This window comes from Vigna angularis, chromosome 2 (genome assembly GCF_016808095.1).
Source record: "Vigna angularis cultivar LongXiaoDou No.4 chromosome 2, ASM1680809v1, whole genome shotgun sequence".
Taxonomy (NCBI): Eukaryota; Viridiplantae; Streptophyta; class Magnoliopsida; order Fabales; family Fabaceae; genus Vigna; species Vigna angularis.
The window spans coordinates 46,332,239-46,403,795 of record NC_068971.1 but is presented as its reverse complement, the minus strand read 5'-3'; the positions used below and the strand labels follow the sequence as shown (position 1 = coordinate 46,403,795).

General features: G+C 32.8%; 7 protein-coding genes across 12 annotated transcripts in view; 2 read left to right on the top strand and 5 right to left on the bottom strand.

Moving 5' to 3' along the window:
- Positions 1-621, bottom strand: part of LOC108327588 (uncharacterized) — a 1,179-nt gene extending 558 nt beyond the window's left edge. Inside the window, exon 1 of the mRNA XM_017561278.2 lies at positions 1-621. This exon is cut by the window's left edge and continues 558 nt beyond it. Within this exon, the coding sequence (XP_017416767.2) occupies positions 1-621 (621 nt within the window).
- A 10,699-nt stretch (positions 622-11,320) lies between these two features.
- LOC108326833 (nuclear transcription factor Y subunit A-10) lies at positions 11,321-16,049 on the top strand. Of its 4 annotated transcripts, none has more exons than XM_017560411.2 (7): positions 11,321-11,545; positions 11,987-12,032; positions 12,221-12,507; positions 13,963-14,072; positions 14,171-14,239; positions 14,373-14,513; positions 15,161-16,049. In XM_017560411.2, the coding sequence occupies exons 3-7, from the start codon at positions 12,243-12,245 to the stop codon at positions 15,566-15,568; spliced, it is 993 nt and encodes a 330-aa protein (XP_017415900.1). In that variant the 5' UTR covers positions 11,321-11,545; positions 11,987-12,032; positions 12,221-12,242; the 3' UTR covers positions 15,569-16,049. The 4 variants fall into 4 exon arrangements, with proteins under 4 accessions (XP_017415900.1, XP_052729799.1, XP_017415901.1 ...); XM_052873839.1 differs by having other exon boundaries at positions 11,982-12,032; XM_017560412.2 differs by having other exon boundaries at positions 11,321-11,549.
- Positions 16,050-19,379: 3,330 nt separating this feature from the next.
- LOC108329459 (33 kDa ribonucleoprotein, chloroplastic) lies at positions 19,380-23,404 on the top strand. Its single transcript, XM_017563667.2, has 4 exons — positions 19,380-19,911; positions 20,052-20,153; positions 22,615-22,923; positions 23,027-23,404. Exons 1-4 carry the CDS (start codon positions 19,498-19,500, stop codon positions 23,153-23,155), a joined length of 954 nt encoding a protein of 317 aa, XP_017419156.1. The 5' UTR covers positions 19,380-19,497; the 3' UTR covers positions 23,156-23,404.
- An 821-nt stretch (positions 23,405-24,225) lies between these two features.
- LOC108326818 (uncharacterized) lies at positions 24,226-31,348 on the bottom strand. Of its 3 annotated transcripts, none has more exons than XM_017560391.2 (12): positions 31,250-31,348; positions 31,142-31,162; positions 30,972-31,072; positions 30,619-30,676; positions 30,485-30,528; positions 30,336-30,416; positions 30,034-30,104; positions 29,803-29,913; positions 29,294-29,376; positions 28,683-28,899; positions 28,316-28,399; positions 24,226-24,824 (listed from the first exon to the last, which is right to left on the bottom strand). In XM_017560391.2, the coding sequence occupies exons 1-12, from the start codon at positions 31,269-31,271 to the stop codon at positions 24,758-24,760; spliced, it is 960 nt and encodes a 319-aa protein (XP_017415880.1). In that variant the 5' UTR covers positions 31,272-31,348; the 3' UTR covers positions 24,226-24,757. The 3 variants fall into 3 exon arrangements, with proteins under 3 accessions (XP_017415880.1, XP_017415883.1, XP_017415881.1); XM_017560392.2 differs by lacking the exon at positions 24,226-24,824 and adding an exon at positions 24,831-28,232 and having other exon boundaries at positions 31,250-31,336; XM_017560394.2 differs by lacking the exons at positions 31,142-31,162; positions 31,250-31,348 and having other exon boundaries at positions 30,317-30,416; positions 30,972-31,052.
- Positions 31,349-34,796: 3,448 nt separating this feature from the next.
- Positions 34,797-37,156, bottom strand: LOC108327587 (syntaxin-121). The gene is made up of 2 exons (XM_017561276.2): positions 36,236-37,156; positions 34,797-35,481 (listed from the first exon to the last, which is right to left on the bottom strand). The coding sequence occupies exons 1-2, from the start codon at positions 36,774-36,776 to the stop codon at positions 35,129-35,131; spliced, it is 894 nt and encodes a 297-aa protein (XP_017416765.1). The 5' UTR covers positions 36,777-37,156; the 3' UTR covers positions 34,797-35,128.
- A 5,203-nt stretch (positions 37,157-42,359) lies between these two features.
- LOC108328813 (syntaxin-121) lies at positions 42,360-43,385 on the bottom strand. Its single transcript, XM_017562701.2, has one exon. It carries the CDS (start codon positions 43,324-43,326, stop codon positions 42,487-42,489), a length of 840 nt encoding a protein of 279 aa, XP_017418190.2. The 5' UTR covers positions 43,327-43,385; the 3' UTR covers positions 42,360-42,486.
- A 2,492-nt stretch (positions 43,386-45,877) lies between these two features.
- LOC108328937 (uncharacterized) lies at positions 45,878-68,482 on the bottom strand. The gene is made up of 27 exons (XM_017562847.2): positions 68,045-68,482; positions 67,862-67,956; positions 67,597-67,699; positions 67,157-67,261; positions 66,826-66,988; positions 62,814-62,934; positions 62,551-62,619; positions 62,364-62,444; positions 62,141-62,235; positions 61,886-62,036; positions 61,264-61,350; positions 61,040-61,159; positions 60,827-60,955; positions 60,627-60,724; positions 60,399-60,522; positions 60,137-60,244; positions 59,203-59,341; positions 56,325-56,435; positions 56,106-56,230; positions 54,802-54,984; positions 54,586-54,696; positions 50,647-50,811; positions 50,416-50,574; positions 49,972-50,205; positions 48,097-48,264; positions 47,137-47,249; positions 45,878-47,015 (listed from the first exon to the last, which is right to left on the bottom strand). The coding sequence occupies exons 1-27, from the start codon at positions 68,211-68,213 to the stop codon at positions 46,469-46,471; spliced, it is 3,873 nt and encodes a 1,290-aa protein (XP_017418336.1). The 5' UTR covers positions 68,214-68,482; the 3' UTR covers positions 45,878-46,468.
- Between the last annotated feature and the right edge of the window lie 3,075 nt (positions 68,483-71,557).

Below are 71,557 nucleotides of genomic sequence, written 5' to 3'. Positions count from 1 at the left end.
TTCCGCAAAATATCCTGGTCTCATACACGAAGGCAGATTATTGATAATAAAAGATTGATCTACCTCTCTAACTCGTCGTGCGGTTTCAGTATATCTCTTCATAAAAGCCTTCAAAGTTTCTCCTTTCTCCTGCTTAGTGTTTATTAAATCCACCGGTGTTACCTCCTGTTTCCGATTGGATGCGTATTGTCTCCTAAAGAGGTTTTCCACAGTAGCGAAGCAATCCACTGTGTTGGAAGGAAGAGTGTTATACCATTCCAATGCCTCTTCCTTAAGTGACAACAAGAAGGCTCTGCACATGATAGGGTCGATGTCCGTATAGAATGCCATTGCATTACCGAACGTCCTTAAGTGATTATCCGGATCAGCCGAACCATCATACTTATCCAATACGGGGGGAGTCTTTTCTGGCATTGGCGTTTGCATGATGGTTGCCGTGAAGGGCAATAAACTGGTTGGTCGAGCGGTCTGCAGGGGCGTTGGTTCCCTTCTAGCCCGACCATTCGGGTTTGCGTGATTATGGCTCGCCTCATTGGCGTTTTCTCGATTCGAGGCGGACCGCTCGGGAGGTTCCCGTTCGGCCCTTAGCGCCCTCATCTCCTCCTCATGCCTCCGCTGCATCTCTTGCTGAGCGTGCGCCTGCGCTTGTATAGTCTATGCCTGTGCCTCAATCTGGGCCTGCAACTCTCTTATTAAATCTCTGGTGCTCTGCTCCTCCATATTTCTTGTGGTTACCATTGGGTGTCTTCAGCTTGCTCTCGGCCCCACGGTGGGCGCCAAAATGTTTCGGTAAGGATTTGTGAGACCGAGACACTAACCTTCGACTGGTGCGCTTCGCTTGTCTGCTTCTCGTTCGTACCGATCGGTCACCTTCAATATTGGCCGCTCGGTCACCCTCTTTGTAAAAGAGGAGAGGTACCTGCAAAAGGCACTCCGACGCTCAAGTTAGGAGCGGTTTTATGAACTGTTCGTGACAGTTAAATATTGAAATAAATAGAGCGTATTGTAGTCTAAGTTCCAATCAATCTTTACCTCCCACCTAAACCCTTATTTATAGAGTTTAAAGGAATCTGCCACATTAATTTACCTCTTAATGGTCATCAATGCAAACCTTAATTACTTAACGACAGCCGTTACAACATTCATTGTGCGTTACAGCCGTTACAACATTCATTGTGCGTTACACCTGCTTAATTGTTGTCGAGACCGAACGGTTGAGAAACTGGTCGAGACCAAACGAAAAGCTTTGTCGAGACCGAACAGTAGAGACCGAACAGCTAAGAAAGCTAGTCGAGACCGAACGGTAGAGACCGAACGACTGAGAAAGCTAGTCGAGACCGAACGTAGCCTGCGAGCCCGTAGTAACAGTATAAATAGGTGAACATGTAAGATGAAAATGTTAATTATTCGGATATAAAATTAACCATTTGATTATTGTGTTTCACTTATTGAACATTTACTTAGATGTCAGAATATCTTTATATATACACTGAGATAAAAATTAAGAATCTATAAAAACATCCTATATATGATCTCAGATAAGTGGTTTTATTGGATGTAAAAAAAAATTATAATTATTAATTAGTATCCCTCAAAGTTTAATATACTTCTCATTATATATATATAAATTTAATAATCGTATTCCCACGATACATTATTGCAATTAAACATTTTTTTTGTTATAATGTCAGTTTTCTCACACACGTATTGAGTTGAAGATAGTTAAAGAATAATTTCACTTGGGGGGCTTGTGATTATCCTTATTGTTTTTGTATATATATATTTTGAGAATTGAATATGAATTTTGTACTGTATGGAACCAGTAGACATTTCACTCACATATAATAGTAAAATTAATTAGAGTTATATTATTTGTATAATATTTATATGACAAACTTTGTTCATCACATCATCAATCTTATCATGCATTTTGCTTTTCTCTTCTTTTCCATGAAACGTTATAGTACAGCCAACATTCAATGTTGCGCAATATAAGATAACATATGTAAAGCAAAAAAACTGTAATACATACAACGTATGATTCTAGGTATAGAATCAAAAGAAACAAACTAAAAATAAAATATCTCACGCATAAGTAGTATATGTAAATAGTTTTATACAAGCAACATTATCCATTTTTGCTTAAACAACAGGAGAGATGAATGGTGTAGCCCAACTGTTTTCATCTTCGTATATTAAAATTATAGATGGTTGTATGAATAAATAAGTATGAATGGTGAAAATAATATCATTACTTTTTCATATAAAAGGTGAAATAAAAGTGAGATGTACGGGTAGGGACAAATTAAAGGTAGAAACAAAAATGTGATGAGAATATTATATATATATATATATATATATATATATATATATATATATATATATATATATATATATATATATATATATATATATATATATATATATATATATGTCCACTTGAAGCCAAAACTTTTAGGAATGGAAGTCTCTTTCTTTCTCCACAGCACAATCTGTTCTGGATTTTATTTGAAGAGAAAAAAGAAAGTAATAAGAAAAGGTGTGTTGGGTTATGATAGTGGAAGAGTGTGGTGAATGGTAATCTTTTTAGGAAATGCAATAGCTTGGATCCACATCCTATGTGGAATGCAAATGTAATACTCAAAATACAAACACTCATCTTTTTTCTACGTGCCATCACGTTAGATTTCCACTTGGAACTTCGTTCTGCTTTTCTCTCACCACGCCTTCTTCGTAACACTTCATTTTAATTACGCTTTTCTTCTTCCGTTAAGTCTGAATAATACATTTTTTGCAAGAGTTTGAATTTTCATTAAAAAAAAGACATACTTTATAAATGAAAAGGTTAAGGTTAAGGAGGATTTGGATTCCTCTAATTACTGGATTGATGAATATTCGTTTTTTTGTCGTGGGGCACTTGGGATAGCGTGATTGGTGTTGTATTCTATAATTGACTTTTCATCATAAGTAAAAGATCTACTAGATCTTCCTAAATAATCAAAATATAGTAAAATATTACATGCAAAATGCATAGAAGGGATGAATGAAACAGCAATCACTACCAACAACGATGTTCTTGGTTTGGTTCAATATTGGATTTATTGGATCTAACAACGCAATCACTTCTTTCTGTAAAGTTATTAATTGCATACACATCTCTACTTCATCAACTCTTCTTCTCCTATCCACGCCCATATCTTTCTTAATATAATTTTCTCACTTATATATATATATATATATATATATATATATATATATATATATATATATATATATATATATATATATTTAAAATTTTAACAATATAATAGCACCATCCTTTTAATGCTTTGGAATTAAAGGATAAAAGATTTATTTGTTTTGGACAAATTGAACCTTGAGTGTGATGATATTATTATAACCCATAGACACCAGCGTTTTGTCTTGTTTGTTAAAACACTATTTAAACGTTCCAAAAGACAATTACACTAATATGAAAAAGGGGAACAGCATTTTGATCAATTCCACGAGTGTTGTATTTTAATTATGTGCATAACACCCACAAATCCTATCCAAAAGCTATCCAACTCCAGTGATAATCATAAGAACCCAACAAAGGAAATCACAAAAGCATCTTAATTTTCTTAAGTTTATTCCCACTATTAAATCGCGTATTGTAAGAAAATAAGTTTTCATGGAATCGAGGCTTGCAGAAAATCATTAGCAAGAACGTGGGTCTAACCATGCCAGCCCACTCTATTTTTCATCCATTTTATTGATTGGACTAGTTTTTTTCGTAAAGCGCATCTTATTTACTGATTGAAAGAGGAGCGTTGTGCATGCTTGTTTCTGTCCCAGCTTTTGTTTCATTAGATCTTCTTACATTTTCATGATTCTAATACGTGTTGTGTTCTGATGTGATTTGTTCTTTTTATACTATTATTATTGGACATCAAGTTCCCGACTTTTCATCATTGGCCGGTATGATCTTATCTTCAACTATGTACCGTGAATGGATTAGTTTAAGCTTTTCTCTTATATATATATATATATATATATATATATATATATATATATATATATATGTTTGCTATTATGCGTAAGTTCTTTTGTCAGTTGAGAGTAGTTTCTATCGAGTTTTAGTAGATAAAAATATATTTATATATTATAGTGTTTAAGTTTTAAGATTAAGGATATTTGAATAATTTTCATTTTCAAAACTGAAAATAAAAAATAAAAAATAAAAAACTCCCAAACTTTTACTACATTTCTCTCATTCCCTATTCCTCTTAATCCTTTTTCTTTCATCTCTCTCACTCCAACATTCTCTCTGTCATTCCTATAGTACTCTCAAGTAAAAAAAATAAAATAAGAAACATTCACCTAACCTTAATCCATCTTCCTCACTTCCTTACTTATCCAATTTGTTTCTCTCTCATCTCCATCCTCTCTCACACCCACACACAGCAACTCGCGACATCGAAATTTGTTACTCTTGGTATGTTTGTTTATTTTTTTTCCACTTTAATAACAAAATAATTGATGATGTTGATCTTTGATTGGAGAGCTGTGTTATATCTTTTCCCTTTTGATTGTTATTAAATTTGTAAAAAACTAAAGTCTGCAATAATTTTAATAATTTCAAAACTAAAAAAAAAAACTCTCACAAAAAGACGTTAGCATCAACCCATAATAGTTGCAAAGCATTTAGTTTCTTAATACCAATTTTGATAAAATCATAGAAATGAAAGAGTAGAAGTTAAACTATGAGCGTGATGGTAACAAATTTGTTAAATTTAAATTCCAATTTGAAATTCAGTGCTTTTTGTTTTTCTTAATTTCACTTTTGCGACAAATGATAAATCAGAATGACATTATGTTTATAATTTTGATAAAATCATAGAAATGAAAGGAGTAAAAGTTAAACTATGAGCGTGATGGTAACAAAATTATTAAGTTTAAATTCCAATTTGAAATTCAGTGCGTTTATTTTTTCTTAATTTCACTTATGCAGTAAATGATAAATTAGAACTTATGCAGTAAATGATAAATTAGAATCACAACATTATGTTTATATTGACAAAACAAGTTGGAGATGTGAATGGTTTAAAATAAACTTACATGATGTGATTTATTTTGGAAAGTAATTTTCTAATCCAACTGAGAGCTAATCAATACGAAACATTCGAAAGAGAACGAGTAGTGATCTATTTTCTAGATAAGGGGATAAAGTCAACAACAACAATTTTCTCTGTTCATAACTCTCTTCAATAATTTGTTCATGTTAAATCATTTAGTGTGCAAGATCTTCATTTTTTTTTTTGTGTTTTGACGTTGGTAATATGCAGGAAGGTGAAAAGTATATTTCGAAATATTATTTTCAACGAAAGATATGGTTTTAGAATTATTTTTAAGAGCTGACTTCAGAAATCCATTTTCTGGACAATGACTTACCCCTTCCAGAATCCCCTTTCCACATAACTATTTTTCTCTTCTAGACAATATTTTTAGACAACTTAATAGTCAAAATATCAAATCTCCCTGGAGATAAACTACTAATTCTAAAATTTAAAAACGAAATTTAATAACAATTATAAGGGAAAAAATATAACACAATCCTCCAATCAAAAATCAACATCAGCATCGTCTATTATTTTGTTATTAAGGTGGAAAACAAATGAACGAACAACATCCACAACACGTCACCACTGCAATGCCCTCGTCACGCTATCCACGAAGCACGACCCCTGCTACCACAACCACAATCCAATATAGAATGACTTGCAAGAAATTGGAAGCACGAAAAGAAATAGCAATCAATTAAGGAGCAAGCCCCAAACCTAAAATTCACATGAACAGAACACTAACCTTACTGCAATCCTAGCGGCAACACCCTCCCTACTCCACGGCAGCCGCAATAAATGCCCCAATCATCGTCCACCAACACCCTTCCCGGAGAATCCCTCAACAACAGCTCCAACCCTATACCGAATGAAGGATGACGCCTCAGTCACCAATCCTCCCTACTCCACGGCAGTCGCCTAAGTCACCAACCGTCCTCACACCGTCAACGACAACCACTATCCCGCCTCACTAACACGACCGAATGAAGGATGACGCAGTTACGCCCTCAGAACAACCGTGACGACAGAGACAATGCGCCTGAGATGATTCGCAGGGAGAGGGAAATAGGGTTTCAATCACAAACGAGCTCCAAATGGGAGAGAGAAATCAGAAGTTTTGGTTTAATTCACCATCAAACATACCGACGGCCTAGGACCCTCGGTTTTTAAAATCACCACTTCATTACCGAGGGCCTAAGGACCTTCGGTAAAAGGCCGCCGGTATTTTGCGCTATTTTTGTATTCAATACCGAGGGCTCAAAGACCTTCGGTAATAGTCTAACTGACCGTCGGTAAATCATTTTTACCGAAGGCCTTAAGGCCGTCTGTAAATACCCTTGGTAATCTGCCAATTTCTTGTAGTGATTGTCATATGAGTCAGATGTGATTAGTATCGTTAACCAGTGTTTTGATTTTAATTTAATTTTAATATGTGATTTTTTAATTTAATTTAGTTTTATTATTTAAAAAAAATAGAATAATATTGTCCCATCTAAATTTATTATTTATATTAATATTTTATTAAAAATTAATTTTTGATATATTATCTCCCATGTTTTATTAATCACGATTTTTACCACTAAATATAAATATTATTATAACATTTATATAAATATTAAATATGGTCTCAATTTTATAAAAAATTAAATATTTTATTTGTTTAAATGATATTAATTAATTTATTCTCATAAAAAAAATATAGATAAATAATATATTAATTTTAAATAGTTAGGTTTTGTTAATGTCATGTGTTATATTAGAGATCTAATACGTGATAGTAAACCGTTTAAAGAAAATAAAAATTAAAAGAATCACATATTAACGCGTGACATATCAGTAACCCTATTAATATTTTTTTAAAGACTTAATTAAATTAATTTTCCAAAAGTTATGACATAATAATTTTTTTAAATAAGAACCAACTTGAAACTTATAAAAATAAAAATCAAGTGAATAATTAAGTTTTTTTCTTTTATTTCTCATATGATAGACAAGTTATTTCTCAAAGGATCAATACAAAACCAAATTAATAATAAAAGCAAAATAATAATTGACTAGATAATATTTTATACTGATTGTTATTTGATAGGTTTAATAGAATATAAAATTTGCATCTATATAAATTACTAACGGAAAAACAATATCCTTTTGTATATTTTTTTTATCATACATTTATAAGTAAGAGGTTGCTAAACTAAGTGAAATTTTGGATATAATTTATCTAATATTAGGAATTTAAACGTGAGTTTAAGTTTGAAATAGAGTATAAATGAAAAAGTTAAATATTATATAGAAACAAAATTCAAATTTATTTTTTTAAATTTTCTTGTTGAAGGTGAAATCAATATATATGTTAATGTCTCATTATATTATGTCTTCAAATGATTATTTTTTCTTAAAATTCATCAACGGGAAAGTATTTAAAAGAAGATACACATACTCTAATTGATATATATATCAAATTTTTTTCTGAATGATTCTTTAATGTACTTTAATATTTTAATATTTTAATATTTTAATATATGAATGACTTTATTCCAATGATATGCACATGGGAAATTGAGAAATGAACTACAAAGAAAATGTTAGGACAAATAAAAGTAAGGTAGTTCAAATTTTCAACTAATATTGTATACTTCTTATGATTTAATAAAGGTTCTCCTTACTAGGTAGGAGCTTGGTATTAGAATCATGAGTTAATTCAATTTCCTCTAAAATATCTAATACATACTTTTCTTGAGACATAATAATACCATTATTGGATTATGCTACCTCAATCCCCAAAAAGTATCTAAGTTTGTCAAGATCTTTGGTTTGAAAGTGGTGACAAATGTGTTGTTTCATCTGGGAGATGCCATAGTGATCACCGCCTTTAAGAACAATATTATCAACATATATTATTAAATAGATACACCCAACACTTGAGTGACACTGAAAGACTAAATGATCTATCTCATTACGAGTCATACCAATCTGTTGCACAACATTGCTAAATTTTCCAAAACAAGTCCTCGATGACTATTTGAGGCCACATAAATATTTGTGAATATACCAATCTTTTGAGCAACAAAACTTGGAGGTTGCTCCATATAAATTTTGTTCAGCAAATCTTCATTAAGAAAATCATTTTTGATATCCACTTGATAAAGAGGTCATTGTTGAAGAACATCCATGACTATAAATAAGTGAACAAAAGTCATCTTTTATCATTGGAGAAAAAGTTTCACTATAGCCTCAACAAAAAAATTGTGCATAAGCTTTGGGTAAGTATAATATATATAAAGGAACTTATACCACATTGTAATATAAGAAAAGGTTAATTATAAAGGAACTTATTTAGACCAATAATACTACAATAAACTCACTTGTTTTTGAAACATCATATAAAACATATTTTTTAATGTAGACTCATACGTCAAGTCAAATTTTTAAAAATGACTTACGACAATTCAAACTTTCTTAGTTTAACAAAAAAACACGCTTAAACATATCAAAATCATTCATTTTCACCGCTAATTTAGATACATTAATGGGTTATATTTTGTATTTTTAGGACTCCTTCAGCAATTTCATTCTAAAATTTATCTCAAGCAGGAAACAAAAACAAATCAGAAACGATCGATGTAGTAATTTATTGACTAAAAGGAGGAAAGAATAATAATAATAATTAGTATTATGATATCCATTGATCCCATCTTAAACAAAACCAATAAAGAAATAAAAGTAACAACTGAATATTCTCGTAGGGTGGGGAGCTGAGGCAACCGGAACAAAAAGGATATTAATTTGTGGTCCTTTCCTATGTACTTGTTTTCTGTATGGTTTTTCCCTCCTTTCCGCTTCTCTTCACATGTGTCTTCTTCGTGAGTGGTGCACTTAAATAGTGTGCAATTATTTGTTGACAAGGCTTTTATCATAAAAGAAGGGAAAAAAGTAAGAAAAGGAGATGAAAAAGAAGGTCTTGCTAAGTAACAGTTATCTTAGAGAGCTACCTTAAATAGAAAACATGTTTTCTTGAAACATGTTAAAAACAAACAATATAGCCGGCTAATGAAAATGAAGTTCAATAAGGTGCAGGGAACAGAATCTTCTATGTGGCTAAGATTCAAATGGCTTCTTCAGACAACTCTTAACTATTTATAAACCCTTTATTTTCCCTTTACCATATTTTAATACTATAAAACTTAAGGAGATTACTTACGAATTGAGTGTTTTAAGAACTGATAGTGGCAATAGTCAAATATTCATCATCACCACTTAATCATGAAATCCTGATAAGAACACCAAGAAAATCAAATACGAACATTTGGTGGTTTTTCACCGGTGCCAGCTAAGCAAATTACAATAGTTTCTATCTAAAAATCTATTGAAAATGTAACAATGCTGGTACGAAGTTGTTTTGGTGAAAGAATCCAAAGAGATGAGAAAAGTGGAAGAATATTCAGTATAAATAGTATTATGCCTTGTTCATGTTGTAGGTGGATTTCTAGATGTGTAAATGTTTTTTTTTTTTAATGTAACACTCTTTGTACCATGCTATTTCTGAACCATCTGGTTTCATCGCTGAAATCGAAGTTTATCCACTGATCTCTATGTTATTTCTAAACACAGATCACGATTTTGTCAAATCAGTAAAAGAAAAGCTTAGTTTCGACCGATATTTAAAACTCAATTCAAACTTTTCTAAGATAAAAACTATATATTTGCAAATATAACATGCTACACTATCAACATTACCGTGTCAATAACCTTAATTCAAAAGTAATATGAATAAATTTACATATTTATTAAATATTTGGTATAAAATCTCTGATTGTTTTTAAGTACAAATTAATATTGGCAAGTTTAAGAGATTTTAGAAACTTATTTTACCTGTTCTTTCATATGGACTTGTTATTATTAATGAATATTATTTAATAACGATAAACAAAACTTAAATAGAAGTAATACACTAAAAAAAGTCAAATTACATTGATATAATTTCCATAAAATATTATATTATTAATAATGTTATATAAAATGTAAATTTTGTTAACCTAACTATTTAATTATAATTTTATATTATCATGATTATTCATGCTAAATTATAAAATTAATGACAAAAGAATCAAATTATCAATGTTTTAGTATATTTTGAAAAGTATATATTATGTTGATTTTAATACACAAAAGAGAAATATAAAAGAATATTGTATTAACATGATTTATTGTAAATATGATTTATGTGGAAGGAATCTATAATCTAAAAGCGAGTTATGAAAAAAAAAATCTAATTAAAAATTTAAACAATGTAAGATTTAATAAAAGTTATATAGATTCGAATATTTTATTTAACTTTTAATGTTACGAAATGACGAAAATATATTTATATATTATTATTTAAGTTGCTTGACTACCAGCATTAACTTTTGAATTAGATTCTTAATATTTTTGAAGTGATTTGATTCTAGAAAGAAGAGCAACTAATTATGTTTGTTTCATTAAGAAAACAGGAGACAGTGCATGTATAGTAAAATAATGGTTATGTTATGAGGAAGCGTGTTAAGAGCAGAAAAGGGTGATATATATGGTCTGGTGTCCCACAGATATGAATGAAAGTAGTGGAAGAAACGAAAGTGATAGATAACTTTAAGGTAGTTAAGTCAATTTGATTTTCAAAGGGCGTGAACGGTTAAACTTTTTGAGTGTTGGAAACAACAATTCTGTTCACGTATCGCAGAGCACTTAACACTAAAGAAAAATGGGAGATCTAGACAATTTTCTTGAGCAACCAAATTTTCTGAATACGAAAATGGGGCAATCAAAGGGTATGTATGTGTGTGTAACTAAAATAGTATAATGCTACCGACCCCTCTCATCATCTAATGGACCAAACCAGAGCCTAATAGGCATGCAGAATTAGAACTCAAGACACTCAAGAAACAGGACCACATTTTCTAATATCTATAAACTTAGCATAAGGTGCCTCCTCAACTTGCATTAGTGAGAATATAATATTAGAAAAAAATTGAGACATTGCCACAAATGAAGAGGGTGGTGCTTAAAATATTGCCACCATCCTATTTTGGGTTTTGGAAACTGAGAGATGAAGAGGAGAGTGAGGTAGAAAAGCAAGTATAATCAATGTTAGATACTACAAAAGATTAGTGGCAGTTAGTGTTATAATTCATTGAAAAATATAATAATAATAATAATAGTATTAAAGAAGGGTCATATAGTACTAAAAGAGATGGTGGAGGGACCTTGGTGTGCATGAAAACCAAAGCTCATTGGCGTGTTATTTTCCATTACACTCCCTTCTTTCCCTTCACTTCCACTTTCTCTCTCTCCTTTCTGTGCTTTTGCTTCATCCGACATCACTCCAACCTAATGGGGTTGCCTCTATTTCTGCGTAGGATTCGATGCTGCTACTCCTTCTGCACTCTCTATAACCACTGACTTTCGTATGTTAGTCTCTCCCTTTTGTTTCTTCTCCTTCTTGGAGTTAACGGTTATTGTCAACTTCACTTTTCTGTTTCTTGGTGTCTCTGTCTTTTCTTTTTGCTGCTTCTTGTATCTGTAGCTTGCTTTCTGGGTCTCTCGGTTTATGTATCTCGGTTTTGTACTTCGTATGTATGCTCATATCTGGTTTATTGTTTGTACTTTTCAGTTGGGATAGTTGTTGGGATGTGCTTTTCTTGATTGTAATTCCCATCTTACTTTTGTCTTCTTCTAATTATCTTCGCTTTTGTGTCCCCTTTCAAGCTCTAAAGTCTTCTGTTATTATTGCTATGGCTTTATAGAATACTCTGATTAACTCTTTTTTTTTGTGTTATTAGTGTTATACTTGATTATTGATCAGACATGGAAATTGAAATTGTCTTTTGATGTATATTTCAATTCAGCTTCTCTCTGTTGATGTTTACGCTGAAGACTGAATAAAAATCTGAGGTACATGCTATTTATGTACTGATTCTCCCTACTTTTCTATTTCTTTCTTGGAAAATTTGAGATTTTTGGAAACTGTATATTTGTATCTTCCCCTTGGTCCTATTAGTTGTCTTGCTATGATAGTTGTTATTCCATCCTTGCTTACAGCATTTTTTTTTTCTTTCTGCACACCAATACGATTAACTTAGAAATCATCTTCTGGGGGCGCATATGGCGATGCAAACTGTTTATCTTAAAGAACATGAAGGAAATGCACCCAATTCTGTGGGGGCCTTGTCATCTGCAGCTTCAGCACCCTGGTGGAGTGCTTTTGGATCTCAACCTGTTCATGGGGTGGAGTCTTGTGGCCAAATGAAACCCTTTTCATTGGAGCTTCCTAACTGCATAAACCATCATGCTGCCAATAAGCCATCGGCAAGAGGAGCTGAACAAGTGTTGGGCAAAGGACACACAACTCAGTTTACCATCTTTCCAGGTATTTAATTGTGGATGTGTCTCTCTGGTTGAGTTGTGCAATTTAGTTACATGGGTTTTCACCAAATTAGTGATTGAAATTATTAACTGTTGGAGTTGTGAGTGATACACACAGATATCACTACCACTAGTTCCTGTGCATCCTTTTGGCATAACATTTTGGGAGATGATTATCATGTGAGGTGACTTTATGATAAAGGAAAAGTTAATGATGTCATAACTCTGCTGGGAAAATCTAAAGGGAGAGAAGCTGCAGATATCAGTTTAGGGGAGTGTTTATGAAAAATGTTGAAAATCCATTCAACGTGTGAATCTACCAAATATTTTTAGTAAGGTTTGGTTCCTCAAAATGTCTTTCTTCGGTCGGAAATGCCTGTACAAACACATGCTTTATTGCACATAGTTTGAGAAATCAAAGAAAAAGCAAAGAGTTTTTCTTTTCTTCTTAAACATGTGCACAGTCAAGTAGTGTTATTTTTTGCCATGAACGCAGAACATGGTAAAAGAACTTCAATATGTCGGTTTGCCCCTTTGTTTTGGGACTTATTTTTAGTTGGGAGAAGAATGATATGCAAACAAAGGAAGCTTGATGTTCAGAATGGTGGGTCAGGATCACCAAAAGGAAATAAATTATACATATGAAAGATCTAAGGACTTCAACTTAATTTTTCTTCTTGATTTACTAACGTTGGAATGTGATGAATTTTGCTTATTGATTTGAACTGGTGAAAGTAAAATAAAAAATGGCTTCACTGAAAACATTGCAGACGAGACTTTAGAGTTTACCCTTATTCTCAATGAAATAAAAAGGTTAACGTACTCACATCGTCTCCGTAGTATAGTATCTCTCCAAACTCAAATTTGTTTCTACAGTCCAAATTCCTTTAAAAAGCCCCTTATAATTTTCAAACAATGCAAAATGGTCCGTATTGCAGTTCCATAATTTCACTCTAAACAAGGAATAAATCCAATTGACATGGTTGATTACCATTGTTTAGCTGATATGGGTTGAAAAGGAAGACCGTTAATAAGATATATGAACTCAGACTTTCACACAGAGAGTAGGAGATACACATTCAACCGCAGAGTCTGAAACTATTGTTTTCAAATTTTTGGTATTATGGCTGAAGCCAATTCCTGCATGAAGAGCTATCCCCTCTTCTCATGCTGTCTTCCAAAATTCCATAAAGATATAAAAAATGCAATTTATCGAGTTGTAAGACAGATAAAATGAGATTACCCTTTTAGGTCCTTGTGCTAACTTCCAACACACTTGAAACTGAATTTTTCGTGGCTTAAATTCTGAATCTAAAATTATATCACGGACTCCAGTAGAATTGATGATTGTTTAGAAAACTACTCTGCTTTTGTTTTTCATTTGTTAGAAGTGACAGTGTTTTCTGTACTTGACACATCAACTTTCCTTTGGGTAACCATTAAGACATTTCTTCTTCAGATGATTGTAAAATGTCAGATGATGCGCAGACGCTTCAGACAACCATATCACTGCAGCCATCACTAGCTGACTCTCACTCTCGTTTTGAGATAGGATTTAGTCAGCCCATGGTAAAATCTTCTCGAAAAAGTAACCACTTTTATATTTTAGCATTTCGTATTTGTGAGTAAACATATTTTGCTTTTGCTTGGTATCCTTCCCTTTGTAGATATGTGCAAAATATCCTTATACGGATCAATTTTATGGGCTCTTCTCAGCTTATGCACCTCAAATTTCGGTTTGTCTTTTACTTGAGCAAGCTTCTCTATACATGCTCTCACGTTTGATTTTTCATTTAGTTATCATTTGGTAGTATAGTGTAATCTTTCTCTGTTTACTAAATCATCTATGTATCATCTGTAACAATTCAGGGACGTATAATGCTGCCACTTAACATGACATCTGATGATGGACCAATTTACGTAAATGCTAAGCAGTACCATGGAATCATTAGGCGTCGGCAGTCCCGTGCCAAAGCTGTACTTCATCACAAATTGACTAAACGTCGCAAGGTATCACAAATATTTTTCATTTCATACTAATAATGAACATTGTGTAGCCTCGGCTTCACTGGCCTTGAAACAAAGTAGCTATGACTTATTATGATAGGGTCTCTGGCCTAACTTTTGTAGAAAGTGGTCGATTATTTCTTTTAAGTAACGTGTACTATATACCAAAGGCGATAAATAGTGCATTTGTTAGGTGCATTCTGCAGCGATCATAATTGTTCAAATCTTATGATTCACAGTTCAAAACCTACCATTCGATTGGGTTTGACTGTTTATCAGTTTATATCATAAGATGAATCTTAGGTGACTTTGTATCACAGTATCATACTATTCATCTATTTCTTTCATTTTATATGAAAGAAATAGAAAAGATATAAAAGTTTAAAATGTTAAATGAGCTTCACAAACTTAGATCATCTCAGATTCCTCTGTAATTTTAATAGGCAGAAATCATATGACGAATGAATTATGTTATGATATCGAGTACGCTTAAAGTTCTTTTAACAAAATAAATTTGATCTTTAAGGTGTTTCTGTATTAAAGGATCCAATCACTCACATTCGATGCTGATCAGACACTGATTACTTGTGAAATAGTACTATTTCCTTTTTAACGTCTGTAGTTATTTGAGTTGTAAATCTGTCTTACAGCCTTATATGCACGAATCTCGCCATCTCCATGCAATGAGGCGACCAAGAGGATGTGGTGGTCGCTTCTTGAACACAAGGAAATCTGGTAATGGAAATGGCAAAACTGGCAATGGAGTGCATGAAACTGTTGGTGAACGATTTGATTCCAGTGGTTCTCAGAGTTCTGAATTCCTTCAGTCTGAAGCTGGAACTTTGAATTCATCAAAAGAGACTAATGGCAGCAGTCCAAATATTTCTGGCTCAGAAGTGACTAGCATGTATTCGCGGGGAGGTCTTGACAGATTTTCCCTCAATCATTTTGGATCTTCTGTCCACACTCTGGCAGACATGATAGATGGTGGGCGTGGTATGATCATACCCCCCAAATGGGCTGCAGCAGCAGGTAACTGCTGCAACCTTAAAGTCTGACAGGAAAAGAATGAAGGGGGGGTTTGGTTCAATACTGCACCGAACCCATCCTTCATGAGACCAGATGAAGAAGCTTTGTTTCAGTTGACTGTGTTGACTGTGGCAAGATTCGTTCTGTAGGATCGTCCTAACATCTGGTCTAGGCAATTCATCCCTGGCTCATACTTTGGCAATCCATCCCTGGCTCATACTTTGGCAATCCATCCTTGGCTCATGGTAACTTTAGGCAACTCATCCTTGGCTCTGTAGTAATTTGTCTTTATGCAGGGGAGTGTCTTTGGCATGGTTCAAACTAATGACTTGATACCCTGATGCAGAAGACAACTGTGTGTCTTTGTGTGAAAATAAAAGCATGAAACTCCATTTATGTATATTTCTGCCAAGTCTAAACTTGGTTTTCTATTTTCTATTTAGGAACTATGTATTGCACAACTTTCACCTTTAGTCTTTTTTAAATCAAGGCACTCGTGTGTTTTTCTCCTTTTCAGCAAGTCAAAATTTTATTATCCTACCATCTAGAAAATAGCAAGTACAACAAACTATCTCAATATGGAGAATATAAGTATATGTTGAAAAAAATAAATTTATAGTGTATAAATAAATACAGATCTTATTTTATAATTCTGTTTTATAAATTTGAATTCAACTTAAAGTCTATTTTTTTAAAATATCTGGTAACTAGACAGCATTATTCACTATCAATAGAGTTCTGGTTCGGTTTTCACCAGTGTTTCAAGATTTCCTTTGAGAAGAAAAAAGAAACATGGTTTGTTAGATGCCATAGTAAAACTTGTGCTTTGCTGAGTTTAATTCGATTTTCATGTGACATGCAATTCCTCAGGAGTGGGACAAAGACGTCTCATAACATAATAGTTCAAATTTTGCCAAATCACCATCTCCTACGCACCCGCCAAACAAATTACTCCCAACAACTTCCTTTGAGATTAGAACTATTCGTGATTTGTTGGTTTAATTTATCAGCTAATTGTCATAGTATTTATTATTTCATATTTTTTTTTCAACTACTAATAAGATTATCAACGGCCATTAAAATTTTCCATACTTTTATTATTTTTATAGTAATTATATTACAAATAAATTCTAACAATTTTTTTTATTAGACACAAGTATAAAAATGAATGATAATGGATGCATAAAACTTGAACTATAGTACTGACATGTTACATTTTTCAAAGAAAAACCGAATCAATTTGGAAACTAATTTCGTAAAATCATTGACATTCCACTGTAACGAAACCATGCAAAATGGAAACAGGGATCTTTTTTTTAATTTTTGTTGAAAAATTTAAATAAACTAAAATTGAGATGAAATTATAATATATAAATGAATAAAAATTTTATTTTGTAAGTCAGTAAAATTGAATTAAACTTAAAAATTTATTTTTTAATGTTTAATCCAACATTACAAAATTTATATGTCTGGGACAGTCTCCTTAGGTACACTTCTTTACTACTTTAAAGTAAAAAAAATGATTTAATACATTATTTGGTCAATACTTTTAAGGGTTTGGTTCAAAGTGATTTTATCTTTTAAAAAGGTTCAGTAAGGCTTCATATTTCGTTAAAAAATGTTCAATCCGGTCCTTTATGCTCACGCGGTTAAAAACATAACGGTGCAATGTGGTGTTATGAATACGTGACACGTTTGAAGAGGTTGCACTGTGTAAATATTTAAAATAAATTAAAATGATATGTTAGGTGCAAATCTCAACAGCCACACCATCTGCAAATCCTCCAACCTGGTCCAAAATCACTCTGATCATGATGGAATGACAACGCCATTGCATTTGCATCAGAGGGCTCCACCTCAATAATCCTCACCTTTGGATTAACCCTCTTCACATAACAATCACCGCAGAGCAGATAACTCCTGTTTCCAACAACTTCCTGGGAAGCTTTGCCATCATATTATAAGCTCCACGAATCTTAAATGAGAATCCGGTGGGTACTAGAGGGAATCCGATGAGACCTGGGAGCGTGGGGGAGCCACTAGCTGGGTATCCTCAACGACGACGACAGCGGGGGAGGAAGAATGCGCGGCCTCTGGCGGCTTGTGTGCGAAATAAGAAGCAACCCTAAGTTACATTCTAGAACAACTCGAGAGAGTGTGCAAGAGAGAAACCACCACTTTTTGTCCTCCACCATGAGCGTAATGAGTAATAGGAAGAACATTGTGAGTACCAAGGAGTTGTGCAGGGGCCCTTGATGCAGTCACAGGATTTTCTAGGAACCAAGGGGCCTTTAAAGAATTCACTAGAAAACCCAGGTAAGGGGAGTTAACTTTTTGATGTATTGATTGAGCATGATGTGTTTCTTTTGAAACTTGTTAATCTTGAGAAACTACGTGGATAGATAGTATACCCAATTGGAAGGTTGTGGGTTGCTAAGGAAAAAAAATGGTTTGGGATGTTATTCCCAGAATATGAATGCACGGGTTGAAGGATTACAGTGCATGTGGTTTGTAGTAAGGAAAAAGTGCATATCGTGAATCTTTGGAGGGTAGCCGTAGGTTGGCTAGGTTAAGAATGTAAATAAGAGTAGAAAGTGTTAACATGTTGTATGAGTGAAATATGACAATAGAGTGCATTGGTGATGGGTTGTGTTCTCAATAGAGATACCAACATATGTTTATGGGTATAATAAATTATTATTTTGTAATTGCATGGAATGTTTTATGGGTATTAAATGTATGGAAGTTGTATAAATGTGGAGTAATGTACTCTCATCACATGATGGTATGAGTGTGTTGGGTAAACTTTAAATATTTGTTTGGACCCATGCACTAGCAAATGCTTTATTTGTATGTAATTATGTGAGCACCGAAAGTGAGCACTAAAATAGTCACCATATTTGGATGTTTGTGCTTTTGTTTATGATAAATTGGCACCTTGTGGCAAGAGAAGAAGTGTGACACACTTGTAAGTGTGTGCACCGTGGGATTGGGCAGTAAAATGTAAAGAAGAGAGAAGCCTCACGGTTTTGTGAGAGAAAGAAAAAAGAGGGTCTCCGATAGTCTGTGCAGCAAAGTCATGGTGTTTTGTGAGAGTTATTTGTGTGAGAAAGAGAGAAAGGTTCACCACTGTGAGAAACCAGAGAAAAAGTGGAGTTGTTGCATGTATTATTGAGTCATGTGTTTGTTTGTGAGTTGTGCATCACCGTGAGAGAAAGAGAGAAAATGGGTTGTACTTTGTGAGTTGTATGTTGTGTAAGTTTGAGAGTTTAAAGTGTTGTCTGTGTATTTGTGTGTTCTGGAAAGTAATCTAGAAAAAATACAAAGAGTATATATTTCGTCGTACCAGTGAAATATCTAGTTTTATGGGTTTCGAAAATTATATAATTTTTGAGTTATTATTGAGTGTAATAGTATATAGGATGATATAGGATGAGATCTGGAGGTGGGTGTATAAAACTGGTGCATTGTTGGGTGATATAGGATGGAATAGTATATTGGGTGATAAAGTCATTTACATTTCTCTCTGCATTTAATTCTTCAAACAACCATTTATGTTTCTCTCTCTGCATTTAATTCTTTCAGTCACCTATTTATCAAACTGCACAACTCACTTACAACTCACTTAGGTTTGGTCAGGATGGTATTTGCAACTGTTGTGTTTTTAACGGTATGAGCGAAAATGACCGAATTAAATATTTTTTAACGAAATATGAGATCTTATTGAAATTTTTTAAAAGATATGATCACTTTGAACTAAACCCTTAAAAGTTAGGATAAAATGATGAATTAAATCTAAAAAAATTGATAAAAAAGATATTGATGCAAGGAAGTGAGAGTACCATCTCGAAGTGTTCCCAAGCAAAGGAACCTTATCCTGCTAAGTAACTCTGCAGGAATAACAATTCCATACTCAATTCTGAAAAAAAACAATCCTTTTTTCTCTCTCAGACACTAAATGGCTACTGCAGCTTCTTTTTCCTCTTCTGTCTGCAACAGAATATACAACCTTTCCCTCACCCACTCTTCCATTTCACGCACCTCCAACTTCCCTCAGAGACCCATTTTCCAAAAACCACCCAATCTTAGCCACAAGTCCCAAAATTTCAGTCTTTCATTTCTTCCACTTCATCGTCTGTCCCCACCGTTCGCCACCTTCGATGGTTTGGAAGTGGGTCAAGACATCACAGAGTCCCGACAAGACGAACCGGTAACAGAAACCTCTGAAAAAACAGAACAAGAGGAAGAGCGAAAAGTTTCAGACTCGAACGACGATGCCGGGAGGCTCTATATTGGAAACTTGCCATATTCAATTACTAATTCCCAATTGGCAGAGCTCTTTGGAGAAGCTGGTAGCGTGGTGTCTGTTGAGGTTTCTTCTTTTCGCCATTTTTATTCTCCCTTTTCACCCTTTTCATCCTTTGTGCTTATTTTTCTGCTTGATTGATGAATTTAAGGTGTTTATGGTGCAATCTAATGCTGGTCCGTATTTCGATTGATTCAATTTTATAGATTGTGTATGATCGTGTCACGGGTAGAAGCAGGGGATTCGCATTTGTCACAATGGCAACTGTAGAGGATGCTAAAGAGGCAATTCGAATGTTTGATGGCTCTGTAAGTTTCAGTACATTACCTGCTATATAATTTTGTTATTGAAAGATGCTAGTAAAACACCCTCTACACTCCAATTCATGTAGGTCCTACCACATGTGTGGGTCTTATTCTACATTTAGCAGGTTTCATTCCCAAATAAGCGAACACTTGAATTACAATCAATAGGTGAAAATGTGTTGCAAAGAGTGTGAGAGTGTATTATTAGAACGTTTTAATGGTTTATTTGCTCAATGTTCATAGTCATATTTCCAGCAGGAGTAGCTGCTTTTCTAATCCAATAATTTGTTTTTTCCTACGGTCTTTAATCAAAGTAGTGATAAACATTTCCAGGAGTTTGTTCTGATTTACTGAGTTATCAAAGATGATCAAGTACTTATATTATGAAAATGAGTTAAGGGAAAATGATTCAATTTTCCCGAGAAATGGAAAAAAAATCCAGTTTGCGTAGGGTTTTCTTTCCTTGTGGCACTATTTATACTAATTCCTCCATTTTATATTGTGGTTTTAGTGTTAAAAAAATCATATTGGTGGTTGTTATCACATTTCAAAGAAATATTATACAATCTCTTCCAGTTTTGTCCTCTTAATAAATACTATTGTCTTGGCAATACTTGATGATGCAATCATCAAAATGAAAAAGTAGATTAGGATATTTTAGCACAATTGATTAACTTTGCTACTAAAAGAAGATTAAAAGAAAAACAAGGAATGTACTGATCATTGTGTATATCATTTTTATTGAGGAAAATACTTCCAGAATAGTTTGCTGTGACTTGATTTCCATTTGGCAGCTTGATACAGACAGGATTAATTTTATGATATGAAGTGAAACAAGAGAAAAATAAACAATTGTCAAGTGTCCAAAGATTAAATGAAGGAAAGTTACCAATATGTGCTGACATGTTTGGAGATGTTGATGTAGAAGAGATGACTGAAACTTGATTTGAAACACTGCTACTAGATTTAGACTGTTGTAATAGTGCTAACAAAGCTTGACACTGCTTAGGAGTAAAACCAAATTTCCGAGGCTGCAACTCTGCCTTTCAATTTTCACGATCCTGTTCACTAAATCTCGATTTTGAAAAACTGGATTAGTTTGACTTTGATCATGGGTCTGATTATTAAATTTGAAATGTGGGGGAAAACCATGCTTTCTGCTGCAAGTATCAAAGGTACTATTTTTCCAAAAGGATTGCAGACTTTAGAACTATTGCCTCTTCCATAGCTTCCCTTTTGAGGTACATGGCCTCTTCCATAACCAGAACCTCTTCCACAGCTTGCAATGTTGTTCTTATAGACTCCTTTCACATTTGCTTTGGACTGATTAGATTGATCACCAAAAATCTGTCTTTCTCGCTTCATAATAAGAAATAAGACTTGACTCAAGGATGGCTGGGGATCCATCAACAGAATGAGTTCTGTCCCTTTAGAAACTTAGTAAAGTGATCTTGTGTAACATTCCAAGGAGCACTACAAGTGCACTTGAAAGCACAATAACTAGCTGGTGATGGGAGGAAAAAATTGAGTTCATCCCTCAGGATTTTGGTGAAATCAACTGTAATGCTCAATTCTCCTAGTTTGAAAGAAGAGATCTTCTCCTGAAGATTGGAAATGTGAATCATGACCCCTTGTAAGAACCTTTTACTTCAAGTTATTCTATACGTCAAAGGCATTATCCATACAAATAATGCTTTGGACAATGATGATGATGAAACAACTTTGAGAATCCAACAAACAATCAACATATTGGCTCTTTGCAATGCTGGAAATGATGAGTTGGTAGAAGTAGGAGCTTCTATGGTTCCATCAATGAAACCTATTTTATTTTTTGAAATGAGCAAGACCAACGATAATAGTTTGGTTCCAAAAGAACTTTTGGGACAACGATGAAGGAAGGATTGCCAGATGAATTAACAAGGTATGGAGAACTGAGGTTTTGTTGGGCATCAATAACTGATCCATGAATGAATTTAGCAATCAGAACTCTAAATTATAACAGAAAATAAAGATAAAGGGATTCAAGAAAATATCAGAGAATGAGGAACTTTTCTCTCTGCAAATTTGTGTTCAGAGGTCTTGTGTATATGTACAGGCACTGCATAAATGCTATGCGTCACTGAAAATAAAAGAATAAGTACAAAAAGGAAATTTGCAATATTGCGGAGCAATAGCAGAATTGTTGAGTTGTCCTTTGTAACAGAATTGCTGAGTTGGTATTAGTAGCTCTTGCATCCTTATCATTTGATATATGATTTTATATTTTCCTTGCCTTACAATAATTCTGGATGACAATTTGTTCTACCAGAAGATCTCTCTTATTTTGTGGTTGGTATTGTGATGTTGGAGATATCTTATAAAAAGCAATACTCAAATTATTTTATTAAAAGCTTTGATGAGATCTGATCATTCTAATCTAAATTGTGACCTAAATGGTAATATTAATGACTGTTTGGGTGAGCAGCAAGTTGGTGGTAGGACTGCGAAGGTAAACTTCCCAGAGGTACCGAAAGGAGGGGAAAGATTGGTAATGGGGGCAAAAGTGAGGAACAACTACAGAGGGTTTGTAGACAGCCCTCACAAGATCTATTGTGGAAACCTTGGGTGGGGAGTGAACTCACAGGGTCTTAGAGAAGCTTTTGCTGAGCAACCAGGCGTATTGAGCGCCAAAGTCGTCTATGAGAAGGACAGTGGAAGATCTCGAGGTTTTGGCTTTGTTTCTTTCACAACTGCCGAATCTGCAGCAGCTGCCTTGGACTTTATGACTGGTGTGGTAAGAACATTTTCGGTACATCAATTTTGCAATTTCAAGTTCATCTTATGATATCGGTCTGATTATGTAACTACATTCCGTCTGAATGTGATACGTTTTTCAGGAAGTACAAGGTCGCCCATTGCGGTTGAATTTGGCTGAAGCTAGGGCAGCATCATCTCCTCCAGTACTTGAGGATAATGCAGGAATCAATGTTGAAAGCTCGGAATTGGTCTCAAGTGCCAGAACATAAAGCAATTTAATCGATCAAAATTTTGCCCGCAAAATTCACTTGGCAAATTTCCTGTCAACTTGCCCGTCATATCCGTTATACAATAAGTAGATCCTCAGGCAGTTGTGAAATGTATTTTTTATTGAACAACTAACGATCATATCTATATGGGGGTCGATGTTAATTACACTGTTTGTAATTATGAAAGGCTAGCTTTCAGAGTTTGGTCAACTAATAATTTATTGAAGTGAATTCTTTTTAAGTCCTAAACTCTTGTTGAGGGTGAAATAATGACAAAATGGAAGCCAAGGCGACAGATTAGAGTCACTATTTCGCTACGAGTGCTAGCTGAAAGTATGAGCATGTTAAAGGCAATAATTCTTCGAACCAGCTTTCATTTAAGCAAGCGATTAATTCAAGTCATTTCTATATCGTCATTACTTTACACATAATTTCAGTAGTACCCAGACTGATGATTACCAAATAACCCAGAAGTTTGGCAGCTCTTTTTATGAGAATGATAGGGTAAATTTTCTAACCAATTGAAGTAATATATATATATATATATATATATATATATAAATCCAAAAGAAATAGAAAATATTTGATATTAAAGATGACAAATGGTTTGTTCAAACATATCACCTAATTGACACGAATTCTAAATGGACTCTTACTTTTAAATATGATATATATATAGTCCTACATTTGAATCAAGATTCACTTTTTTAAAAAGTAAAAACAATTAAAAGAAAAATAAAAAGTATTATATATAATTTAAATTTTTTAGCAATATTAATAAAATTAATTTTTATTCTAGGTATAATGACTACATATAAAAATTATAATTATAATAATACGCATGTTTTAATAAAAATACAACTTTTGATACTTATTTTTTAAAATAAAATTATTATTTTACCAAAGGAAAAGCTATAACTTTAGACGGCGATTCAACCTAAATCCATTGAGATTGTGCGATACTGGAAGCATAGAAAAAAAATTATGTAAGTCGCTTTAAATAATTTTCTAATCTGATAACGATTCATTCCTTCATGATAGCTCTGCTCGATATCACATTTTCAGATCAATGTCCATCATTGTCAACAACAGGTTTTATAATTAGTTAATTTAATAACTTTTTGAAACAGCATGATATGACGATGACAGTGACTGTTGCATCATCTTACACCAGGCTTGAGCAGTGGAACTCTACTGACTTAAAAAAAGGTGAAAAGCAACAAAAATGTTTGGAGGCAGCAGCACTTAAGAGACTGCAGATCGACCACCAATTAGCCTCCATCGATTTACTTCTTAACATGACATCCAACAAAAACATATCCACTCCATACGACATATCGAATCCTATTGGCTTCTGGTTTAGTACCACAGTTTCTTCACATTATAAGCTCATTAAAATACAATAAAATACAATAAAATAATTTGTCATACACTCATCAGATCGACCTCTGGGAATCAGTTCTGATTTGTCACTTCCCAAAGAGGACTGGACGGACAATCTCAGCTGCATTTCAAGGACACTTAGCTTTCTCAAGAAAATGCAGATATGGGTTACCGAACAGCTCCGAAGAAAAGCAAAGGTCAAGTCACTGGCAGGTCTGTTTAAGAAGGATTACCGCCAGCTAGTAGAGCATCAGCTGCAGAATCTAAGTCATGAGGGAAAAAAATCCTGCAAAGCAATATTTTTATTGGAGCTCCAGAGCGCATATTAGGAAAATATACATATGCACAAGCACACCCTACAGAATAACAACAGAGACAGTCCATATGGCAACGAGTCACGAGCAAATTTGGCAAGCAGCATGGTATTCAAAATCATTAGATGGTATTCTAGTACTGGTCCGAGACGCTGCCCATCAATCAAGACTTTAATCATCTAACAACTTAGCAATAAGTTAAGTTCAATTTTTTGAAAAAGAAAAATATGCATGAGGTCAATCTTCTAGTCCGAGACAAATTTGGCCAAGCCTAATGTAAATTGATGACCTAGATTTGTATTTTCACTTTCTTCCTATGATTATCATAGGCATACAACATGAGCATCAGATACAACACACAATGAAATACGAACAACATACTCTCTAACATAATCTTTTGAATATGCCATCTCCCCACAATTAATGATTCTCTTTACCAATTTTTGCGATTGTAAAACTTTTTTAACTGATACAAGAGCATGTTAGAGTGTTCTAGAACTTTCCCTATTACATAACGTTGATATGTCAATTCTTAAGAGATATAAAGGTTAGAATACATATTCAAAAATCTCTTAACAACATACTTACTAAACCAAGATAAACATAAAATGAGGAATAGTAGCAACATTCTCCATATTATTAACCGAAATTTATCAGAAATCACAACCTTTTACGAGTCTCGTTTCTCATTTAACGAGTCTCTCTTTTGATTTGGAAGTGAGACCCACCTAAAATTGTGATTTCCATACAATTTCGACCAATTGAAGAGAAAGTATTAAAGAGTGTTTGAGAGCTAGCATTCCTTGTCTAAAATAAAATAAAAAAATTGAAAACCCGAGTTTCAAAAATCTAAACAAAGAACTGACTTAGACATAACTAAATATAAAACAAAAGTTGTTAGTGAACTCTCGATTTCTTATTGCCCAGAAATAGGAATAGCATTAACTGCATCCCCTCCTTTAGTAAATAAGACCATTTCTATTTTTTTATTTTCAAGAGCCAATGAAGTGTGTATATTAGAGAATGTACTCCCTTATACATGTATTCTTTTTTCAAGACAAGCTTCAAATTAGTATGCACATAAACCCAGTGCTTTTGGGATTCAACATTTTTATCTTTGATGAGTGAATGGTTCTCCAATTCCTTTCACAATATAGAAACTAGGATGTGCACTATAGGCCCTAAAGCAAACTTTTTAAGGAGAGGACAAGAGAACCACGCATCACCCATTAAGATTTAGAATCTAATGTCCACCTATTTTCATTTGAGTCAAAGGAAGCATACTATTTTCTTTATACGAGGAATCATATCGTCATATTAAAGTACAACATTTTTTCTATTCTCAACAGTTGTGAAAAACATTTTCAAACCCTTGTTTCTTTACAATAAAATCTCATCATCCTCAAGGGGAAATTCTATTTGGAGCCACTTCTCACTATAATACCTATTCGTCCAGCAAAAGATAATAGATTACTTGTAGTAATAATCTAATCACTTATAATTATACTACTTATAAGTCAAATTTATTTAATATTATTCTTTTCGTACAATAGAGTGATATTTTTCCTAAATTGCCCCCAAATTATATTTATTGATAATTATGTTTAGGTTTAAAAGTCATTTTTATTTTAAATGGGAACATTAAATAAGGTTTAGGAATTGAAATTTGCTTATATTTGAATCCACCATATATGACTCATTTTCGTTTATATTTGAGTCCAGAGAGTACAAATATGAAGGAAAAGAGAACAGGATACTTCAACGTTTTATGAAGTTGTTTATAGACTTAATTGATAGGTATACCAAGAGTTGCACTTCCCTCTATTATTCACTATTTGAATCCTAGGTAAATATATAGTTAGTTAACTCCTGTAAGTAATCTACTGACTTTTGTAGGAATTATAGTGAAGAATAACTTCAAGAGGCTGACGAGATTTCTATGGAGAGGAATAAATGTTTAAAAAAAAATTACAACCGTTGAGATTAGAAAAAAGGATGTAATAGCATATGTCAATTTCTCATGAAAAACAAATAAGTTGACTATTTTTTTCTCAATTAAGACAATTGTTATTATCGTAGGAACTAGATTACCTGTTTCTTCATTCTGCCATTGCAAAAGAAACAAGTTAAATCATAAAATTGGTTTATAAGTGTTATTATGGGCTTATAACTGACTGATCGGGTAAGTGACAAAATAATTGGAAAGAACCGAGCGGTTGACATACCACGAAAGCATCTCTTGACCGCTCGGTCCCGACAACCATTAAGTAGAGTTAAGGCGCAATTAATGTCACAACGGCTACTGTCAAGCGGTTAAGGTTTGCATTAATGATCATTAAGGGGTAAATTAATTGGTCAGTTTCTTTTAAACTCTATAAAATAGGAGTTTAATTTCGAGGTAAACTTACTTTTGACTCACCGTTGAATTACTAAAGACCTACAAAGAAAGATTCTAACTTGAGCGTCGGAGTGTATTCTACAGGTCACCCCCACACACCGATCGGTCGCGCAGCGCCAAAATGTTTCGGTTGAATTGGGACGAGGATGTCGCCTAAGTGATGCTCCGGTGTGCCGAACGTTTGTCCTTGTGTGGGGGGTGACCTGCAGAATACACTCCGAAGCTCAAGTCAGAATCTTTCTCTGTAGGTCTTTAGTAATTCAATAGTGAGTCAAAAGTAAGTTTACCTCGAAATTAAACATAGAATTTAAAAGAATCTGACCAATTAATTTACCCCTTAATGATCATTAATGCAAACCTTAACCGCTTGACAGTAGCCGTTGTGACATTAATTGTGTCTTAACTCTGCTTAACGATTGTCGGGACCGAACGTTCAAGAGATGCTTTCGTGGCATGTCAACTGCTCGGTTCTTTCTAATTATTTTGCCACTTACCCGATCGGTCAGCTATAAGCCCATAGTAACAATACGCATTTTTATTTTTGAAAGATGAATTATACGTGCATGGAAGTACTAAGACATTGGACACTGGTGGAGTCATGCATATGCCGAGATAGCTTTGATGCTGCTAGAAATCTTGAAATGGAATCTTTTTTTCTTGAAAAAACATAGCTAGTTACCGAAATTATCCTATTTCTAGATAATGCACAACGAGAAAATAAATTGGTACTATTCCTATTTCTGGGAAATTAAGAAATTACTTGTAATTTCTATTTTATAGTTGGTAATGTAGAAGTATGTTTCTTGTTTGGATTTTAGGAAAACAGTTATTTATAATTTTTATTTTATATTTACCAATGTTTAAGAAGTATAGAAGTATATCTTAATTTGATTATTTTCAATACGAATACTATACATATCATATCCTATACTTTTCAAGAATTGACAAATTGGTGGATGAGTCATATCTGATAATGTTGTATCTGCGCATGATCAAAGACTAGTAATTGCACAAGTTCTTACTTCCATCAGTAATAGACCCAAGTCTAGAGACAAGCTATGTTACCTGCAAGTGTTATGGTATACTGTTCTGCTGAGGTTAGCCACGTCAGTGATGCCTTTACAGCCAGCAACAACTTCAAGAACTTGCCTGAAAAATTGCAATCATGATTATTTGAAGAGGTATAATTCTATGCATAATGTTAAATTCATTTAGTTATAAGTATAGGATAGTCTTATAACGTAACAAGAAGGAAAAAACTAGCAAATCATGCCGAGGGTTTCGATTCTAGTAAACTTGAATATTGATTTCCTAACTACAGTTACATTGAATAGAAGATATTCCTTGTGGCTATGGTGCCAAAGCCATATTGAAGCAGTTAATAAACTAGGAAGTTGTCACAAGCCAGCTTAAACAAAACCATCCCACTTACTTAACTAAACAAGGTTCATTTCGGCCTTTAACAATGCACTCTTGATCATACTTCTCTTTCTTCTTAGAAGGCCATGTAGATTTAACAAAACCAATTCCTGCATGAGTATTCTTGATTTCACAGTATGGTGAGTCTGTCTCAATCATCATTCTTTCAATAGGTATACCCTTAACAACATCAAGGTTCTCAGTTGTCTTCAGAGAGCACCCATTTATGCCTGCCACAGGACCAAGGTAATATTGATGAGATTTAACTGGATTTCTAGTACTCAATCACTACAATCCAATATCTGAAACAGAAATTTTGTGCAACTTTTAACAAGGAAAATTAAACACACCAATATCCTCTCCAGAAACACGTAATTAGCCTTTACATATTGAACTCATAAATTTTACGTTTATTTTTGTGTTTCCTTTTCTTTTTTTAGTATCCAAACATCAGAACCAATGATATGAAAACAGAAATCTTTCTCAAGGTATATTCATCTTTTTATCTCAACAAAATTACAATTAGAACAATAAAATCCTATCTTTGAAAAGGAAAAGCCTAATATCAGACATATCAAGGTAACTTCAAATTGGTCAAAAGTAATCCTTCAAAAGGTGAATTACCTATGTACATTTTATCAAATGAGAGAAGCTTAATGCTATCATCCATACTACCAGTAAAGGAATGGGTGACTCCGGCAGTGAACCTGATGTACAGGTAAAAATGGTTAAGACAACTTACATTTTGAATTGATTATCTCATAAAATACAAGGAATAGAATAAAACACATGCGCTGACGTATATTAAGCTCAAAAAATGGGTAAACGAGATATAAAATTTAATGTTACTTATTCTATTTTTGCAAATAATGTTTGTATCATGTGTGTTGTCAAAGGCCTCAATGTTGCACGTTGTCTATAAGGGGATCTTAAACCGTTTATATTTATTTTCCCCTTCATTCCTGAAGTTGAAAGCAGAAGTACCACAGCCTAGATGGCCATGGTACAGTCAACTCTCACAATTAAATTCATCTTCACAAAATAAATAGAATGATAAGCTAACCATTAGATAAATTAAAGCTGCAGGATTAGAACTTTATTAATTTGAAAACAGTGAGATCCAGCAATCTCACCTGTCCTTATTTTTCTCCACTATTTCACAGAAATCTGCAGCAGCTTCTCGCATGTGCAAAAACATAGGCAGTTTTGTGGTATGTGCTAATTCAAATTGCTTCTCGAAATACCTTGCTTTCACAGATAAAAAAAAATATGATTTGTCGATGATTTTAATATATTACAAAAATCAATAAAAGAGAAAACGAATATGAGGCATATCTAATTGAGACTATGGAGAGATTGCATACTTCTTTTGAATCTCTGCTGGGCAAAAATGAAGCCTGTCATAGTCCAATCCACATTCTCCAATAGCAACCACCTTGCATATGAAGAGAAGTAAATATGATATGACAGTTATTTCTAAGTACTTGGGTAGTTTCTGAACTAGGAACACAAGTTCTGCAACTATATGAGAACAACGTACACAATGAAAATGTTTAGTGAGTATGTTTATTACAAATGAGATGGAACTCAACTATGCAGATCTTAGATGTCTAGTTAAAATTTAGAGATGTTTGATAGTTGTCTTACCACAAGTGTATAACCATACCTTTCCTTTCTGAATTCCGTCTTTAGCCAAGGACAAAAGAGCTTGAAAATGCTTCTCTGGATCTCCACTCTCCTCAAATTCCTGAACCAATAGACTAAGTCATAGTTACAAACACTTCCATAGAAAAGTTCCTAAAGGAGAAAAACAACCTTGCATCGTGTTGGATGCACACCAACGGTGCAGAAAAGTCTTCCTATAAGTGATCAATAAATCATCAAATTAGTGAAAATCCACATTCTTCATTTGAAAGTCATCAAGAGAAAGCAATGTTAATAAGACAAACCATCTGTTTCTGCAATTGCAAGTGCTTCCCTTGATTCTTCAAGAGACCCACCAGTTACCTGCAACACAAAAAGCAAGTCCTAACTGACCAGAAACTATTCAAACATAAAACACAGTTCATAATTTATGTTATCAAACTGGTGTCGAAAAATCCTTTGTCCAATCAACAGCTTTAAATTTAAATACCCGAAGCATCTCTCGTTGTCCCAATTGAAACATATAATATCTTCTTAAACTTTCAATTTCATAACTCTGAATTTCTCTTAATTTGCTCAATTAATGATTAAAGCAAAACTAACATTCGTAATAAAATTTGACATTACAGACATGAAAGGTTGGTTAAGAAAACATTACAATAATTCGGGTGACGCCAGCAGCCCAAGCCCTGTTCAAAACGGTTGCAATATCGGAGACGTGACATTGCTTGCCGTGGTAGATTCCCTTGAACATGCCATCTGCAGTTTTTGGAATTAGATAGAGAATAGGCGAATGACGAACAAAAAATGTTTGATGAAATGCCTCACCGGTGAAATTGACGGCTATATCTGCATTTGTGTTCGTTGTAGAACAAAAAATGGTTAATTCACTTGAATTAGAATCTGAATCGAAAAGTGAGGAAGCGTGTTACTTACCTATCATTCGAATGCCTGCCATGATTGGTTGGCTTGCGTGCTCAACAGTGAGGAGCAAGTGGAGTTTAGTTCGTTGGTAAATGGAAGAAGGAGAATAGCTTTTATGTAGAATTTTTGCCTTTCTCATTGAATTTTAAAATATATTTTATTCATAAGGATAACCATTTTTTCAATTAATTTTTTTTAGTAGAAAGTAAATATATATTAGTGGATGGATTTATAACAATTTACCATTCTTATTCAGTTAATCTAGTAAGACTTATTTACTAACTTCAACTCTTTTTATCCCATAATCCAACATTTTTCTTTTGTTATGTAAATGCGTTCTTCAATGCATATTTACTTATTTTTTATATCATAAATACATTTTTTATTTTCATTACTATATAAACTTTGTTTATTTATTATGTAAAGTAATTTAGTAAGACTCATTAACAAGTTAAGCATTCCTGCTTAAACAAGTGTTTATATTTGTCCTTAAAGTAACAACTAGTAACCTTTCTTAATAACTATATATATTAATTAAGGAAGTGGGAATAAAATAAGTTTATTCAGTAACTAATATTTTTCACTTTAAAATATCTTATAACAAAATATATTATTTAAACAAAGTTTTAAAAAAAATTAGAAATTTATGAAAGTATTTTTAAAATTAGAATTATAATTTCTTTTAAAATGTAAGAACTTGAAATCATTTATTCCCTTTACTTGTTTTGTACTTATTTGTTTTTTATTTTTCTTTTCTTTCTTCTCGTTCAAACAAAGTTTCATTAATCAAAATGAAACGTAGTTAGATTTGATTTTAGTCGAATAATATAAAAGTAAAATGTAATAGCAAGTATTTCATTTAAAATTTATAGTAAGATGACTAAATTTTCTCTTTAAACACAGAGAAAAAGCAAAGAGTCCTCATTGATCTTGAGTAAAAAAATATGGTTAATGTTGATCAAATAAGAACTTCTATTAACGTTAATAAAAAATTAAATTAGTTTATATCAATGAAAAATTGTGTTCAATATTAGTAAAAAACATTGTAGTTGACTAATAAAATCATGACTAACGCTAATCGAAAAATAACACAACTCTATCATGTGTTGATTGAACTGAAGAAATGATCAATTAATTAAACCATTGAGAAAAAGATGAAAAGAATATACATAAATATGAAAAAAAAAATCTTATTTTTTTTAGTAAAATTTTTAATTTTATAAATAATTACATTACTTTCATAAATTTTAAAAATTTTAATTTCCATTAAACAAGTTATCCGTACAACCTAATTTATTACAACATTCCAAATTTTACATATCCTAAGAAACGGATGTAATGATTTTTTTTAAAATATTCACGTAACTTTACTTAATTTTATTTAATTTTTAACTTGATTTATTTTTTATATATATATATATTAAAATTAAAAATGATTATTTAACATATGAAAATAAATAAAAATTATATAATTCTTTTGAAAAAAACAAATCATTGAATCCGTCGAAAACAAGCCTATCACTATTAGAAAGTGGATCATGTTACTGATCAACTTCTTTACCACCTACATCTTCTCCTCCTATTGTTCTAGACCCTGATATTTTTTCTTCTCAACTAGTTTCTATCACAAAGGAAATCAATCAGGCCAAAATATAAATTATCTTATCTGCAGAACTATCATTGCAACATGTTATCTACTTTTTCTGTCACTCAGTCATCCACATGTACCCTATATCTATCTCTTCATGTCACTCAGTCATCCACATGTACCCTATATCTATCTCTTCATATATCTCATATAATGTATTATCATTTCTTCATAAATCATATGTCCTTAATCTTTTCCAAGTTAGTGAACCTAAAACCTATAACCAAGCCATCAAATATGATTGTTGGAGAAATGCCATGGATCAAGAAATTGCAGCTTTAGAAAATACCAAAACTTGGGTTTTCATTGATCTACCTTATGGAAAGCAACCTATTAGATGTAAATGGGTATACAAAATAAAGAGGCATGCTGTTGGGAGTATTGAACGATACAAGGCAAGGTTAGTAGCCAAAGGCTACATACAACAACAAGGCTTAAAGCACATTTCTTAATATGATATCAGAGCCAAAGGTTAAAGCCTATCCTAGCGAGATCTATGTGGGCATTCTGTTACACCCGTTGTCGGGCCACTATCGGATCACCCATTAATTCTACTCTCACGTTCGAGATGTCTATACCTTAGCGTGGATGATGTGTGTTGAAAGTCTCACATCGACTAAAGATAAGGCCAAATTATAATATATAAGTGGGGTGCAAACCTCACCTTACAAGCTGATTTTGTGGGATTGAGTTAGACTTAAAATCACTTTCTAATATGGTATCAGAGCCATGGTTAGAGTCTATCATAACGAGATCTATGTGAGCATTCTGTTTCACCTGTTGTCAGACCACTATCTGACCACCCATTAATTCTAGCGAGATAAGATCAAATTATAATATATAATACATTTTAGCAATGTGTACCGGATTTTAGTAGACAAAAATATTCTTATATACCATGGATTCTAAGTTTTAAGGTTAAGGGTATTTTAATAATTTTCATTCTCAAAACTAAAAAAAAAAAAAAAAGAAACCCCCAAACCCTTACTCATCTCACCTCTCTCATTCCTTTCAACCTTTTCTCTTTTATCTTTCTCATTCTAATCTTTTCTCTATCATCCCTACTGTAGTCCAATCGAAAAAATCAGAAACACTTGTCTTTAAACAATCTTACAAAAAAAATGATTTTATAATGAGTTTTCATTTTATAATTTTTGTCGTATATAATTTTATCTAATTTTCACAAGTATAATGACATCAAAGGAATTAGTAATTGGCCTGGAAAAAATCAGAAACACTCGTTATTAAACAATTTCTTACAAAAAATGACTTTATAATGAGTTTTCATTTTATAATTTTTGTCCTATATAATTTTATCTAATTTTCACAAGCATAATGACATCCGAAAGAATTGGTAATTGGTCTGGAGGGTTTTTTTAGAGATTATGATTTAACGGCAAGTGTTTTTGATTTTTTCAATTGGGGCTACAGTAGGGATGACAGAGAAAAGATTAGAGTGAGAAAGATGAAAGAGAAAGGGTTGACAGGAATGAGAGAGGTGAGTAAGGGTTTGGGGGGTTTCTTTTTTTTTTTAGTTTTGAGAATGAAAATTATTAAAATATCCTTAACCTTAAAACTTAGAATCCATGATATATAAGGATATTTTTGTCTACTAAAATCCGGTACACATTGCTAAAATGTACCAACTGAAAAACAGGCGTACGCGCGTTAATAAACCCTATATATATATATATATATATATATATATATATATATATATATATATATATATATATATATATATATATATATATATATATATATATATATATATATATATATATATATATATATATATATATATATATATATATATATATATATATATATATATATATATATATATATATAACACGTACACCACATGAAATATATATCCAAGGTAAATCATAGGTCACGCCTACAATATATATATATATATACACTTGTTAACATGAACAACATCACCCCACCGTAACCCTTTCTTCCATTCTCTTCTCTTTACCCTTCTTTGAAAGAGGCCAGGAGGAGATAAAAGGGCTTTAGCTTCAGCCTTCATATGCAAGTAAAAGTTCCATTGTCGGAAAATTCCTCAAACAGTCGTTAAACAGCGGCAAGGAAAAAGTATACAAAACGTTACCAAAATACATATACGATCACAGAATGAAAGCCATTTTCACACGGGAAGAAGGTCAAATGAGCTTTGACATCTCTTCACCTTGCCACCACTATCAATAATCACACAGTTTGACATGAAAACCTGATCAACTTCTGAAAACAATGGGGAGAACTATGACCAAAACGATAATGAAGAGGAGTATGGCAAAGCAGGTCAAGTTACGGGTGTTTTTCTGATGATTCTTCACAACCTGCAAATGATGCACACCTTTGATGACGGAGGAATTTGCAAGCGCCATGTGGCTCTCTATGTCATCCAAGTGTTCACCCTGATGTTGAACCAACACTGCCATGTCCAAGAACACTTGGTGCAGCTCGTGTAGACTTCTCTCTATCTCTTTCACCGTGCCGTGCCTCTCCTGAATCTCTTGGATGGTGTCCATGATGCTGGCTCGCCCTTGCTGCTGGATGGCTTTCTGTAAGAAACTTTCACTCTCACCTGCTCCATCGCAATGTCATCACATACGTGTCTCATGGTGCCACCAATTTTACACAGTAGTCAAAAAGGTCATAAAATAAGAAAAAGAAAACAAGAACACAAAATTTTGTTTAACCTAATTCACTTTGTGCATGAAATTAATTTAATGATCGCTATCTGGCTAAATTTTTGGCGCAAGCAATTAAATGTGGACTATTCATATAAATTTAATGACAGAAAATATATTCCCAATATCAGAAAAAGGTTTTATTTGATATGCATACCGAGTTATGCATTCAACAAGAACAAGACAAATTTCTTTTCTCCTCACTTGGCGGTGAGAGCTGTTGTTTCAATTTCTCCCTATGTTTCCGATAAAATAATATACTTCGAAACTGAAATGCTTTACTGAAAGGCCAAAAACTGAGCAAGATAATCATACTAATGAAAAAGATCTTAGTTTACATGATAATCACACCATTAATAACTTTTTATGGAATATATAAAATGATAGTAGTTAGATTGAATGAATTTAACTCTTATTTAAGAGGGAAACAGTTTTTTAACAGATTAATTTACTAAAAAGAGCAAAACTTTGTATGAACCTTTTGTTATTGTTCCTCAATCTCAATTCAATTTCACCTTTCTATATTCTATGCTAATTTGTAGTGCACAGATTCTTCAAATAAAGCATATATTGTAATTAAGAATATATAATATTAAAAGTACCCATGCATTGAATTATCTCAGAAGAGAAAATGTGATTATTTGTTACCCGTAGAGATTAGGAGATCAATGGTGTCAGGATCAGGGTTCTCTCCGGTGACAGCGTAGTATCTACGTTGCACGGTGTCTCTGTACTCGTACGATATCTGCTCCCTCAGCTTATTAAAACTCTCCATGGACTGTTTCAGATTCTTGGTCAAGGCTCCGACCAGTGCGGTTCGGGTCCGGTGGGAGTACGAACCGGGTCCGCAGTCGGCCAAGGAGAGGGTGGCTTGGTTGGCGCGGTGGAGAGCCTCCAAGCGAGTCTTCACGAGCTTGGCTTTGGTGAGAGCAAGAGCGACGTCCAGGTCCATGCGAGACCGAAGCTCCCTAACGCCCTTGGGGCTGTGAAGCGCTTTTCCGTTTTGGTTTGAGGCACGGAGACTTAGGTGGAGACGCTCTAGCTCCTTCAGTTCTTCCTTCACCGATTCCACTTCTTCGAAGAACTTGTCCAAGTTCATGCAACTTTGTGTTATTTCAATCACGTGCTGCCCTTCTTGTTGTTGCTGCTGCTTTCCCTTTGAGAACAAACTCGATAACAAGTCGTTCATTCTATTGATTCTCTCCTTCGTGCCTTAAGATAACAACACAAGGTAAAGAAGAAATCTTTCTTATCCAACTCTAACAGGGTTGTCACTTTTGTATGATGCTGTCTGCAACAGGAGAAAAAAAAAAGTCTTTTGAGATAACAGATTTGAATCACAAAATCGATCTTATTAACTCGAGCATAATTGTCTTTTACATAAGGTAAGAAGAAAGGTCCGTTTTTTGTTCTCGTAGATTCTGTGTATGATAAGAGAAGGAATAAATAGTAAAAGGGCAACAAATGAAGGAAAAGGATAGCAAATAAAAGGGTTGTGTTGTGTTATATAGGGTGGCTAATGTTGCATTGAAATTGAAGTTGGTGGTGGATACCCCCTTGTACTTGGAGAGGGAGAGAAACAGAAAAAAGATTATAATTATCTGGTCAAATGAATGTTCTTGGAAAATTATTATATACTTGAAGCATAACTGAGGAAGAAATAAACAGTAGAAGATGAGAGGAAGCACCCCAGAAATAGACGGAAGAGGGAAACGATTCGTTAATTAGTTGAGAGAAAGAGTTCTGGTTTACTACTTTAAGTCATTAACTAGTTATGTATTAACTGTATATAGTAGCTAGTTTGTCTGAAACTAGGGTTGAAGTGTGGTGTTCTACGGCGTGTACCTGCTGAACACGAAGCTTCCTATGAATACTTGGTCCTTCGTTTCATCGGTACGAGGCTTATCTAAACATAAACTTGTTTAGATATTTTTTTAGTGTTAATTCCTCTCTTTGAAGATAATGTTTTTTACATCGTATAATTAACGTGATGCTATATATTATAGTAGCAATTTCAAATTAAGAGTATTACAAATTAAAAAAATAAGAACGACATTTATTAAATAAAAAATTACGACTCTCAAATTTTATAGTTTTTAATTAAATTTATCCCAACTAGTAGTTTTCTAAATTTAATTTTTTAAAAGTATTTTTATGTCTTCCTTTTTAAATATAATTTGAAAAAAAGAAGAAGATATAACAAGTAAAATCATTTAAAAAACTATAAATAAAGAAATTGTGTTCCAAAGCGAGTCCCCAAAATGACATTTTTATAGAAAAAATTGAATTTTATATATATATATATATATATATATATATATATATATATATATATATATATATATTTTATATTCATATTTATAAATAGAGAACCTTTATTTAATGAAAATAGGCAAAAAAAATTATTTTCATTTATTCTCTGGTCATTTATATTCTAAAAAGTTTATATTTTGGTAACATTAAAAAACTCATATTTTCTAATTAAAATTTTGAAGTTAATTAGTCGTGATTTTTCTTCAACGTTATTTCGTTTATATTTTTAAGTTAATTTATTATTCAAATTTTATATCGTATTATTTTTATTATGAACTAGAACAACTAAATATCTTGAGATTTACTTCATTGATTTGACTTCATTTTCAAAAGTCAGTGTATAATATATGATTTTTATAGTATAGAGATTATAATTAAAATGTTACTCGTGGATATAATTTTGAAAGAAGTAGTTTTTCTTACTAAGAAATGACAAAAATATATGAAAAAAGAAAATACAGATAACAAAGAAGATGAAAATGTATAATACTATTGTAGAACTAAAGATTGGTCTCAATAATATTTATCATACATCAAAACATTTTGTTGAATTATATGCTCTATAAGGTTCATAACAATAATTATATTAAAAAATAACAGTTTTATTTATTTTTAAGTACAAAATTATTATAATTAAATATTCCATATCATTATAATTAAATGTAAATGGAATCTCTTTGAAACCAGATTAATTATAATAAATTTAAATTCCAATATTTTAAAAACTACTTTTTATGTACATCTTAAGTAATAAATATATTGAAAATATTCCTTTTAATGTATTCTTAAGAGATAATAATGTCAATAATACAATGCAGTCTAGGCAAACTCAGGTTGGATTGTTAAATAAAAAGTTAAACTGCGATAAACTTCATTGGATTAAGATGAAAATTAGATTAAATCTAAACCTTAATCATATCTTAAGTATCATCTATGTATGTAAATTGAGAGCCCGTTACAAATATGAAACGTGCCATCTCCCTTTTTGTCCACACTGTACAGGTTAAATGTACATTCATAAGTAGCTAATACATAATAAAGTATACAAATAAAAGCAAAAGATGGTTTGATATTATACTTAAATATTTTCTTATACGATTGACAATAAAGGCCAAACAGTTCTTACAGTAGCTAGTCATAGATTTTTTATGTCTTCAAATTTTATTTTCGTTAATTTTATTTAAATTTTACTCAGATAATTAATATGGGTTTGGTGTTTAATAATTTTCATACATATTAGAAGAAAATAATATTAATTATAGTTAACTTTAAATATAATTATAAAAGAAATTTTTTTATCTTTTATATTTTAAATATAAAATCTCTAATATTAACATTAAAACATGTAATAATTAATAAGATAGAATACATATTTAATTATATTAACAGAATTTAAACAAAGTAAAACTAATATAATTAAAGTGGTTTAAGATTATATTTCTTTTTATTAGCCTAAAAATAAGAATAAAAGTGTTCATACTTATTTTATTCAGTATATTTATTATTTAGTCTTTGAATTATAGAATGATATCTCTGAAACTTTATATTTACATACGGAACTTGACTTGTTTTGTACTCAAAATATTTAATTTTACAATTGGAGAAAAACATGTTAAATGTTTTAACAAAAAAATATTAAAAAAATTAAATAGTATTATATTTAAAAAATTGAAATTAGTTATTAACTAAATCACTAAAATTTATTAATTTTGTGATTACAAAATTATTACATAGGATTATATCAAGTAATACGTGTGATTGGTCCAAGTGTACATGTTAATCTTTGGATTTTAAGTTTGAGCTTTACGTATAAAATGACTCTGACTATAGAAAAGTTACCACTGCATCATGTCAGGAATGTTCCAACTTTAAATAACTCTTTAATTCGTCCTAAGGGTTTGGATAACCATTCAAGATTGATTAATTTAACCACTAAAGCATAAGAAAATTTTAATGAATAGACTTGTACAACACAATATATATTACACCAAACAAAGTCATGATATATAATATATTATACATAAATATTAACATCAGCCCTATGATATTGATTTTTAGTAACTAGAGAATAAACCAGGTTTATTAATAAAAGACATTTATTACACTTATATTTCTAATGTATATAATAAATAACTATTTTCTTTATAAAATATTATCACTTTTAGATCTTTAAATTAACTTTAAAAATGGTGGTATAGCAAAACTATATGTGTTATTTTCTTAGCTGGTGGGGTTATTTCATTTCATTATATATGTGCCCATATTCACACTGCTTTTGATTTTATTGTATTTACCAAATTTACCTTATTTTTCCATTTAAAAAAAGTTTGAAATCATTTAAATTTTTCATACATCAAGTGTAAAATTAAAAACAAAGTAACATATATTTATTTTAATTTACATAAAAACAAAATTAATTATTTATACTTTCATTGTGATAAATAATATTATATTTAATTAATACATTTTAAAAAAAACAGGTTATGCATTGACAATATAAAATAATTTGATATCATCATTCTATCAAATATTACCATAATAAAATTGTTGAATTTTACATTAATTATATTGAAAGTCAAATTTTTTTATTATTTACAGATTGAGAGTATAATTTTTTTAATAGTGGAAAACCATTTAACTCTTTTAAAAATTAAACTGGAAAAATTATGAAAACTTTGAATGTTTTAAATGTTGAGAACTTCACGTTATAAAACCTAAAGGTAAGTGTTTGTTTTCCTTATCCACACGCTACATCATTGAGAGCGACTACTAAAATTAGATGAATTTTTCATATAAAGTAAAGTTAAAAATAATTATCTTCTCTCTTGCATCTTGTCTTTTCTCGCTATTTTTTTATTTTGTAAGATTGTTTTTTTCGATTTTGTATAAAAGTTCACAAAAATAAATGTATGTACATTTTCTGGTAAATTTTATAAAGTTCTGCAAATGTTTTATAAAAAAAATTCTCACCAAATACGAAAATTTCTAGTATTGTCTAATTTTTAACTTTTTATTTTACTTAAACGTGGAAAAAAAATTTATCGTCAGCTTAATTTTAATGTTCTTATTAATGCTTTTCTAACTATTTTTTTCAATGTATTCGTTAAACATAATGATAATTTTATATACAAGCTATTAAAAAAACTTTTATCAGTCAAATTATTCATCCACGTACTTTCATTTTATGATAAAAACAAAACCTATTTTTATCATTTTTTGAGTATATGAAAAAGGAAAGTAAAGTTCGATGGTTTTAATTTTTATTAAGGAAAACGAAATAAGAAATATTTAAAAATAAAACAAAGTAAGAAGAGTTTTAATTTTTTATATGAGACATTTTTTATTTTAATTTTTTAATCTCAAGAATGAAATTGAAAAATTAAATAAAGAAATAAATAAGGAAACGAGGAGTACGAATAAACATAATAGAGTGATTAATTGGTAGCTTATATCATAATTAAACTAATCCCACGTGCCAATTTATCCCTAGGAGATAAAAGTAGCAGGTATATATATATTCACATCATGGAAATTTCGGTATTTTTTTTTTTTGCTTTATTAAAAAGGAATTGGAATTAAAACTCAAATAACTTATAATTTGATTAATTTGCCATTATGTGGAAATGATGCCTAGAGTTCTATACGATAAAATTTTAACTCATAATTACCAAACTAGGAATTCTTACGATAAAAGTTATGGATTAAATATTTTTTGGTTCATTCGCCTTTTAATTTTTCTGTTTTATTTTATTATTATTGTTATTAGTTTTATTAACATTTTTCCTATTTAAAGATAAAAATATGCCTAAAATGATGTTTGTAGTGATGGAATTATGATATCATCCCAGGTCAGGTAAAAATGTGATCTTAAGTCAATAAATAATGGAGGATGTATTTTTTTATAAACTAAATTAGCATGAAAATACAAATTATTCAATTTGTTTTTAGTTCTAAAATAATAGTATAACTACAACATTAATATCTTAAATATAAAAAGATTTGTTATATAAAATAAGATCTTATTTGAATTTAAAATAAAAGCATACTAAAAAAAATAATTTATAAAATTTAATTTAACTTTTTAAAATAATAGAAAATCTTATAATTGAAAAAAAAATATGATTCAATTTAAAATTGAATTTTAAAACAATAATATTTTTACATATCAATCTTTCTTTTTAATATGGGTTAAATAAATATAAATGTGTATCATCTTATTGTTATAAGAAAACTAATATAAAAAAATAATATATATATTAAATTTAATATACATATTTTCGTACTCCATTTTAAAAAAATATATATATACATTGACTCTGTCAAACTACCTACCACCTAACTATATCTTAAAAGAAAAAAAAAATGATGACTGGAAAAATAAAGTTTCTAAATCTACTCAACAGAAGTTACAGAATAAACAACATTTTTGGTCTCGCTAATGGCAGCAGATGTAGAATTAACCTTTGGTGAACTTGTAGAGTTGCTTCCAAATAATGTTGAAATCAATCACCCCACCTTGTAACTTGATATTGATCCCAAAACATAAAATGTTGAATGGTAATTAGGTTAAGTTGTTGTAGGTTGTATTACTTTCGCCATGGTCTGACAAAAAAGAGCACGACGAACAACACAATTGCCAGAAGAAGGATAATAGCACAGTAGCCCCATTTACGGTGTTTTTTTTGCTCCTTCCTTGCAGTTTCCAGATTCTGAGTCCCATTCCTGACGAAGGAGTTTGTTCTTGCGACCTGGCTCTCTATGTCATCCAATTGCTCCCCTTGAGATTGAATCAGCACTGCCATGTCAAGGAACACCTGGTGCAACTCCTTCAGATTCCTCTCTAACTCTTTCATCCCATTATTCCTCTCTTTTATTTCATTAATACTCTCCTCAACTCTTCCTCTACCCTCCTCAATCGCTCTTTCTACTAAATTCTCACTCTCACCGGAAGAGATCAAGAGGTCGAGGGTTTCGTCGTCGGGATTTTTGCCCGTCACGGTGAAATATTGGCGCTGGACGGTCTCACGGTGTTCTGCATTTATCTGGTCACGGAGTTTATTGAAGCCGTCCAAGGAGTCCTTCAGCTTCTTCCTCAGGGAGAACACCAAGGAGGTTCGGGACCGGTCGGAGGACGAACCCGGTCCACAACCAGGGAGGCTCCGGTGGTCGGCGTTGGCTCGTTCAAGCGTCTCCAACTTGAACCTGATGACCTTCGCGGTCTCCAGAGCGAGTGCCACGTCAGCTTCCATGGCGAAGCGAAGGTCCTTCACGGCTTTACCATTGTGAAGGGTCTTGCCTTGTTCGTGAGACCTCTTCAGATTCTGCTTCAACCGCTCCACCTCATTCAGCTCTTCCGTTATTGCTTCCACGTTGCCGAAGTACGTGGCCAGGCTCGTTGCTCCATCGTCGTCGTCGCAGCCTGCCATCTCGATGACACTGTGAGCCGACGATGGCGGAAGTCGGTTGCTGCGGCAGGAGGAGGTGGTGGACAACAAGTCGTGCATTATTGTTTCACGTAAGCGATTTCGTGATTTCACTTTAAATGAAGTTCAGAAAGTGTTATGATAAAAAGAGAATTGAGAAAGAAAGAGTTTATGATAATTAATAAGAAGAAAATATATAAGATTGGAGAAGAAGATAAAGGAAATAGATAATTAAAATTGGGTTACATTAGATCAAATAGATGGCAGATATTTCTGTTTTTATTTGTTTTTTCCTTTTGAAATAATAACAGATATAATCTGATTTATTTTGAAAAGGTTTGACGGCAATAAAGCATATTACAATAATACATATGAAAATATCTGAAAAATTCAATTTCATCTTTTAGATAAATATTGTCATAACTTTTAAATTCAAAAGTTACTTTGAGAGAAAAGATATTAATGTAAATCCAAATTCACCTATTATTATTTTTAATGTGTTTTTTGTTCAAATTTATATGATTAAACTTGTTTTATATCTTCCCATTTATTTATTTTGTTAACTTATTAAGAGTACGAATTTTAAAAATAATAGTTTGTGCCATCATTTACATTATTTTATTTATTTATAAGGGAAAATTTGAAGTTATGGGCCAATTAAAGAGTATGCAGTATCACAAAGAAGATACGCAAAATAACAGAGTAAAAATAATAAATAATTTTTTTATTGTTATGACAATATTATTAATATTATTTATTTCTTTTCTCTTCCTTTTTTATTTATTAAGCATGTGAAGCAGTCTTTTTCACTTATTATCTATTTCTATTTTTTTTTCTTTCTTAAATCTTTTTCCTCTATTTTATCTAATACAAAGAACCTTAAAAATCAGGTGTGATGTATCAAATATGGATATTTTTTACATGATTTGTGTAGATGGTGGAGTTGAAAGTGAAAATAATTAATAGATATGTTTTAGATGTCATATGGTAAACATGTAATATTTAGTTTAAATGCAATAGAAAATGAATAATTGAAAAAATATATATAAGAAGAAAATAAAAATAAAGGTAGTTTATAATAAAAGAGATAAAAGTAATATTTTTTATTATAATATTATTTTATTTTATTTTATTTTCATTTATCATACAACTTTTATAATATATGAGATACCTTCTAACATGAAAAAAAAAATGGCCAAATTATGAAACTATGGTGACTTTAACCCACATTTCACTTATTTCGATTGGAAAAAACCACTGCAGAACTTTTCTTTCTGCATTTCACCTCACTGAGCATAGGGTAGAAGATCACCTGCCATGCATAAAAAAAATTGCATTAATGAACAGCAATAAAAGCTAAACTAAAACAACAACAAAATTAATTGTTCTACTAAAAAAGCACATTTTTTCTTTTATATGTAACATTTCTATGTACATTTGTGACTGATTTAAGTGAATCGCAACGAAGTGAGTCTTATTTCCTATTTTTATTGTGAATTTTGCATAAATGCTATCTAGTGATAAAAATACACGTTGCTGATATTTGTCAAATATAAATAATTGAATTCATTCTGATTGTTTAATCTTTCATGTCATCTCTTCTTACCAACAAATAACATACGAAAAGAAATGTCAAATAATAAATTAGTAATATCCTCCCTATACATTTATCAATATTTGAATTTTTTTGCTATAATAAACCACCCATAACATATACACATAACGTATTACTATTTTTAATTAAAAAAAATTGAACTCCAATATTAGAGAGTTTACAGTAACTCCTGCACTGCTTATAAATAAAGTCACCTTTCACATACTTTTTATCTATTCTTCCCATTCTTTTATGTGCCATAAAAAGTCTATCATTTTTTTTGTCATCCTTCTTATTTTCAAATGAAGGGATCGTCGATGTGAATTATGTAAGAAATATATGAAACATTCAGTTATTTAAATCGAAATTATAATCATTCAATATTCATGCATTTTATCAAAAAAAAAAAATCCTCTAACTCATTCTTTTACTATTCAACTATATCAATTTTGTAAACTTTATCGCACAACTTCTTTACAAGTTTTATTATGGTATTTTTTCAATTTTCTCACATTATACCAATTCATTAAATATATAACAATGTCGAAGCGTTAAAGAAAAAGAATTATAATTAAAACATCAAAACCTCTTTTTTGTGAAAAGTTGTTAAGAAACGATGTCATTTCTAATATATTGGTAATACGTTAACATGTCATTATTCATTAAAAGAATCGGTAAATTAAAAAATATGATGCTAAAACACTCAATTATGTTGAATAAAAAAAGTAATGCATTATAGAAGCGGGAGATTTGTTCTAATTTAAATGATGATGATGATAAAGTAGAGACTACCTTTCGCAAAATGATATGATGGTTGGCTTTTTATTTTTCAACTCCAACAGGGAAACCTAGTTCTCACTCAAATTCATGAGTAATGCAATTATCCTCATCAACTGAGTTCGGTTTAAAGCCAATACGCTACGAAACTTGTGTTAACACTTAATAAAAGAAATAATGCCATTATAAAAATAAAATGCCATATCCTCTAAATATTGGAATAATTTTGTTACAGTTTAGTAAAGGCTTCCAGTCTTACAACTTTGCAAGACTCAAACTAAGCAATCTGAGCTGCTTGGATGATATGTAGAAAAATGAGAAAGAATAATTGCCCTTATCTTCCATTTAGTACGCTGAAAACATTTGGTGCAATGCAAGTGTAACCAATTCTTGAGCTGGTGACGCGTTACCCCCCTACAGGGATAAGAGACTTAAAACTGTGTCCACTCTGCAATTCTATCCATCCCTACTTAACCGCGGGGCATGCAAAAAATTGTTAAGGCTTCGTAAAAACACTTTCTTTTTTTCTCAAACTTGGCCAGTACAAATACGCCAGCCAACCTGATCGATAAATTGTAGGTTGCCACCGTCCTTATTTGTTCGGATAAAAAAGTTGATTTCACCACTTTATCCACCAAACTTTTACACTGCTCCTAGTGCCTAAAGACATTTTAACAATACATGGAAATGTATATAATATATGTACAGCCCCGGCTACAACTCATCTAGATTCTAGCATGAGATAAACATACAGCAAAAACATTTACAAACTTCTCAAATGGACTGGAGCACGGTAAGATAGTATTTATACCCCTGGCACTGGCCTGAATGCTGCCTCTTTTCATCACTATCTCCCTGTCCATTGGATGGAAGTTTCCAATTCAAAACGTAATTTGACAGGTCATATGTTCCAGGAGAGAATACACAGATCTGAAGAGGAATTTCTACCGAGGACATAGCCTCAATGTGGAGATGGGTTGAGCTTGATCCAGACCAAATATATGAGGAGGCACTTTCCAATGATAGTGCTTTTCCTGGTTGGGTTTCAAGAGCATTTGAGGCGACTTTGAGTTCATTCACTGGGGCGATATCGTGCCATCCTGCTTGGTTATCGGTAGTTGCAGATTGAACCACATTTACATTGTTTATCTGTCCACTATTACCCGCTGAATCTAAGGTGTCAATGCGTACAAAAGTAGTGGCACCAGATGAATTGTGAATATGCATCTTCATATTTATTTCACAGAATGATGCAGAGAAGTCATGATGCATGGTTTGAGGTCCATCCACTAGCCATGAAATGGGACCCGTGCTAGCAGTACTAACAGAAGACAGAAATGTATTAAGATAATGCCACTAAAGGACTAGTAAATAACACACATGGATATTTAAAATTTATTATGAAGTCAAAATTAGAAGCATTATGTGTGGAAGAAACATACCTGAAATGGCACGCGTGATGGGACATTACAGACGAAGAAGTGGAGAAACCAGGATCGTCGCTACTCCTAAATGGCCGATAGATTAATACAAAATCCACAGTATTTAAGTCACCCTGAGCATACAAACAGATGAAGCTCGTATCAGTAAAAGGAGATAAAAACAATAAAGAGTGTCAAGACTTTTGTTACAGTCAATAGTAAATGTCCTATGACACTGGCAAACAAATTTGTCCTTTAAACTTTCAAATTCCTAAAACCTACAACCTAAGCATGTTGCAGTAAGTGACATAAAAAAAAAATATCTTATATTTGTACTGATATTCAAATTGAAATATATATCTTCCTAGTTAGTTAACCAACAAAAAAAAAGTTAAATGTAGTAAAATATGAAAAATAGATAAAAATGTTCTCTTAGCTATTGAAATTGATACTCGTTTTGTCCTACTTGTTGAGGCCTCACTATGATCAAATAGGATGACAAAACATGTATGAACTATGAAAAATAATTAAAACAAAAAAGGGTAAGGAAGCAAAGAAACTATTAGTGCAGTAGCACGACCCTATCCTTGTGCATATCAGATATGCCAGTACCATTGAAGCAACCACGGGCTGAGAATGGAAGAAGATAAATATAACCCAATGTAAATTTATGGGCAAGGAAAATCACTTTAAATATGCATGTTATTTAAAAGAATATGGTAATAGAAAAAGTGTATGAGCTTGAGCAGCTGGAAAATATGCAGAGAATATCACTTTACTCTGGCTTAGTTAGGGTATAAAAAAGATATATAATAAAATACATTTTAAGTCTTGGTTAAGAATTATTTTGATACCATAATCTGCTTTCTACCCTCCGACTTTCACCAGCACAATCAAGCATAGCCAAAAAGATATGGAATTCAAATTACAAAAACGATACATCTTGGTTGGACTTATCGTGAAAACAAAATAAACATCTACCTTGTATGAAACTTCCTGCTGCAATCTTTCATAATGGTGGAAATTGACCAAAGGTGCACTGTTTACATCATAAACTATATCCTTTATGCTTTCGGGTACCAATCTTGCATCACTTTTGACAGGGGATGTAGACACGTCATCCCCAAATGTCGAAAGCCTACTTGATTTCTGAGGGCAAGGGATAACATAATTCAGCAACCTTAATAATCACACATACACGAACATACAGATTTCAACTAGTAACAACATTTTGTACAAGCATATAAACAGAGGATACATGATAGAATAATACTGCTAACATAATCTGGAGAGTTAGAACTACCCACACGTGAGTTGGGAAAATATAAACAGGGTTTTATAAAAAATTTCGTTTGCATGAAGTTAAAATCAAGTTTGGACATAAAAGCATGATTGAGTCGAAGTGAAAAATGTAGCTTTTATGCTAGGTTGAGCAATTCATATTAGGTTTGAATACTAACTTGCATTTGAAATAAAAGTTTTCATACATAAATCACTTCAAACAAAATCAATTTTGTTAAATCAAGATCATCCAAAGTCAAGTTTGCAAGGACACTCTTTCAGATAAAATCAAGTGAAAACAGGCAAGGTCAGATAACTAGGCATTTGAACATGCAGATTCTAAAATATTACGATGCGTACCATCCCTAAATATCTATATCAAAATTTTCCATCTTATCAATCATTCTACTCTTTTAATGGCTATTTTTGCATTAAAGATCAATTTCGTATTCTCTTTGCCACTACTTATCCATCACAAAAAAAAAAAAATCTACAATAATGTATTTCTGAAACAACATAGTTATAGGTATAAAACATTTGTGTTCACTTGTGAAGATGGATTTAAGGGAGAGTAAATAGATGGATTTGAAGGTAAAGTTTTTGTGTTTCTTTTAAGGGATTTGGAGATGAAAATGAGAAGATTAAAGGGTGAAGTTTAAGTATGTAAAAGATTTGATGGATGTGATAGAATAAAAAAAATGTTTTAGTAGGTTAAAATGTAAGATTACTTTTTTGTCCTTATAGTTATTATTATTATTATTACTATTACATATTCTTTTTATTATTAATATTATTACTATTTATTATTATTATTTAATAATAATATTATTTATTATATATATAATAAATGTAGAACACATTAACTTCAAAAGGAGATTTGATTCCCAAATATAGTGAACCAACCTAGAATCGGTTCCATCAAGTCATGGAATAGGTTATGGAACCGATTCCAACCTACCACAAAAATCTTCCCCTCTCACCAAAAACCCTTCTCCTTGCCTCTCACCAAAAACCCTTCTCCTTGCCTCTCACAAACCCATGGACATGCAGAGAACAAAACACAGGAATCTCCTGGCAAGTCCAAAAAGCAGCCTGTAATGTGAAATTATATGTAATTGTATGGGGTAATTTTGTGAAAACATCCATCATCTACCGCTTCACTAGCAAATCTCCTCTCCACAGCAAGGATACTATATCTCACCCATCCCGCAAATAGTTGCCCACACTCATGTGCAAATCCTCATTTAGGAACACACGAATCACTCGCAATTCCTTCCACTGTTACAGTAACAGTAAATACAAGGAAGCGAATACAGCCTTAGGTCTCAAAAGCTGCAGAATATATATAACAAAATAACCACTAAGAAGCTTCATATTGTTCAACATTTTGTTTCAAGACATGGCTTTGGAATTACCCCCATAAATTATATGTTTAACGTATACATCATTGATAAAATATTTATATTAAACCATTTTTTCACAATTTAATAGAATCCCTCAAATGAAACCCAATTTCATAACAAAAAAATCATGTTAAAACGATGAATCACAAATATCAAAACCTATAGCACAAACCTTTAGTGTAAAGAAACATGATATCGCTTGACCAGCCATCAATGATTGTAAAGGAAAAATACTATCCGGAGCTTCAACTAATGAGATTTCCCATTGATGACCAACTGATGACAACTGACAAACTTGGAAACTTTCTGAGCTAGTCTTATTAACAACATCCAATCGAACAAGAAATTCTTCCAATCTTGATCGGAAAGGACAGATTTGAAATGAGACATCCAATGATGGTAACACCTACAACCACCAAAATTTGGTACTTGAGAATTAACGAGAGCTATGTCATGCATGCAACTGATTCATTTTTTCTAAATTCATAACTCAGCATAAAACACAATCATTCAATAAAATTTTCTAGCCACCAAAAAAGAAAAAAAAATGATTACAATATAAAGAAAATAAAACAATTGAAGCCCAAAAGTTTCCTTCAATATTCATTATACTAACCTGCACATTGTAATGCAAGCGAAGAGTGCGATACTTTATGATACTTGATACATCTCCTATCTCATAATATATGCTCATGCAAAGAGATATATCACCTGGAACAGCAGCCCTAAACCAAAGAGGCCACAAGAAGGGTGTTTCACCTTGAACTGATGTACCCTGAAACGAAGTGTAAATCATGTCATCAAGAAGTCAACAGGAGCCAAATTAGAATGACATGACAATACTGACCTCTGGAAACAAAAAAACTGTGTCAGTAGTGATATTAGGATTATCATGCATAACACTTTGTACTGAATCTGTCTTCTTTCTTAAACACGCAGGAAACTCCGACATCATATTTTCCTGCTTCCCAATTATAAGGAACCTAGGATGACTTATCTTCATCTTCAGATTCTGCCAAAACCACAAATGAGAAAATGTATAAAGAAAAAAACAGTATGCAAGAAAAAGGAGGAAGAAAGAAAAATCTGAAGTTCAACCCAATACAAGGTCGTGCTAACAAGGAAACTAGTAAAAGAACATTTAAAGCATCTTACTAAAATGCATTCAATATCCTTATATAATAGCAGGTATTGAATAGTTTGTGTTTTCAAAATAATAAATGTTCCTTTTATTAAATACTTTTCTCTCATTAGCATATTATATATATACACATATTTTAAAAGTAATTGCTATATAAATATTGGCTTAAATATATTTATAGTCCTTCGATCATAGTACTTTTTATTATTATTTTGGTTTCTTATTGTGTTTTTCAAGTTCTGCTCCCTCACTGTTTTAAAATACCTAACTTCAATCATCATTATCTTGCTTCCACATAGGATAGAATGTGTAAATGAAATGTCACACCACTGTAACATCATCACCACCTATGATAATGACAGACCACAGCTTTTGAAAATGGGGACCCGAAACATTTAAAACAATAGCTTTCAAGGATCATGCATACATATCCCATATTGGGTCTGCAGAAACCTCTCTTGTGGATGTTCTAACAATGCTGAAAGGACAAAGTAAAAAGTGAGGTTTATTTCTTTCTGTAACATTCTGAAAAAACAATGCTGAAAGGACAAAGTAAAAAGTGAGGTTTATTTATTTCTGTAACATTCTGAAAAATCTTGAGTATGTTGATAAAATGAGGCTAACCAATCTTAAAAGGTAGTTTAAATCATGGATTAACTATGTTTTTGGTTCCTAAACTATAATGCAATTTTGGTTTTCGTTCCTATCTCAAACTTTGATCATCTTAGGTCCCTATACTTAAGAAATGCATGGATGCAGTAATTTTCACCCAATGACGTTAACTGTTTTTTGACATGACAAACGACAAATCACACTGGATGCAATCCACATGTTCTCCTCCTGTCAACGTCTTAAAAGGTCATCATGTTTCGCTGTTTGTCAGCGAAAAAAAAGTTAATAGTGTTAAACAAGGAGAACTATAATCATGCATTTCTTAAGTATGGGGACTTAACAGGATCAAAGTTTTAGATAGGAATAAATACTAAAATCACGTTATAATTTAGGGACCAAAAACATAGTTATCTGTTAAACCATTGAAGTATGAATATCAGAGAAAAACTTTGGTGTTGAATCCCTTAGAACAAGAAATCTCAAAATGACAACGGGGATGCTAATCAATTATGTCATACAAAAGAACAAAATGAGGTCTGCAGGAGCTTCCTTATTGATCAGATCCAAGTTGCCAATTGATGAGGTTAGTTCCATAAGCTTCATAATCAATTAAAGCTGGACAGCAAATTCATTAGATCCATTCAACCGGTTTTTTGAGTTCAGATATGTCAGTCTAAGTGATTAGGATTATGTTGCTAATTGATTATTGTTTCCTTTTAATGTTGAACTAACTGATTAGCAGCTGAAAAATACTAAAGAGCTCTAGACTCAATTTTGCAAGAAAAACAACAGACTACCCATCAGGGAGACTGATAGGTACCCAGAATTTATTACTTCCACAAAGAACTCCAAGACAGGTTCTTGGATGAGCTTGCAAAGAGAGCAGACAGTTTGGTCTGCACTAGAATGTAGAACACACACCACCAGATCTTTTGAGAGGACCTGTCTGTCCCTTCCCTTTGTCTAACCAAAAACTCAAAAACTAAAGAAAACAACCCCCAAATAGACTTTATAATAGTCTGACACACAACAAACCCTCCACAGAGACAGTTATAACTGTTTGTCCCTCTTATTCCTTCTAACATATACTTTCCCCCTGAACCTATCAATACCCCCCCTCCATGAAGTTTCACCATGTCCGCAAGGTGAAAAAGCAGGAATCTCAGTATTGATGGCTGTAGGAGCTTCCCAACTGTTTTCAATTTGGAAATTCTTTATGAATGCAGACAGCAGATTCCCCTAACTCCTGAATTTCCTCTTCCAAAACAAGCAGCATATGGAGCTGTGTATTTTTGTAAGTATGATTAGGCCCAAACTTCTCATCACACCTGAAGCATAAGCCCTCTTTTATCTTATCTTGCAATTCTTCTTGGGACAATTTTCTAAACAGTGCCCCTCTTTGTTGAGTCCCATCTTGAGAACTATTGATAGTGCTCACACAGTCACCGCTCTCTCCACTTCCTTTGTTGGAGTTGGTACAACCCACTGAATTTCCCCCTTCCTTTGAGTAATTACGAGTAGGTGGCAACTATTTGTAGGTGGCAACTATTTGTAGGTGTTACTTTGAAGCTGCACAGTGAGAGATTCCCCCTTGGTGGTGACTCTAACCTCTTCTTCCACCATTTGAGCCTTCATCATTAACTCAGCAAGATTCTTGGGCTCATACAACTTAACCTCAACCTTTATTTCTTCCTTCAAACCATTCAAGAAAATGCCAATCAAATAATCTTGTTATATACCTTTCAAGAACCCCGTATATTGTTCAACCTGTTCAATATATTCTCCCAGCTGCCCAGTTTGGCGAAGTCCAATCAAGACTTCAAAAGGATTTTGAAGCATTGTTGGCTGAAACTGTCGAACAACCGCCCCCTTGCCTCCCATGTGAGATTTGGATTGCAGGTTTCCCACAATTGAAACCAATTCAGGGCTTTCCCCTCCAAAGCAACCATAATGGCCCTCATCCTCTCCTCCTCATTGACTTCTTTCAACCGGAAATACCTCTCCAACCTGTTAGTCCAGCCATAAGCCTCATCTCCTGCAAAAACAAGAATATGAAACTTCCTCCATTTTGCCAAAGTCATGCCTGAACCTCCTCCTTCATTATTTGGACTGCCCTAACTGCCTCCCTTGGCAACAGAAGCACTATCCTCTATATGTTTATCAGAGGATGCTAATCTTTCTACCACCACCGTCAGCCCCTTAATCATCTCCTCCAATCTTTGGAACCGTCTTTGACTCTCGTGCTCCTATTCTTGCACTATTCTCTCCAGCCAATCCAATCTTGACTCCATTCTCGTATTCACCATGCCCTACAACCCCCACAGCACCAGAAAAATGGCTCTGAATACCAATGATAGGTACCCATAATTTATGACTTCCACAAAGAACTCCAAGACAGGTTCTTTGATGATCTTGCAAAGAGACCAGACAGTTTGGTCTGCACTAGAATGTAAAACACACACAACACCAGGTCTTTTGAGAGGACATGTCTCTCCCTTCCCTTTGTCTAACAAAAAACTCAAAAACTAAAGAAAACAACCCCCAAACAGACTTTATAATAGTCTGACACAACAACAAACCCACCACACAGACAGTTATAACTGTCTGTCTCTCTTATTCCTTCTAACATATACTTTCCCCCTGAACCAACCAGAGACAGTGTTGTTTGGTATTGAAATCATGTTGACCAACATGTATTAAACAGAAAGGAAAATGAAAGAAATGAGAAAACAGGTCTGAAAAGAGAAAAGGAAAGTTTATGAACTTCAAGAAAAGAAACGGAGGAAAGAAGTATTTAATAATAGGGCTTGAATCATCCTTTTTTAATTGTTACAATTGTTTAAGCACCGTACTTATTCTTCTATATTATTTATGCTCATTCTCATTAAGCATACTTATTTGTGCAATTTTCTCATTAAAAGTACATCACACTCATTACGCATCTTGATAATCACATGGAAGTTTATGATTGAAATTATTTAAGAAGTTTTCTTAAACAAGCTGCGATGGATTCCTCAATTCCAAACATGGTACCTTAACAGGAAACTCCGATGGATTCCTCAATTCCAAAACAAGCTGCCGTAAATCTCCAGCATATGCCTTTCCAGGTAAAGGGTGGATGGAACCCTGAAGCTTCGGTATGCTCTGGGATTTTGGAAAGGAAAAAACTGTTTTAGTCCAAACTTAGAGACTGTGAGATTCATGTGAAAAGAAGACAATAATGAGAAATTGAAGGATAAAAGCATGCACCTTAATCACCATAAATTTAAATTTCTCATTTGGAAGGTGCTTTGTTTTCCTTCTTTTTAAAATATTCTTCTTTGGTTGACCCATCTCAAAGTTGTAAAAGCCCACAATTGTCCCAGACAGTTTCCACCTAACACCAATAATTTCAAGAGTACCCTCTTCCCTGGGAGTAGCTGATAGTTGGATCTGGAAAACAAGTACTACACGAAGCTAAATTTCCAAAAATGATAACTTAAAAATAGAACATACACATAAAAAATGAACACATAATTGTATAAAAAGATAGCTACATATAGCAGAAAAGGAGATGGAAATTCACAGTAATTTCAATGTATTATGCATGAATGTTGAGGACTCATGAAAAAGGAAATTCAACGGGAAAAGAACATGTCCTGGGCAGTTAGGTCTCTCCCAAAAGTCCCAGACTAGCCTCTCCTTAGACCCCATATAAACAAATCACGTTTTCTCTACCCTCCCTACTGCAAGCTCAGCAGTTAGTTACACAGTGCAGATTGTTTTCCCTTTGCTCTCAACACAAAACCCCTAAATTGCACCCCATTCATTTTTTAGTGTATGAACCTTAGTTATTTTTGGACTAACAAGGGCAAAATAGGAAAAATCATGACATTCTCTTATGTGCATTGTCAGGCAGCTACATTCTAAAAGAATAGTCTGTTTGATGATTTTGTAGTGTTAAGGGTGTCTTTCCAACTTGGAGCAATTTCTCAAGATACATTTTGAAGGTTTGGAGGGAGAGAGAAATAATGATAGAACTCTGTGCAGTATGCCAGTTGTTGTTCACGTGCACATTTTCAAGAGTTTTCTATTCTCATACTTCTTTTCTTTTCACTTCTCACACAATTTCTAAAAAATAATCGGTTTTAAAAGTCAGAAATTAACATCCCAATAGACAATCACTACAAGTAGGATTACCTGTTTTTAATCCATTCAACCTAAATTTTAAACTCAAATTTCACAATAAAAGGAAAAAAAAAACAGAACACCATTTTTTCTCTTTCTAATTAATATTTTAGTCAGCTGAATTCTTAAGGTAGACAATTTGAACAGAAAAGATATACATCATCTGAGAGCTTCATTTTCACCTTGCCAAAAGGAACATTTATCTTCATCTTCCACGACAGAAGTCTAAGGCCATTCTACTTAAGCTTCAATTTAATTGGAGATATGCACAAAATTAAGATGGAAAATAAAATTCTCAATTTCCCGTAATGCAACACAATTTGCATAATTTTAGTAAGAGAAGATCTCCCATGCTATAATTTGTGTCTGAAACAAAACAAACTCACCATGGTTGTTTCACCACCTCCTAGTAAGAAATCAACCTCAGAAACCATAAATGAGGAATTGTCAGAGCTCATATTTCTAAAGTGGTCAACCTTATTATCTTTCTCCATACTTGACTCATTTTCATCTGTAGTACACATAACAGAGTATTACTAACGAGTAAATATAAAAAATAATAAATAAATAAATGGTAGAAGATATAACAGATATTCATAGCTTACTTGATATCACTTCATCAGTACTGGCAGAATACTTGCATACAAGTGTAACACTAGATATGGGAATTGAGATTTGCAGAGGATTTTTAAATTCAATAGTCACCTTCACAGCTTCTGCAAATGGGTGCAAAAAAATAGACGATGCACCAATAATACATCAGGGAGGGAAAAGTCAACCTATTGTTCCGATTCCTTAACTTTAAAAAGACATTACAGACATCCAATTTTTAAAAAATATACTCTTCATACTCATATATTTGACACTAATATAAGCAGGATTTTACACAAGAAAGTCCAACCCTCATCAAATTTTCAAATTAATTTCAAGTAAAAATCAGTCACTTCATAAACTGGGAGTTCAATCCAATTAAACTAATGGAATTGGTGGAGCTGCTTGCTTAAATGCATCCTATCTTCTATAATACAGGTAGGATGATGAAATATGGGAATTATTTCAAGTTTTAACATATGATTACAACGTATACATGCCAAAAGCACTGGGTATTATTGCAACTACTTTTGCCAATAGTTAAAATACTAAGATTTGCAACACTTCAGGTGACCTTGTTCCGTTCCTGATGGTCTAATGCAGACCACAGGGTTTTTAAAAACTAAAAATCATTTAAGTCATAATAGAATAAAACCTGACGATGTTTGTGGCTTAAAATTGGGACTCCCAAAAAAATTAATGTCTACTTGATTCAACTTGCTTTGAATAAATCATTTTTTTAGTTAGTTTCCTAAGCTTTCAGGAAAAAAACTATTACTAAAGATGTATACCTAAACATGTTTAATTTATAAGTGTTTCAAGGATGCAAAGGTAATACACATTAGAGAAGAAAAGGAAACAAAATATAGACCAACGTCAAAAAGGGAAAAGATCACTTCTCCCAGTTACATTATGAGATATAACTCAGAATCGATGTAAAAATTCCACAAAGGTTAGACATCTGCTTAATACTAAAACAAAAAACATGGTGTATCTACAATAACATTACAAGTATATATTTATAAACTATGAGCATTCTAAAAAAGCAAACCAACTTTCTGCTGGAAAGGCTTAATGATAGTAACATTTCAAAGGATTAGTGACAAAACAGGTCAGGTCATGAAAGATGGTACCACTCTGGTACCATGTTGAGAAGAGAGAAATCGAGAAGGAATATAATGAATTTTGTATCTTGTCTACACACGAAATAATGAACAAAATATTTACTATAACGAAAAAGAAATCCAATAAGGAACAAGATAATATCTACTAATGGGAACTATTTGGTAAGATATTTCTCTATCAAATCATTTCATATCTACCTTCTTAATATAATCAATTTGTATCTCTAACATAATTAAAAAATTATCTCCACTCTACCCATCAAGTTAGAGCATAGGTATCATGAGATAAGCCTTTTACAACTATCGTCAATACAAGACCCATTGAAAGACTTGACAAACAAGTCAATTGGTTGTTGAAGACGACAGTAAATAATGAAAAAGCTAGTATTTGTTTCCCAAACATGACTTTCTCTCTATCAAAGTGACAGCAATCTTCAATAGGCTTCGTTCTTTCAAATCATATCTTTAATACTCCTCCTCAAACTAGAACATATATATCATGAGGCAAGCTTGCTAAAAATGGTAAGAAGGCATGACCATTAACAATACTCCAGGGAAAATCATTGGTAATAAAAAAGTATTTCCTAGACAACATTGAGAGTAAACAATACTCTTTGGAAAAACATCAATGGTAAATAGTAAACAGTCAAGCAAAGATTGACAGTAAACAGTACCTGCTAGAAAAGCAAGGTTATCAATGGTAAACAGTAATTGTCAAAAAAACATCGATGTTAAACTGTACTTGCCAGAAACCCGTCAATGGTAAACAAAACTCGCCAGAAAAGCAACAGCAAAAACCAACAATGCTGGCTGGAAAAAACCTAACCAGAAAAGGTTTGATGGAGAATCATCAGGGGTGAACAACAATGCTGCCCGAATAAAGATGGCCAAAGTGTCAATGTTGGAAAATAGTCATGGAGGTGAAGTGTAAGACTGACTGAATAGTGTATCTGGCACAAAAATTGATAGCAGGGAAAGAAAGAAACCAAGAAATGCACACAAATTCTAAATGTACTCGTATGAAAAGTGGAACCACAGCGAAAGCATGAATTTGAGTTCCTTTCTCGTTAGGCTCATGATACCCATGTTGAGAGGATTAGTGACAGAAAAAGGTCACAGAATTATACCACTCTAGCAAGATGTTAAGAAGAGAGGAATTGAAAAGGAATATAATGAATTTTGTGTGTTATGCGCACACATAATTGTTATTGTTTACAGTGAACATGAGATACAATAATAGGGAACAAAATAATATCTAATAAAAGAAAATATTTAGTAAGATATTTCACTATCAAATCATATCATATCTCCCTGCTTAAGGTTATCAAATCATATATCTAATGAAACTATAAGGTTGACTTAGTAGTAAAGTTGGAAAGGAGGGTAGAAGAGGCTGTGAGTTCAATTCCCCCTACTAACAACTAACATTGCCGATAAAAAAAAAAAAGTCATATCTCTATCAGTAAGAAAACATGTATTGGTAGGTAGCAGTTTGAACAAGAACTGTAACCCACATCTAGAACTATAATATAATCATATGGTTCAAACAAGCATAATTTTTATTTTTCCATTCCTTTAAACCTACTATAACATCATTACTTTCATGAAGCCAGAACAATATGGCTATCACATAAAGTATAAGAAAGCAGATAAAGTTCTTATCCTCTAATAATTAAGGATCAAGAGAGAATTGAAAAAAAACATTAGAATGAAATAAAAGAAATATAAGGATTCAATTATCAATCTCAGATGAAGCTCTAGCACATACCGCCTGCAACACAAACATTTTGACTGTGCTTTTTTAATATAAGCTTTGATTGCAACTCCAACCAATTAGTCTTGGCAGCAGAGAATGATGGCAGCATTTCTTCCTCCAAAGAATGCCACAAGGCTTCTCTAATATTAGCCTGAAATGACAGTTACCAGAGAGTGGTGACACTTCAAGCATCAAACTACAGCCGTTAACTAGTAACACAACCATAACAGGGAAAACCCATGTTATAATGGCTATAACAAAAACTGAATAGAGCAAGAAAAACAAAATCCTAAATGTCCCTTTTCAAACCACACAATGAGAGAAGCACAATTTCTACTCATTCTAGCAATCAACCCAGAAAGGATTTATACACAGAGCCCTCCATAATCTCGGTTGAATGAATTTATTGTGTCACAAAAGAGTGCTTCTACAGCTCATATGGTATAGAATGCTTTGGGCTAAAATTGGTGTTATATGTGGCCCACTCAGTGGTTTATTTAAATTGTTCAAAGAAAATCTAAGCTAACTTCATGGTAAATCACATAAGTTAACCATAGTAAGTGGCTAAGATTGCCAGGACACAGCATTATAACCAAAATAATTCTTTAGTAGTGTAGTCTTATTTGATCCATATTTCCTAACAAACAAGTAAAGTCCTTTATGATAAGGTGTTTCACGCTTTTCAATGAGGTCAAAGAACAGGAAGGAAAAATTCACGTCAGAACTGAAAATGAAGGAGAATGTAAAATTTAAAAAAAAAATACTGGAATAAAAACTTAACCACCCAAGATGGCCATTAGTCAATGAGTGGCTACTTATTAACAACTTTTTGAACATCTTTAACTAGTCAGGTGCTTCATTGTTCCAAAACAGTAAATATTTCCATGAAAATTCTATCGCAATTTCACTCACAGAATGGGAAAGCACAGGATTGGATTCTACTTACAGCTGAAGGGGATCCAAAGGTCCGGTGATCTTCATAGATTACCCTGAGTGTAGAGATGTTGATTACAGGCAATTGAAGCTTTGTTACCTCAAATGTTCGTCCAGTTTTCTACAGTATACACAAAAAATTAAGACAACTGTCAAATTAATTAGCTTCTGTCCTTGCATCAAGATACATAGAACACTGAAATTATAGATTTCTCTTAATTTAGGGACTATAAACAACAAAATTTCAGAAAATTTTAATAAAGAAGCACTAGCACCTCCACAATATGAAGAAAGTCGCCTAGGAATAGTTCCTGTGTTGTCTTGGACTGGTGGCTACAGCACAAAATTTCCGTCATATGCTTGACAGCCACGTCATACATCCCAAGGGAAGCATACCACCTAAAACAACCATCTCAATTAAGAAAGTTCAAAGCATGTAGAGGACATGCTTCTTGTTAAAAAAGAAAAAACCACAATATGGAAATGAACCTAGTATAACTTACTGTCCTATATGGAAATGAACATGATCATTGATATAATTCCAAGTAGTTCCTTTAAAAACAGAAAGTGCACATCGGTAGGTTCGAATTGCATGTTTAATCTGAGCATGTGAAGATCAAATATAAACGAAATTAGCAGGGAAAAACAATACATTATTAAATTGGTATGTGGGTGTCTGCATATTGTTGATATTCCAATGTACCTGATCACACTTTTTATACTGCTCGCCAGAAAGCACTAGATGAAATCCATATTTGCGTAACATGGAGGGTTTAGACAACAAGTAGCAGTATGATGCTTGTTCAAGCATCACAGCAGAATGTAGGATATCCTAAGACAACAAATTGGTCAACAGCAGAAAACAATAATCACAAATAACAATTTTTTTATTTTCAGGAAAAAAAAAAAGCACTACCTCACCACAAATACGAAAATAAACAGTAGCTGCCTCTTTATATTGATCACGTGCCTTTAACATTTCTATCCACCACAGGCCACATCGTGTTGCATTTAGCTGACCCAATGATCCAAGCTTCTGAACATGTTAAGTTAATTGATCAAAAAGAGAATGTGAATGGTATATACCAGAAAATAAAAACGTTACACAATCTCTCATGATCCAAAATAAACCATACATACTAAATATGTGTTAAATGCGTTTTCCATGCAATACTCAGCTTCCTTTCTTGATTGATCCAATATGAAGTATGTAAGCCCCATCATTTCCTGAAAAATAAAGTATTAGAGTGATGCATTTCAGAACAATCTACTATCAGAAATCTTATGTTAAGGAACTGTAAGACAAGGAAAAGGAACAATTCTTGGGTTTCTTCTTAAAATTATTTTACTTTTTCATCGTATAGGGAAAGACACAGTAAATGCCAATAAGGAAGAACAACAATGTCAAAGAACATCTTTAACAATAAGCATGACTAATGCAAATCACATGAAGTTCATCTAAAATCCTTAATGCAATGTAACATTTACTTAGAAGTCAGTCAGATCATTTTGACTTTAATCCAAGATGACAAGCAATAAGCCAAGTAAAGTATCTCATCTACAACATTTCCAGTGTTTGAATATTTCATATTTTAAGAAAAATAAATAAATCCCTCAGTAAGAACTTGTCAAAAGGGTAATAGAAAGTCAAATGGTTAGAAGATAAATAATAGAATTAAATCATTCTTCTGAAATACCAACCATGCATCATCATCTGCAAGCCCTCAGCAATTGGAATATAAAAATTAATAACAATAATTACCTGCACACCAGCATAGCGCTTCCAGGCTTTATCAATCTTGTAATCTGTGGAAATTAGGCGATAATTTGACAAGGCAAGTTCATAATCTCGTAACATAAAAGCATAATCACCCAAAACTCGAATCTGGGATTCAATGGAATTAAAGTTATACCTTCAATAATCAAAACCAAAACCATATCAGAAAAATGCAAGAAATCGAATTATACATAGCATTGTAGTTTAATCTACCATAAGATATAAATAAATTTAACATACACGGGACCATTGAGAGAATCTGCACCGTCTTCTTTCCCTTTTCTCCACCATAAATTTTTTATTTGGTTTCTAAACCCTTTCCGTGTTGCAGAAACCTAAACAAAAGAAAGTAAAAAGAAAAAAGGTGACGGAGAATCAGAATATAGGTCAAAATAATTAATCTAGGTTCTGGATTAACAAATTCAAAAACCATGGATTCAAAAAGGGGCTAAATTTAATAAACCTGTTGATTGAGTATACGAATTGTTTGCTCCATATTTGGAATTATGTGCTTAGATGATAAATCTTGCATTAGAACTTTAATCTGTACTCAGGCAACAAAAATGGGTAGCAAAAAAATGCAGGTATAATGTAATCATAAATCCAATATAATGAATCTAACAGCCTTTCTGGTAGCAAAAGCCAAATACCTCATCGATATCATCCATGTTCAGAAAGCAACCAACATCTTGAGTGGGACTAGATGAGGAATTAGTTATCTGTCACAGATTTAAGAAGACAACAGCCTAAATTGCATACTTCCACATAAATGGAACCAAAATTTTATATAAATTTTAACATACGTTCCAGAAGACAAGAAAAGCAAAAAGCATGAGGCAAGGAAGATTAACTAAATAATGAATTTTTTCTTCTGGAAAAGAAGAAGCTACAAGTCCTCACCAAACAAACTTACATAGGAGGCCCAAGGATTATCTTGATGTTTGAACGGAGCCTCCAGGGAAGAATTAATACAAAGCAATGAACAATCGCCAGAACCAAATGTACTCCTCATTTCTGTCAATATTTTATTTGCTCTGTTGAAGAAGAAAAAGCAACTCAAATAAGTCTAAAACTACATATAACTATATATCTTTCCAAATAAAATTAATGAATAGAGAAGACCCAAGATTGCATTAAGTTGCAGCAAACAACATCCAAAGTTTCATTCTCTTTCCTTAATAAAGCAATTTTCAGTTTCAATGGTCACTCTCACACTATGAAATTTTGAGAAGTGGTTGAGCATATATTAAGAGAAGAAACAAGAATTGCGAAGTGTTAGATGTTAAGATGTGTGTTTATGTTAATTGGGCTCAGCCCATTATGTATTAAGGGCCTTGGCCCATATCTTACATTATAAATAAACTACCCTATGTGTATGAAAAGAACACAAGGGAGATTTCTCCTAATCTTCTCTATTTATAACATGGTATCTAGAGCTTAGGATTAGTTCCAGCCAACTTCACAGTCTCCGGCACACATCACCGCCGCTGTCTCTGCCACCGCAGCCACCGGAGTTCCGGAATCGACCGACGACCACACCATCAGAATCGTCCGGGCGACCACCGTGGTGCAAAGATCGAGGCGAACGGACCACCCACACGCCGCCACAACAGTCGCCAGCGCCGCCGCTCCCTACCACGCGTGCCGGAGCGTCGCCGGAGAGTTCCGCCGCCGATCAGGACTGTCGTGATCGCCTCCTTGCCCTCTTTTTGGATCTGTGGTCGTTGCGTCAATCGGAGCACTTTGGATTTTTAGGGTTTCTCCCTCTCCATGGCGTCTTCCTCATCTACAAACACCTCTGTTGGTGGCTCATCTTCTGATCCCTTAATATACATCAATTATGTGAATGTACACTTGTCCATTGACAAGTTAGATGGCACAAATTATGCAACATGAGCGTCTGACATCAAACTTCGGTTGAAGAGTCAGGGATACGTAGATCATCTTACTCAAAATGTGACTACTGCTACCACAGATGACACTTCCCGCAGGATGAAAATTGATGCCCAGTTATGCATTGTCATAAAGTCCACCATTCACTCCTCACTGAAACAAATGTTTCGATCATATGAAACATGTTCAGAAGTCTGGGCACAAGCGAAGTTGTTATACACAAATGATACTCAGCGTCTTTATGGTGTTTGTCAGGACCTATTCACTGTTATTGGTCCGCGCAGTCCTGATCCCATGGCAGAATATTTGGGTAAATTTCATGCCCTTCTTCATGATTTTAATGAGCTATTACCTCCTGCTTCCACTCCTGCTGAAGAACTGGAACAACGATCAAAGTTCTTCATGTTGTTGGCATTATACGGACTCTCTGATGATTTCTCTCATGTCCGTGATCAGATTTTTGGTTCTCCTGTCATATCCAACTTTACTTCTACTTGTTCTGCTCTCTTGCGTATACCGAGCAAACCAGTCACTGAGACACCTCCTCATACTGATGATTCCTCAGTTATGGCTGCCCAACGTGATGATCGAAGTCAGTCTCGCAAGCCAGGTAAAGGACGTCCAAAATGTGACCACTGTGGCAAGTTAGGCCACAAAATTGATAGATGTTATGCACTTTGTGAGAAAAAGAGAAGATTGAGAGAAATCTCCCTTGTGTATTTTGCATACGCATAGGGTAGTGAATATAGAGCTATGGCATCAGCTACTTGCGAGCTTGTGTGGCTTAAACAATTACTTAGTGAATTGAAATTTGGAGATGTCACTCACATGACACTTATATGTGATAATCAAGCTGCTCTCCATATTAGCTCTAACCCTGTCTTCCATGAAAGAACCAAGCACATTGAAGTTGATTGTCATTTTATTCGGGAAAAAATCATATCCGGAGATATCAAGACTGAGTTTGTTAACTCAAGTAACCAGTTGGCAGACATATTCACTAAGTCCTTACGAAGACCTAGAATTGACTATCTATGTAACAAGCTTGGAACATATGATTTATATGCTCCAGCTTGAGGGGGAGTGTTAGATGTTAAGATGTGTGTTTATGTTAATTGGGCTCAGCCCATTCTGTATTAAGGGCATTGGCCCATATCTTACATTATAAATAAACTACCCTATGTGTATGAAAAGAACACAAGGGACATTTCTCCTAATCTTCTCTATTTATAACACAAAGAATCAATTTGGTTTTTCTCAAGAAAGTCTACACCAGAAGAAGGCATTTAAGTTTTATGGCGGTTGATAGAAAGTTACTGAAGCAAAAAAAAAAAGAGACTTACATATGGTTTTTATTAACTCAGAAAAATCTTGTGATCAAGAGCAGGGAAGTGTTATGGCAGACCTTGGAAGACAGATTAGTTCATACCTATGGCTTATTATATCCAGACTGGTGTGAAAACTCCAAAAAGTGAGAGACTAAAGACTTTTTCTGATTGAGATAGGATTACGTTAAGACTCATACATCCTTAAGTCCTAGTTTAATCATCCTCAAGTAATCTAGCATTGGTTCTACTTCCCATAACATACAAAGGATTATCCCTAATTGCATGCATTTTGTATATAATATCATTTGATTGAGCAAAGGAGGTGATTACGTTTAAACTTTAGCTTTGGAGACAAATTTTGGAAACAAGGGTTTTCACTTAAGTATGAACAAGACAAACTATATGGCTAACAATTTTGGCAAGAGAGAAGGGGAATATGACTTGGAAGTAAAAATGGATGATGTCATCCCACAAATTTGTAACATAAAATATTTGGGACCAATGCTATAAAATGTTGGGGACACACATAGGAGCATGCAAGATGGCCGAAATAAAAAAAAAAAAAAAAAGACATGGAGACTGCAAAGCAACTATCAAGCTCAAGGACAAGTTTCATCATATCACCATGTGTCTTGGACTTCAAAGGAACAAGAAAAAATATGAGTAGCATATATGAGAATGTTATGATGGATGTGTGGTAACACGGGAAAGGATAATATACAAAATGATTGTATACAAGAAGATATTCATTAATGTTTCACCAATTGAGGAAAAATGAAAGAAAATCAGTTAAAATAGTTTGCACAAGTACAAAGAAGGCCACTAAAAACAACAGTGGATAGAATAATTTGCATGGCTTTCAGTTCTATGAAACAGAGGAGAGGGAGATCAAGAAGGACAATGGAATTTATTAAAAGGAATGTCATGATAAACATCTTTGAGGACTTCGTATTTAACCATGCCAATAACATCACTTGATCTATGTTACAAACATAACCTGTAGGATATGGCTTTTGTTGTTATGTTCACTCCCACAATATGAACCTAGTAGTGAAATTTCAAATTATTTTCATACAAAGTCTACACATCATACAAACCTCCTTCTTCAAAGGGGTATAGTATAGGGGTTCAAGATATTGAGAATGTTAGTGTAATAAGGAAAAAATAGATAAGTGAGAGAAACACAGATTTTCAAGAATGACAAACAAAACAAAATTGTTCGGGCAAACACTGTCTCTCTTGCAGGGCACGAACATATGCCCAATAGATTCTGTGCTAGAGCAATGTGAAGCCTGAAACATTGCAGCATGGACATTTGTATCTTTTTAATACCAGAGTTCATTCACAAAACCTTTAGAGGTAGCTTTGGATTTCCAAAACAGGTTTTCACAAAGGAATAACTCATGTTTAGGAGAGAGTAAGAATAGTGAAGAAAGAATTACAAGAAGATTTCCAGAAGTATAAATACTCTTCTACAAACACCAAAGAATGCTCCCAATATCCCTCATGAAATATGCCCGTTGAGTTGCAATTTAAGGGTCTTCTAAGAAATGTCAGGCCCAAGTAATTTTCATTAAGCACCAAAACATGAATATATCTAACAGAATGACATGAAGTAAAAATTATTGGCAACTAGTTCATGTTCCAAGTATATGCAGATTTAAAAATCTCCTCAAACCAAAAAAAAAATGGCATCATTTATACCTGTCTGCAGGACCATCTTGATTATCATGCACCAACAAGTAATGCTTTGAAATTTTTGGATCCATTGATCCATCATTAAGAAGGGAAGGAAGCTTATTGGTATTAAAAAAGTCAACAAATCTGTTAATAGGTTGCTCATCCTTAGAAGAGACAGCAAGAAGACCTGCAAATTATTTTCAGAGGAAAGACAAATATATCCAAAAAAACACATTCAGAAGAAAGAAAGTAGAAGAAAAATTCAACATCAAATTATGTAGAGATACTATTATACTACTATGAAAGAGAAAATACGAACACAAGAAGAAGAACCCTGACGGATTCCAAATCTTACATATCACGGGATGGTCAAAAGCTTCATGATCTGAAAAGGAAGCCACACGGACAAGCTCTTTATTGAGAAACCGGAACCAGGATGGTGTATTTTCGTATTCAGAACCTACAAAAACATTTGTCAATCAAACCAGGTCTTATGCAATGACAGAACTAAACTACGTTGGCATCACCATTCGAGCCCAAGTGAAGCCTACCATAGCAGTATAGCAACAATATTAGTTCAAGCTTGTTTTGTTCAATTAAATTATTCAAACATATCATGTCCGCAGCTCAATTCCAAGCCCAAACAATTCAAAATGAATATTAAGTATATGATGTATAGCTGAATATTCATCCACATATAAATTAAACTATTAATCATAATTATTTTACCATGTAAAGGTACGTATATGAACATAACAAACACAAAAAACAAATAGATACAGTGAACTCGCTTACTCGAGGAAAGTTCAAGATTAATTTCCGGCAAATCTGAATTCGAGTCAGGAAACTCTTTCTCCCCGGCCTCCGAGATAACTTGCTTCAATTGCTCTTTAGCTTCCTAATAAAAAGTGGCGGATACACAAATAGAAATACATGACAAATCCTAAACATCAAAGAAAGCGCGGAACATTCAAAAAAATCTACGAAGTAAGCACATCCCAAACATCGAAGAACGCGATGGTCACGGCATTGATAAGAGAACGCGCGAGCAGTTAATTACCTTCAAATCAGGCCTCCTAACATCGGAAGCGTAGAACAAGCGCAATTTGAACTTGTGAAGGCGATAGGGTTGGTCACTGGCAGTCCTAACAGGCACTACACGATGAGGAACAATGCTGGTGAGGAGTGAGAAGGCATAGTGGATAATGAATTAAAAAGGATTGAATGCGGAGAACGAGATTACCATCGATGTTGTCGAAGGAGCAGAACGGCGTTAGCATCTGGAGGAAGGAGAGGCCGTTCTTGCGGGAAGCTTCTTCGACAGAAGGAGTTGAAATGAGCATCACCACCGGAGTAATCTCCTCCAATAGCATTTGCCCCAACGGCGTCATCAGCGGATCCATCGTCGCCATCGTGTTATGGATATTCACTTTTGGCAGGTTATTCGCAGCTCACCGACACTGCGGTGTGGGAGAGTCACCTCACTCTCTCTCGTCTCGGTCTGAAAGAGATACAGAGCAGATCCGATCTCCGCCGTCGAAGTGCGATTGGGATTTGGGGAGTAACGACCAACGTGAACCCACACACAGTTCAGACTCCACAGGAAGTTGTCTTTGCCTTCCACGACGTCGTCTGTCAGAGTCCAGGTAAAGATTAGTATCAAAGAATGAAATAAACAAAAACAGCATCTGTATTTTATATAAACTTTCTTTAAAAAAAAATGGATTTCTCATTTATATAACCAATTGTTTGGACGTTCTGCAAGTTCAATCTTCCTAAAAGCAATATTTAGTAAAATTTTACTTATTCCTAAATTAGTTGAAATGAGACATTAGAATGCAAAATGATAAATAAATAAATATTTTTTATATATAATGTCTACCAAAGTTATATTTATGTATTTTTAAAGTAAAGTATATTCATTACCTCAATAGTTTTGCAAAATTAATGTTGTGAGAGGTGCTCCTAATCATGAGTTTAATTAATTAACTCCTTGAAATAAAAAACCATCATCATTTTAGTCTGACGGTTTTTTACAATATTAATGTTTTTTTTTCGTTGGCTTAGTATTATTCTCAAATTTAATTCCTAACGAATTATGCAATACCGTTGAAAATATTAATAAAGAAACAATAACATAGTAAACTTTAACTTGTACTATAATTTAAGGTTTTAGTCGAATAAAGGAGTTAATAAAAGAGTATTTGTTTTTAAGCTCATTTTAATAAAACACATACAATAAAAGTCCATACAGGTCAAAACGTGATTGAAATTTTAGTTGAAATTTGTATTATTGTTTACTTATATATATATATATATATATATATATATATATATATATATATATATATATATATATATATATATTACAATAAAATATATTTTATTTCATGTACATTACTTTCTAATACGAATGAGACTTGAGTCTAATCACATAAGGATTGACATTATTTTTTATTCTAAATTTTAAGATAATTGATTAATAGGTATTTTCTTTTATATAGTGTTATACTTTCTCATTTTTATCTAATGTGAGTCTTAGACTCACACTTAAAATTATAATATTAATTGGTGTAAAGTAAGTGATAAAACAATAATAAATTACAGGTTTGAGTTTCTTATCAATATTAGAAGAAAAAGAAGCAACATCAGAACAAGTAGGTTATATTGCCAGATATAACAAAATAAAGCATATGCACACATTAAATTTCATTATTGTGTTGTCGCGGAACCCTAATCTCCCAAACATAGCAAAAAAGAGGATTTAACATTTCTAGAGGAGTCACGGTCCAATAGCACGAGGGTTTTAACAAGCGGTGATTTGGTGATCTCGAAAGGGTCGCGACGTTGGTGTTTTTGAACTCTACCCTCAATGCAAAGGAGCTTGTCGAGGAGAAGAAGACACGCTAGAGAGAACTAAGAGAAGACGTGAAGCAAGGGAGAAGAACTGCCAGAGAGAACTAAGAGAAAAGAGAAGACACGCACAGAGAAAGTGAAGCGTGAAACGAAGGTGTTGGGCAGACATATTCCATGTCAGTTCTAAGTATAATCGGTATAAAAAAATATTTTTTATACTTGTTCTAAGTGTAAGAATTATTTATCATTTATTATGATTTTGCCACCGTGCTATTTTTTATACCTTTTTAGTGTAACTGGTGTAAAAAAGTTTCCCTTATTTACCATACTTTAATCTTAACAAAAAAGAACTAATCATAGAGTTGAGTAACATGGAATTTAAACAAAAGACAAAGAAGAAATTAAGGTGCAAAGAAGAAATCAAGGGGGAGTCATGGATGACTCCACTAGACGGGTGTTTTAGCCTTCTTTCCTATATGGTTCGTTTCTTTTTTCTTTTGTGTCTTCATCTATCCATATACGAGTTTGGAGCTAAAGGAAGAACATCTCACGCGTGACCTCTTGAGTCAAACCTTGGGCTTGATGGGCAAAGTTTGTGACCAATGTTTTCATGTTCATTGCCTACAAAACTCGTTGGACTAGGCCAAACTCTCAATGGACCAAAACATATTGGTCATTGACCTATGTTTTGGTTGAGTAAGAAGATGATTAACTGAGTGTGAAATCCTGGTTAAGCAAGAAACCAAGACTTTTTCTAACTTTTTTCTTTAGTAAATCCTATAAAAGAATTTTAAAATGTTAAATGTGTTAATCAAAGTATAATTAACATTTTTCAAAAATCAAAGTGAAAACTATGAAAACTAATGATATTGCCTTTAATAAATTAAGCATAAAAAAATACTATGCTTTGATGTTCATTACACTACAATGGGTCACAGGTGTACGAAGGGCATATCTATTACATCATTGGTTCTTACTTATTAGTCATGAATAAGCATGAGGCTAACATATCTTCTTAGTATATGAATACATCAATTATAATTCACTTATACCAAAATTGACATCTAAAAAAATTCCGCACATACTTGTAATATCATTATAGTGACCAACATCCCTTATTTACACATATCCATAACATTAATTTAATCATATAATTATCTCAACTATTAAAATATGAAAACAAAACAATAAAATAAACATTTGAAATTGTTGATTGAGTGAACTAATATCATTTAAAAAATATAAAGTTGACACAAGTTGAAGCTTATTGCTTCAATTCTAGTTAGCTACAATCACTCATATAAGTGAAAATCAACATTAAATAAATATTATTCTTGTTTTGATTTTACTTGAATATACCGCTTGAATGAAAATACTAAAAACCTTAAATTTTTCAATGACCAATACTAGTATTTTCTAACTATATGATAATTATCATTATTATTATTATTATTATTTTATTTATTTTAATTTTTTATTGATATTTTAATTATTATTTTTATTAGTGTAAAATAAGTTTTTAATGTCTAACATTTATCATTAACTTAAAAAAAGTCAACATAAGATAACGGATGATATTTTTATAAATAAAATAAAAAATTAAACGTTAAAGATGATATTTTTGTAAATAAAATAAATAATTTGACGTTAGATTACCCACGAGTTGACGTCATATATATTTTATACGTTTGTTTTATGTAGTGTTAACGTCATATAGTTTTTAAATCATAGAAAACTAAAATAAAAATTTCTTTCTTTTAACGCGCGTACGCTTGTTTTTCAGTTGGTACGTTTTAGCAATGTGTACCGGGTTTTAATAGACAAAATTACCCTAATATATCATGGATTCTAAGTTTTAAGGTTAAGGGTATTTTAATAATTTTCATTCTCAAAACTAAAA

Excerpts from the sequence above, each read along its gene's own strand:
- LOC108328813 (XM_017562701.2), bottom strand. The coding sequence starts at position 43,326 with ATGGCAGGCTGCGACGACGACGATGGAGCAACGAGCCTGGCCACGTAC.
- LOC108328937 (XM_017562847.2), bottom strand. The coding sequence starts at position 68,213 with ATGGCGACGATGGATCCGCTGATGACGCCGTTGGGGCAAATGCTATTG. Across the intron at positions 62,935-66,825 it reads CAAGATGGTCCTGCAGACAG|AGCAAATAAAATATTGACAG; the intron begins GTATAAATGATG and ends CTTCTTCAACAG. Across the intron at positions 61,160-61,263 it reads ACGCATTTAACACATATTTA|AAGCTTGGATCATTGGGTCA; the intron begins GTATGTATGGTT and ends TAACATGTTCAG.
- LOC108326833 (XM_017560411.2), top strand. The coding sequence starts at position 12,243 with ATGGCGATGCAAACTGTTTATCTTAAAGAACATGAAGGAAATGCACCC. Across the intron at positions 12,508-13,962 it reads TCAGTTTACCATCTTTCCAG|ATGATTGTAAAATGTCAGAT; the intron begins GTATTTAATTGT and ends TTTCTTCTTCAG. Across the intron at positions 14,514-15,160 it reads AATTGACTAAACGTCGCAAG|CCTTATATGCACGAATCTCG; the intron begins GTATCACAAATA and ends TCTGTCTTACAG.
- LOC108329459 (XM_017563667.2), top strand. The coding sequence starts at position 19,498 with ATGGCTACTGCAGCTTCTTTTTCCTCTTCTGTCTGCAACAGAATATAC. Across the intron at positions 19,912-20,051 it reads GTAGCGTGGTGTCTGTTGAG|ATTGTGTATGATCGTGTCAC; the intron begins GTTTCTTCTTTT and ends TCAATTTTATAG. Across the intron at positions 22,924-23,026 it reads TGGACTTTATGACTGGTGTG|GAAGTACAAGGTCGCCCATT; the intron begins GTAAGAACATTT and ends TACGTTTTTCAG.
- LOC108326818 (XM_017560391.2), bottom strand. The coding sequence starts at position 31,271 with ATGGCAGGCATTCGAATGATAG. Across the intron at positions 30,677-30,971 it reads CTGGCGTCACCCGAATTATT|GTAACTGGTGGGTCTCTTGA; the intron begins GTAATGTTTTCT and ends TTTGTGTTGCAG. Across the intron at positions 28,900-29,293 it reads ATTTGATAAAATGTACATAG|GCATAAATGGGTGCTCTCTG; the intron begins GTAATTCACCTT and ends GTCCTGTGGCAG.
- LOC108327587 (XM_017561276.2), bottom strand. The coding sequence starts at position 36,776 with ATGAACGACTTGTTATCGAGTTTGTTCTCAAAGGGAAAGCAGCAGCAA. Across the intron at positions 35,482-36,235 it reads TGATCTCCTAATCTCTACGG|GTGAGAGTGAAAGTTTCTTA; the intron begins GTAACAAATAAT and ends GCGATGGAGCAG.